This window comes from Camelus dromedarius, chromosome 16 (assembly GCF_036321535.1).
Source record: "Camelus dromedarius isolate mCamDro1 chromosome 16, mCamDro1.pat, whole genome shotgun sequence".
Classification (NCBI taxonomy): Eukaryota; Metazoa; Chordata; class Mammalia; order Artiodactyla; family Camelidae; genus Camelus; species Camelus dromedarius.
In genome coordinates this window covers 56,637,613-56,709,701 of record NC_087451.1, presented here as the reverse complement: position 1 = coordinate 56,709,701, position 72,089 = coordinate 56,637,613, and the positions used below count along the sequence as shown (strand labels likewise).

The 72,089-nt window shown below is 39.8% G+C and overlaps 5 protein-coding genes across 5 annotated transcripts; 3 read left to right on the top strand and 2 right to left on the bottom strand.

Moving 5' to 3' along the window:
- The first annotated feature begins 14,854 nt into the window (after positions 1-14,854).
- Positions 14,855-30,281, top strand: LOC135323127 (keratin-associated protein 9-1-like). Its single transcript, XM_064494795.1, has 3 exons — positions 14,855-15,397; positions 24,622-24,822; positions 29,246-30,281. The coding sequence occupies exons 1-3, from the start codon at positions 14,896-14,898 to the stop codon at positions 29,794-29,796; spliced, it is 1,254 nt and encodes a 417-aa protein (XP_064350865.1). The 5' UTR covers positions 14,855-14,895; the 3' UTR covers positions 29,797-30,281.
- LOC116157729 (keratin-associated protein 9-1-like) lies at positions 23,832-25,018 on the bottom strand. The gene is given in 2 exon segments (XM_031468140.2): positions 23,832-24,700; positions 24,702-25,018. Coding segments are annotated over 2 exon segments (360 nt in total). The 5' UTR covers positions 24,987-25,018; the 3' UTR covers positions 23,832-24,625.
- A 7,947-nt stretch (positions 30,282-38,228) lies between the features above and the next one.
- LOC135323274 (keratin-associated protein 9-4-like) lies at positions 38,229-39,565 on the bottom strand. The gene has a single exon (XM_064496070.1). The coding sequence runs from the start codon at positions 39,527-39,529 to the stop codon at positions 39,023-39,025; it is 507 nt and encodes a 168-aa protein (XP_064352140.1). The 5' UTR covers positions 39,530-39,565; the 3' UTR covers positions 38,229-39,022.
- A 2,428-nt stretch (positions 39,566-41,993) lies between these two features.
- On the top strand, positions 41,994-46,690 carry LOC135323275 (keratin-associated protein 4-12-like). Its single transcript, XM_064496071.1, has 2 exons — positions 41,994-42,404; positions 45,603-46,690. Exons 1-2 carry the CDS (start codon positions 42,137-42,139, stop codon positions 46,058-46,060), a joined length of 726 nt encoding a protein of 241 aa, XP_064352141.1. The 5' UTR covers positions 41,994-42,136; the 3' UTR covers positions 46,061-46,690.
- Positions 46,691-53,287: 6,597 nt separating this feature from the next.
- On the top strand, positions 53,288-69,916 carry LOC116157727 (keratin-associated protein 4-9-like). The gene is made up of 2 exons (XM_031468137.2): positions 53,288-53,761; positions 68,995-69,916. The coding sequence occupies exons 1-2, from the start codon at positions 53,327-53,329 to the stop codon at positions 69,613-69,615; spliced, it is 1,056 nt and encodes a 351-aa protein (XP_031323997.2). The 5' UTR covers positions 53,288-53,326; the 3' UTR covers positions 69,616-69,916.
- The last annotated feature ends 2,173 nt before the right edge of the window (positions 69,917-72,089 follow it).

Genomic DNA, 72,089 nt, shown 5'->3' with positions numbered 1-72,089 from the left:
GCTAATGAAAACGTTGTCCACCTCTAGTCTCACACTGTACACATAGTCTAGGTCACTAGAAGACATGGGAGATGAGTAGAGTTTATTAGGTGAATGCCTTGGTTGCAAAGAACACAATTCAAATGACCATTATGGGAGGAAAACACATTACAAGCCTGATGAAGAAGGGTGAAAGACAGACATTTTTAGAGGTGGAAAAATTAACCAATTATTTAGATAATCGGCAGGGGTGGATGATGGGGATGGAGAATCTTAAGCCTCTCCAATTTCTTTCTTTCTTTTTTTTTTTCAGTGAAGGCAGATTATAAGATATTTTTTTAAAACATTTTTTATTGATTTATAATCATTTTACAATGTTGTGTCAAATTCCAGTGTTCAGCACAATTTTTCAGTTATTCATGGACATATACACACTCATTGTCACATTTTTTTTCTCTGTGAGTTATCATAACATTTTGTGTATATTTCCCTGTGCTATACAGTGTAGTCTATTCTACAATTTTGAAATCCCAGTCTATCCCTTCCCACCCTCCACCCCCCTGGTAACCACAAGTCTGTATTCTCTGTCTGTGAGTCTATTTCTGTCCTTTATTTATGCTTTGTTTTTGTTTGTTTGTTTGTTTTTGTTTTTGTTTTTTAGATTCCACATATGAGCGATCTCATATGGTATTTTTCTTTCTCTTTCTGGCTTACTTCACTTAGAATGACATTCTCCAGGAGCATCCATGTTGCTGCAAATGGCATTATGTTGTCGGTTTTTATGGCTGAGTAGTATTCCATTGTATAAATATAACACATCTTCTTTATCCAGTCACCTGTTGATGGACATTTAGGCTGTTTCCATGTTTTGGCTATTGTAAATAGTGCTGCTATGAACATTGGGGTGAAGGTGTCATCCTGAAGTAGATTTCCTTCTGGATACAAGCCCAGGAGTGGGATTCGTGGGTCATATGGTAAGTCTATTCCTAGTCTTTTGAGGAATCTCCACACTGTTTTCCATAGTGTCTGCACCAAACTGCATTCCCACCAGCAGTGTAGGAGGGTTCCCCTTTCTCCACAGCCTCTCCAGCATTTGTCATTTGTGGATTTTTGAATGACGGCCATTCTGACTGGTGTGAGGTGATACCTCATTGTAGTTTTGATTTGCATTTCTCTGATAATTAGTGATATTGAGCATTTTTTTCATGTGCTTTTTGATCATTTGTATGTCTTCCTTGGAGAATTGCTTGTTTAGGTCTTCTGCCCATTTTGGATTGGGTTGTTTATTTTTTTCTTATTGAGTCGTATGAGCTACTTATATATTCTGGAAATCAAACCTTTGTCGGTCTCATTTGCAAAAATTTTCTCCCATTCCGTAGGTTTTCTTCTTGTTTTATTTCTGGTTTCCTTTGCTGTGCAGAAGCTTGTAAGTTTCATTAGGTCCCATTTGTTTATTCTTGCTTTTATTTCTTCTAGGAGAAAATTTTTGAAATGTGTGTCAGATAATGTTTTGCCTATGTTTTCTTCTAGGAGGTTTATTGTATCTTGTCTTACGTTTAAGTCTTTGATCCATTTTGAGTTGATTTTTGTATATGGTGTAAGGGAGTGTTCTAGCTTCATTGTTTTACATGCTGCTGTCCAGGTTTCCCAACACCATTTACTAAAAAGACTGTCTTTATTCCAATGTATATTCTTGCCTCCTTTGTCAAAGATGAGTTGACCAAAAGTTTGTGGGTTCATTTCTGGGCTCTCTATTCTGTTCCATTGGTCTATATGTCTGTTTTGGTACCAATACCATGCTGTCTTGATGACTGTAGCTCTGTAGTATTGTCTGAAGTCTGGGAGAGTTATTCCTCCAGCCTCTTTCTTTCTCTTCAGTAATGCTTTGGCAATTCTAGGTCTTTGATGGTTCCATATGAATTTTATTATGATTTTTTCTAGTTCTGTGAAATATGTCCTGGGTAATTGGATAGGGATTGCATTAAATCTGTAGATTGCCTTGGGCAGTGTGACCATTTTAACAATATTGATTCTTCCAATCCAAGAGCATGGAATATCTTTCCATTTTTTAAAGTCTTCTTTAATTTCCTTCATCAATGGTTTATAGTTTTCTGTGTATAATTCTTTCACCTCCTTGGTTAGATTTATTCCCAGATATTTTATTACTTTGGGTGCTATTTTAAAGGGGATTGTTTCTTTACTTTCTTCTTCTGTTGATTTATCGTTAGTGTAAAGAAATGCAACTGATTTTTGAACGTTAATTTTGTAACCTGCTACCTTGCTGAATTCTTCAATCAGCTTTAGTAGCTTTTGTGTGGACCTTTTAGGGTTTTCTATATATAGTAACATGTCATCAGCATATAATGACACTTTTACCTCTTCTTTTCCAATTTGGATCCCTTTTATTTTTTTCTCTTGCCTGACTGCTGTGGCTAGGACATCCAGGACTATGTTGAATAGGAGTGGTGATAGTGGGCATCCTTGTCTTGTCCCAGATTTTAGTGGGAATCTTTTGAGTTTTTCACTGTTGAGTACTATGCTGGCTGTAGGTTTGTCATATATAGCTTTTATTATGTTGAGATATGTTCCCTCTATACCCACTTTGGCGAGAGTTTTTATCATAAATGGGTGTTGAATTTTATCAAATGCTTTTTCTGCATCGATTGAGATGATCATGTGGTTTTTGTCCTTTCTCTTGTTGATGTGATGTATTACACTGATTGATTTGCGTATGTTGAACCAGCCTTGTGTCCCTGGGATGAACCCCACTTGGTCATGATGTATAATCTTTTTTATGTGTTGTTGGATTCTATTTGCTAAAATTTTGGTGAGGATTTTGGCGTCTATGTTCATCAGTGATATTGGCCTATAATTCTCTTTTTTTGTAGTGTCTTTGCCTGGTTTTGGTATCAGGGTGATGGTGGCTTCATAGAATGAGTTTGGGAGTATTCCCTCCTTTTCAATCGTCTGGAAGAGTTTGAGAAGGACTGGTATGAGTTCTTCGTTATATGTTTGGTAGAATTCCCCAGTGAAGCCGTCCGGTCCTGGACTTTTATTTGTAGGGAGGTTTTTAATTGCTATTTCTATTTCCTTTCTAGTGATCGGATTGTTCAAGTGTTCAGATTCTTCTTGATTCAGTTTTGGTGGACAGTATGTTTCCAGAAACTTGTCCATCTCCTCTAGGTTATCCAGTTTGGTTCCATATAGTTTTTCATAATATTCTCGTATGATATTCTGCATTTCTATTTTGTTTGTTGTAATTTCTCCATTTTCCTTTCTTATTTTGCTAATTTGTGCTCTCTCTTTTTTCTTCTTTGTGAGTTTGCCCACAGGTTTGTCGATTTTATTTACTTTTTCAAAAAACCAGCTTTTGGTTTGGTTGATTTTTTTCTATGGTCTTGTTAATCTCTATTGTATTTAATTCCTCTCTGATCTTTATTATTTCCTTCCTTCTGCTGCTTTTTGGGGCTTTTTGTTCTTCTTTTTCTAATTCATTCAGGTGGTGGGTTAAATTGTTTATTTGAGATGGTTCTTCTTTTTTGAGGAAGGCCTGTATCGCTATAAACTTCCCTCTTAGCACTGCCTTTGCTGTGTCCCATAGGTTTTGAGTGGTTGTGCTTTCATTGTCATTTGTCTCAAGGTATTTTTTAATTTCAGCTTTGATTTCCTCATTGATCCATTGTTTTTTCAATAACATATTGTTTAATCTCCATGCTTTCCTTTTTTTCTCCTTTGTTTCTCTGTTGTTGATAGATTATAAGATATTATTTATTAAGCAAGTTATAGTTTAAGGGATCTAACCGATGACCACCCTTGGTTTCAAACGGAATTTGGGAGAAGAGATCAGACCCCAAAAGACTGCAGCCTGCATCCAACTCACTAGGAATCCTTGTTTCTTTCTTTCTGTCTCTTTTTGCCTCTCCAATTTCTAATGACACTCAACCCAAACTATCACTAGTGGCCAGAAAGCCCAACTTTTTGACAAGGTCAGTGAAGACTAAGGGGTGTTTTAAATCAAATCCTGTTATTTCCCTGATAATGTATTACTCCACCAGAGGAATAAATGTAAGCGGCCTGTTTTACATGTGTCTCAAAGCATCAGAAAAAGATTTGACACCACTGAACTGAACTATCAGGAAAGAGGGGGAAGGAAGAGGATGTCACTCAAGGCAAAGAGGTGCAGCTTCCATGGAAGCACCAGGTGCACCTTTCTTAGGACAGATCTGTACAAAGGAAGTTAATATTTACCAGTTTAGAGCAAAGAGAAGAAGGAGGAAGAGGCAATTCAGGCATTAAACAGAATGAAGATTCACTAATTTGAAATACAGAAAATGCTACAAATGCTGTTACAGACAACAACAACAACAATAATATACTGTTGTGCAATGGACACTGTAAGTTATTAAGGGTCAGTGAACAAAAACAGCTCTTCTAATTCAAATCCTGGTGCATAGATTGCAAACACTGGGACAGTCACCAGTTCCTGCGAGTCTGTTTCTTATTTCAGTCAGCTCAGATTGTACAAAAATTCTCTATGATGCGGATGCCCACCTATCTCTTTATGTCTCAGATTCCCCACAATTTTTCAGATTTTCAAATATCATCAACAAAGGTTTAGTGTCCTCACTTGGAAGGTATATTAGTATTTGAGAAGTATTTTGGCTAAGGTCAGTAAACTCGAACTCATTTAGAGAAACTAAATGTTCTGCACACTGTCCACACCCATTTAGAGCTATTAATCCCTCTTTTCAATTTTCTTTCTTCACAATTCTGTTCAAATATTATCCTTTACATATGTAATACTGAGTAATACTGAGATGTCCTCTTTTCTTAAGTCATGGTCATAATTCTACCAATGGATCTTAAGTGAAATCTTATTCTTCTTGTAAGTCATCTATTTGGTGGGGGAAAATACTTTTTTGAGGAGGGGGGTCTTACTTAGTTGTTTGCTCTGTATATTAGGTATATTTATACTTTGCTGTATTTATTACTATTGGGCAGTTAAACAGGAATGCTTAGAGAGAACTGGGTTAACTTTGCTGGAAATCAGTCCTAAGTGGTACAAGATTACTTGAAGTTTGTTCCTTTCCATCTTAATCTTTGCTGCAAGCAAGAATCTGAATGAGGCTAAAGAACTTGTTTTTTTTTTTTTTTTTTTTTTAATTATACTCTTATCTTGGATAAGGAATGTTTTGTTTAGGAGGATCTGAAGGCTTTCTGGCCAGGGACAGTTACAACCACTGTGAACACAGGTATAACAAAGGAGAGGCCAAGCTTGCATGCTTTCCTTATCAAGTTTACAACTACCTATACAATTTAGACTTTTTTGGGGGGGGGGCGATTTATGGTTTGGGCATGGAGAAAGAGTCTGATAATGGCCCATGTTGGTGCTGTAAATCAATGACCTTCAAAAAAGAAGTTCTGGGGAGAGATAACACAGGATTGTACCCCTCCTATCAAGGCCTCTAATTGAGAGATTTCCCTGGTGTCAGGAGAGGTTGAGTAGAGCTTGTTGTGTCAGTTTTGAGACTGGGCAGGAATTGCCAGGGCCTTGTTTCCATTAACATTTGTACATAGGCACATTTTAAAAATATATTCTTTAGATCTTCCCATAAATTCTAGGTAATAGGGTGGCTGGAGGGAGAAAAAGAGAGTGACCCAAGTTGTGGGTTGGATTTATGGGTCTGGGGGAACTGGCGAAAGTCAAGGAGCAGTGCAGCCTTGAGCAGCTCATACAAAGGACTGGAGATTTGAGGAACTAAAGGTCTAAGAAAAGGGAGAGGAGTGGACTGATGGCATAAATACCAGATCTCAAGGGATTTGAGGATCCAAGGTAAAAGGTCTATGTCTCAATCATGACATCCATTATGAAACATGCCCATGTTTGCAACTGTGTCAGGTTGATAAACTGAGCCTTTTAAAATTCCACTTAATTTAGTCCTTCCTTATGAATGAATTATTGGGAGTTCAGCTTCATAATAAAAAGAACCAAAATCCCAATAATTAGCCTTTTAACCAGAAGCCCCCCCCACCGCCCCGCAAGTGTTGCCTGCATCTAATGGAGTGGGTAGGTGGAGAACTACTACATGGGAATGAAAGGACAATTCTGATCCAAACCTGCAACTGATCACAGACACAAACACATAAAACCTGGCTCAGTTATTCTGTCCTATGTTGCAGACACCATCAGATGATCCTCATAGTCCAAATAAGAGTATCAATATGCATGCTGGTCACAGGATACGTGGGGAGATTGGAAGTGCTTCGTAAACATGTAAAATGCTTTCTTAAGGGGAATATTGAAAGGACTCAGGGCTCATATCAGTCAGAGGGGGGAGGTAATTTGGTTTGTTTGTTTGTTTATTTATTTACTTTTTAATGGAAGTACTGAGGATGAAACCCAGGACCTGATGCATGCTAAGCTTGTGTTCTACCACTGAGCTATACCCTCCCCACAAGAGGTTTTAAGATGAGTTGAGATTATTAGGAGATTAAACAGGAAGGCCCTATTGTAGTTAGAAAGATTATTCAAAGTTAGAGTAAAAGGTAGGAAAAAGGATATCATAATAATGAAGCAACCAGGGAAAACATTGTTCTGTACAAATGTTGAGCAATTGCAATTACTTGGGCCTGAACAATCAGCCTTGAGGATTTGGTTTTTAAAGATGTATTAGATTAAAGGACTGACCTAGAATCTCTTTGGGAACGTAGATCTTGTCATTGTTTGCCAAGATCTCTAAGCTGGAGTTACAAAAAGAAACTGAAATGTTGCAAACATCTCTTTGATCAATCACAACCAACAATTCTTAATAGTCTAAATTTCTCTAGTTGTAGAATACCCCTTATTTTCCCAGATTAATATCTATATTTGTTTACTGAAGTGGGAATTATTACAATTTTACTTTTGATTCTTAATCTTGTATTTTCTAAGTAAGTTACCTCCGAGCCTGTAAAATTCCTATTTCTTTTGTGATTAATTTGACTTTGAAATAGCTTCTTTTGTTGTCATTTCTAAAACTTGTCTCATTTTCCTTAAATGAAATGAAGTCTGTTGCAGAGTTTGGGCCTGGAGTCTAACAGCTATTCTGTTTCAAGTGCGTACACAAGAAAAATCCCAAGGTGCACTTTCTGAACCATGTAGATTGAGCGAGAACCATGGAGAGATTCCATGGAGACAGTTTCCAGTGATGAAAGCGCTAAGTGCCCCCCAACCGCCCCCCAGCTTTGAATGAAGGAAACAAAAACTGAGAATGGTTTTCTGAAATTAACCCCTGTTCTTTCCCTAACAATATTACATTACACTAGAGCGCCTAACCTAGGGATAGCCTTTCAAGTTCCATCCCAATCTTAAGAAGAGTAAATTAACTATAGTGTAATCACTAGAGTAACTCACAGGAGGGAGGGAAGGAATGTGATGGGTGTGTCACTCAAAACAAGCAGGAGATGTTAGATTATAACCTGCTAAACAAAGACACACAAAAATCAGAGTCAGCGCAATATTCTGATGTTAACTCCACATCACTAAGGATTCTTTTCCTCCTTTTTTTTTAATACTTAGAAAAGAAGAGAAATGTAAATAAACCCTAAGTTACTGAGAAATACAATTAGAACTATTATAAATAGCCAGAATGAGCCAAAACATACATTTAATCATGGATGCTCACAACGCAGTGTGTGAGTGCAGATGCGTGACAAGTGGGGACCACAGTGAGATGCCACCCAAGACTCAGGATCTACATTAAAAAGGCACAAAGCGAATTATGTAATGTCGCCTTAAGGAGAAGGATATCTTTAAAGTCTGAGGAGTTGATTCGGAACTGATTAAAGATATATGAAATGTGAAACTTACCTGAGGGTGTTGGTGAACCCCAGAGTCTCAGAGTTAAGACAAGAGAATGTTGGCAGTGACCACTCGGGCACTGCTAGGGAGGGTGGACGGTGAGTTGTGGGATTGTGAGTTTTCAAGTTTCACTGGTGAGACCTGCTATAAAATGAATGCGTCAAATGCCATCTGACGTTGAGTTCCTTTAACTTCCTTTGCGGACTCCTTGCTCATGTGGTGGTTGAGAAGATCCTGTTGCAGTTAATTCTCCTGTAAGGTCATAAATCAGCATCCTTGCTTTATGGGCTTGGCTAACTGAGTCTGTTCCAAGAGGTGGCTTCATGCTTGTTTACAAGGCACGTAAGTATGTATGTAAACAAAATCGAATCTCCCATAGTCTGCAGGCTCAAGGCTAGTCTCTGATGACTTTATTAAGACCCTGATTGCCTTTTGGGAAACAGCCTCCCTACCACTCCAAGGGAATGACTGTTATCATGGCAGTGTGTATATTTTCATTCAAGCATTATGTATTTAAATGCTTATGAACTTCACAGACAAAGACAAGTATCATCTGATATTACTTACATGTGTAATCTAAAAAAAAATGACACAAATGAACTTATTAACAAACTGAAAATAGGCTCACAGACATAGAAAACTCAGTTACCAAAGGAGAAAGGGTTGGTGGAGGGTAGGGAGGGATAAATTAGGAGTTTGGGATTAACTTATACACACTACTATATATAAAATAAACCTTTAATGAAAAAGAATATGAAAACAAATATATGTGCGTATATGCATGACTGGGACATTGTGCTGTACGCCAGGAATTGATACACTGTAACTGATGGTACTTCAATTAAAAAAAATAGATGAATTACAAAGACCTCCTGTAGCGCACAGGGAGCTATATTCAATATCTTGTAATAACCTATAATGGACAATACTCTGAAAAAAATATATACATACATGTATGTGTATAACTGAATCAATTTGCTGTACACCTGAAACTAACACAGTATGGTAAATCAACTATACTTCAATAAAAATAAATAAAGAGGATTTGTGAATGTAAAGAACATACACATACATTGAAAAGACATGTCTAATATCCCCATCAATGAGACATACCAACTTATAAAACAAATAATGGGAATTATTTTTTAATAATTTTAATACTTATGAACTTCAGAGAATGATAACATGTTAGCAACCAATCAATCAAATGAGGCTGCGGCAAGGCAGAGAGTGTTTAAAGACCTCACTCAATCTTGATAAACTACCTGCCAAGTGGTTGTGAGTTCCCATGCTTGAATATCTAGTAATCAAGGGTTGGGTCTCTTTTACCCTTGGGAAGCTCTTTTAAAGAGTTTCTCCGCATTTCAGGTTACACTCGCTCTATACATCCTGAACTTCTCCTCCATCAGAAGCATCCCTGACTGTACAATTAGAATGGCATTTCTGAGTACTTTCCTACCCTTATTAGCTCTGCCCTTTATTTCAGTGACCTGAAATCACATTCCTTTTCCTCTAAACATGGCAATTATCTTTATGCTCTGTAGAACATAGTTCTAGTCAAGCCAGCAATTTCTGTGACTGGGTTTCACAAAGTTTAAGATAGTCTGACTGTAGCAAGTTTATCATCATTAACTTTGCTTACCAGGGCCACCTCATTGTTAAAATCAAGTTCAGAGTGGTTTACCTGCATGCTTAAGAACTTTCTACTGTGTCTTAGTTACACTGAGAATCCCCCTGCAACATGCAGAGATTTGGGTGTCCCTTCATCCCTTTTCCTTGTACATGTGCCCGTTCTGTGATTTGCATTTTCAACACACCATCAATTCTCTGTGTCTGGTCAGGAAGTCTGTAAAGCATGCCCACATAATGAGAGCTCACCTATACACCCGTCCTTTTGTGTTCATCCTTATGTTCTCCATTGCAGAAGATAGGAGAGGTTGGGCCATGGGGACTGAAATCAGATAGATGAATATTTACATCATGCGTGTTCTGTTGCCTATTAACTGCAGGCTTTTGAGAACATTACTTAATATATTCCAACCAGTCAGTGTTCATTGTTTTTACGTATACCTTGCTGGGGAATTTCTGTACCCAAATTCTTCTTTCAACATCACTCTTGCTATTTTTACATAGTAAGTTGGTTCATGGGATCAATATGAGGTTTTTTTTTTCCCCTTTCTTCCCCTCCCTGTTGTGTCAGCCAGATACAATCCTGCCTGCATACAGCCCTCCTGAACCATTTTTCCATATCATTAGTGATCATTAGTGATATAAGTTCATTACCCCTACTTCAGGTGTATAAATTTCATCTCCTGTTTGCATCCCACTTAGTAAAATAAAGATGGGGAACTTGAATGTCTTGTCCACAGGCACAGTACTCAGTAAGTACTCGATAAATCTTGTTGAAGTAAGCGACACTTTAATTTCCAGATGTAACTCTTACTTCTTTCGCCTCTGCAAAGTCCCTACTATTGAAAGGAGAGTGAGATAAACTGTGTTAAAGCACCAAGTAATCTGTTTTCGCATTCAAGGCTTCACAGACCGAGGTTCTCTCCCCAGTCTGGTGGGAGCAGGGGGCGTCGGGCACACGTGAGTGTGGTGCAAACAGCCTAGGGTTTGAAGCCACATAAACTGTTGGCTAGTGGTGCAACTTTAAGCAGGTTAGTTCATCTTCCTTAGCCTCTGTCTCCTCATCTGTTAAATGGGGATAATAAACCTTTTTCTTACGGTTAGATTGTGAATTAGAAATGATGAGAAAATATCAAGCCTAGTACTTGTAGTAACGCAGTAAACGGTAATAGTCCCTTAGTTTATCCCTCCCCGTCATGAAGCAAATCAGAGAACCTGGCAGCCTCTTCACAGAATCCCTCTGCCCTGTGAGGTCTTCTAGGACCTAAAACAAGAAGATGGCTCTGGTCATAAAATACCCTTTTCGTCCCACAGCCAGTATCATGTCTTTTTCCAGCAAATATCTAGATCTCCTCTTTTTCTTCAGTTCTTCTTCAGAAAATATGGTTCCTACTTTGGAGGACTAGACTCATACCTATTACACCCACCACAGCTTCTCAGAGTGCTGGTTTCTTTTCTTTATCAAATTCTTCTGTTTCCCTCAGGATGATGTTTTAGAGAGATGTGGATGGCTCCAAAGTAAAATTTCCACGGTACAGTTAGCTCAGTGCCCAGTTCTATGTCCATGCTTAATTTACCGTGACGTGGTCATTTTGATTCTGTCAGTTTCGGGGTCATTGTCAGGCTCAGAACAGAAAATACCTGTGAAATAAAATATGAATGAGAGGATTTACGAGAAAATGTTGCACAAAAAGTCAAATCACAATATAGGCTGGAAGACAGCAAAGGCTTCAACAGGATGGAATCAGAGAAGCTTCCTCATAGCTTGGAAGACAATACAGGGTCATCATAAAGAGGAGGAAGTGAAACAGAAGAATCATGAGTCCACTACAAAAGAAATGATTATAAAGAAATAGTAAACATGGAAGGAACCTAAGAAAACTATCACAATGATTTGTGCTTTAGGTTACTTAGGAAAAATGGTGATCATTTTTGCAAGGCTGATGCAATGACTGTAGGTCAAGGAGCCCTAAGATCTGCAGGTATCACAGAGATTGGCTGCAAATAAAATGAAGAAAATAAAACTGAAGTCAACTGCATGTCACTACACCATCTCACAGTGCCTCTTATTCAATATGACTAATAGAAAGATAGTGGCAGCCCACCAGACGCTAGTGAAGCCGGGTGATGGAGCTGGTGGCAGTAACTGGAGATCTCACAAGTTGGATGGCAGAAAGTTGGTCTGTGTCACATGATTCCATGGTGGGAGGATCAGCAGGAGGACAGTTGGCAGCAGCCGACACACAGCAAGGCTGGCAGCAGCTGGATCTGCAGCTCTGGGCCAGGCACCCAGGCAGGCAGCAGCACGTGGGGTGGTACCAGGTTTGGTGGCAGTACACGGGCGCACAGCTAGCTGGCTGGCAGCAAGGCTGGCAGCAGCTGGACTGGCTGCAGGTTTGTCCACAGCTACTGGACCCACAGCAGGTGGGCTGGCAACAAGGAGAACAGCACGGTCATGGTGTCAGTGGTGGAGGGCGGGCTCCTGTTAATGTTGAGTTTTCCAGAATCTCATGTCTCCTTCTGTTCTGGAGTTTTTATACAGGGGCGCCCCAAAGTTGAGACCAACGAGCAGGACTTCCTTGTCCTTCATAGTCATGGTGAAATTGTAAAAGAGGACATTGTTCTCTAAATGCAATGACTCTTCAGAAAAAAGTGTTTAATGTGTTTCTTAATTGACAGTAATCCTTAGAAACTTTTTCAGAAAAAGGAAGGCAGTCACATCAGCACCAATTTTGCTTTGATCATAGACTATAAACTAGTCACATGATACACTTTCTGATGGCCCTATGAGTGTCAGTACAGTCATCTCACAGAATCCCTCCTCAATTTTATTCCTTTGGTTGTACATAGATTAGAAAGTATACTTGGGGGGAGGGACACGATGCTGATCTCTTCACAGTGACAAAATGAAGCCATGCCTGAGTCCAAGTGTGTTTCCACAAAGCCTGATCCAAGACTTAGGCATCCCTCTGTAGCAACCAGCCCGCCCTGGGTAGCCCAGTCCTATCAGACACTTGAATAGAGGATTTTTGGCACAATGGCTTTCCAATGGCAAAGCAGAACCAAAGCAGGTGGGCAGAGGTAGAAATAGTGCACTGGGGCTGAGGAAGCATCAGTTTATGTCCTGGGGTGACCAGCTGTACCAACTGAGGGATTCTCAGGAGGTGAGTTTTCACATATAATTGGAGGCAGTTCCAAGCAAATCGAGATGAGCTGGTGACTGTAACTACAGTCATGTTTTTACCCAGAGTCAATCAATTACCTCTCATCACTGAGTGCACTTTTTTTGGTTACTTAGTTTTTTTTTCTTTCATGAAACTAGACTAGATGAGATGATACCTGAGGTATCTATGAGTTCTAATATGTTCAAAACATTTTTGTGGTTGACATTGCATAACTGCTCTGGAAAGCAGTTTGGTAGTTCCTCTAAATGTGAAACAGTTACCATATGATCTAGCAACTCCACTCCTAGGTATCTACCCAAGAGAAATGAAAACATACACCCGCACAAAAACTTGTATGTGAATGTTCACTGCAATACTATTCATAATAGCCAAGAAGTGGAAACAATCTTGTGTCAGTTTCCCAAGGCTGCAGAAACAAACCACCACAAACTGGGTGGCTTAAAATAACAGAATTTTACTCTCTCACAGTTCTGAAAGCCAGTAATCTGAAATCAAAGTTCTGGTAGGACTGTGCTCCCTCTGAAGTTTCTAGGGGAGATTCCTTCCTTGCCTCTTCCAGCTTTTGGTGGCTTCTGGGGTTCCTTGGCTGGCTGTGGCTGCATCAATCCAATCTCTGCCTGATCTTTACATGTCTCCTCCTTTCTCTCTCCTCTATGTGCCTCTTATAAGAACTTTGGTCCTTGGATTTAGGGCCCACTAGGATGTTCTCATCTTGAGATCCCTAACTTAAGTGCATCTGCAAAGAACCTTTTTCCGAATAAGGTCACATTCATAAGTTTCAGGGCTCTTAAGGGATGGACATATATTTTGGTGGCCACCACTCAATGCACTGCAAAACCAAAGGTTTATCAACTGATGAATAAACAAAGTACGGTCCATCCATACAATGGAATATTATTTGGTGATAAAAATACTGACATATGCTACAGCATGGATGAAACCTGAAAACATTATACTAAGGGAAGAAGCCAGAAAAAAGCCCACTATTGTGCAATTCCATTTATATGAAATGTCCAGAATAGGGAAATCAACAGAAACAGAAAGTAGATCAGTGGTTGACTAGGGTTGTTGGAGCTGTAGGTGGAATGGGGAGTAATGGGTATGGGGTTTCTTTATGGCATAATGAAAATCGTCTAAAATTTTTATTACGGTAATAATTGCCCAGCTCAGTGAATATACTAAAAACCACTGAACTGTGCACTTTAAACAGCTGAATTGTATAGTCTGTGAATTATATCTCCATGAAGCTGTTCAAAATGAGGAATTAAAAAAATGAATAATGAACTGAAATGTATCAAGTATGCTTAAAAATTATGTCTACATCTTTCACTTTTTTTTTCAGGAACTTTGTACCCTTAGTTTTATTAAACATGATTTAATGAACAAACTGGTTCAATGTTTTAAAGAGCCAATGATTATTCTGAGTTCCACATATATTGAAATATAAACTTACAAATTCAGATATATCTTGGCCATCAACCTATCTAACCCAATTGCCTCAATTTGTTAAAAAAAAAAAAAGTAAGTACAAGTTGGAATATCTCACCTGAGATTAGTGGCCCAGATAGAAAATAATGTTGGAAGATTAATAGATTGATGCTGTCTGAAAACCAGTGCCCTACTTCTGCCTCTATTCTCCTAATTTGGTGCTGATTTGCATCTGAAAAACTTTGTGCCAATCATCTTCCATGTAAATGTCGCTGATAAAACTGGGATTTTGAGTCAGTTGCCACAAACATAGATAAATGTGTTAGTCTTGAATCAGACTTTGTGGGAGATCAGACTTAGATTCAAGCAGGGCTTCATTCATCACAGAATGCATCTGCATCCTGACCCTCTAAATGCCCTTCCTGATCTAAGTACAGTCAAAGGAGCAAAGCTGAGAGGGCAGAATTGTTCTCACCTTCTCAGAGACAGCAGGAGGAGCTATCACATGAGCAGATGATGTCCATGACCAGAAATGTTACTGGTGATGATTCCTGACTGTTTCATTTCTGGAAAATGTTCTTAAGTTGTAGTCACAATTAAGAAAATGATCAAACATTAATTTACAGAGGTATCTCTATAAAATGCAAAGAGAACAACTTCCTCCATAACAATTACCCAGTGACTCCAAAAACAACGTAAACAACAACCAGGAAAGTCCTGCTTATTGGTCCCAGCACTGGGGGTCCAGTGTATAAAAGCCCCAGAACAGAAGGAGTGATCAGAATCTGAGAAACTCACCACTCAACAGGAGTTCCAACTTCCACCACTGACACCATGACCCATTCATGCTGCTCCCCTTGCTGCCAGCCCACCTGCTGCCAGCCCACCTGCTGTGAGTCCAGCTGCTGCCAGCCTTGCTGCCCCCAAACTTGCTATGAAGCTACTCAGACCACCTGCTGCAGGACCACCTGCCGCAAACCTACTTGTGTGACCACCTGCTGCCAGCCCACCTGCTGTGAGTCCAGCAGCTGTGGACAAACCTGCTGCCAGCCCACCTGTGTAACCAGCTGTTGCAGCCCTTCCTGCTGCCAGTCCACTTGCTGTGAGTCTAGCAGCTGCGGACAAAACTGCGGTGGGTCCAGCTGCTGCCAGCCAGCCAGCTGTGCACCCGTGTACTGCCACCGAACCTGGTACCAGCCCACGTGCTGCTGCCTGCCTGGGTGCCTGGCCCAGAGCTGCGGATCCAGCTGCTGCCAGCCTTGCTGCCGCCCTGTCTGCTGTCAGACCACCTGCTGCCGCCCTAGCTGTGTGTCCAGCTGCTGCCAGCCCTCCTGCTGATCACCTCGCCAAGAGCCATCCCCTGCATCCAACACAATCTGTCAACTGAGTTGCCATTTTGGGGGCAAATTCACTTCCTAGGTTTGCCAATTATCAGCATGCTCTCCCAGAACTTCTGTTACTCTTCTGCTTGTTTAAAGCGTGTGAATCAGCTTGTTGGAGTGCAGAGGACTTCCCCCAATTCTCTTGCTCTCGTGTAGGTGGATGATGGGCCAGCTTTGTGCATCCTTGATATGGAGTTTGTCTGGGCTTTGACTCTGAAGTCAGGTCCACCCAGTCCCTCTGAGTGACTAAGGAAAACTAATTCTGGTAACTTTTTCATAGGTTTCTGCAACCGATCAATGTTATTCATAATCATATTTTCTTTATCAATGTACTCGTGGCTCTCACACCTTTCTTTTTTCTTTTATGATCACTTTGAGTTGTCTTCCTGGATACAGGAGTCTTCCCTATGTGTCTCTCAATAAATTCCGTATCATAATTTATCCCATATTGTGTTTGATTTATTGCACAGCATTCCTGATATAGGAATTTTAACCTGCTTTACACACTGTCTGCATTATCCATTCTGAGCATCATAATAGCCCTCCGACCCAATTACCTCCATTTTCAGAAGAAAAACATTTCATTGTGTAATGTCATGTAGCTAATCATAAACAGACTCATCCAGGATGAGGTCTTTCCTTGCTCAAAGGCACCACATTTGCATCTCAAGGAAATAGATGTCTGAGCCTCCGGTGACTATGCCCTCAGCAAGCTGTGGTTGCTGTCCTTGCTTGTGTGGTCATCCCTGGGCATGGACACAGCATGAGATACTCCAGGGAAATTCTGCATTCAGATGTATTTCCCTCTGCCCTCTACCTTCATGATAACTATCCCTCACTAAGTAATAGTAAGCTTTCTTGCCTGCTGATCTACTGACACGAGGAGCCCTAAACGACCAGAGGACATTTGTAAAATTAGGTTGTATCCCCTGACAGAAATGTGACTTCCATAGGATTAAAACCTTCAACCCAGGAGAGTCTAAATCCATGGAGATGGGAAGCACAGATTCCTGAGTATGTCACTGAGAATTAAAGTGAAGGGTTTCACTCCCGCATCCACCCATCACTTTCTGACACTACGTATACTACTTTTATGCACCTGTACGGTGCCACCTGTATGTGAACCACTTAGTGCCCACTGCATCAAGATACATACAACATGCAGAAGACAACCTATCAATCTCACAGGTTGTCACTCTAAGTAGGTTTCTCGGCTGCACATGTAGAAGACATTCCAATTTTCCATGAGGTGAGCCATTTCTCTGCCATGTGATGTGGAGCAGAGCAAGCAGATCTCATGGACTTCTGCCTGTTGTTTGACCTTGTTCACCATACAGCGGGTCCCTTGGTCCAAACTCATGATGATGATACTCTAAGTGGCTGTAATAGCACTGAGACAAGGAAGACAAATCCATACACAAAACACGCAATCGTAGTAGGGAAGAACTTGTGCCTTCTCTATGTAGACGGGGTCTCATGCAGAAAACTTGTCTTCGAGTGGGATGGTTCGGTGTCATGAGTGACATTACCAGTTAGGGCTCAACAACTTTCTTTGCTTCTGACTAACAGCACATACAGCAGAGGCAACCATGGTGAGAGGGACCCTGAGCTGTGGGGTCCACACAACCCTCTGCCTCTGCCACCATGGCTACTCTGTTGATGCTCTCCTGTGTAGATACCAGTGCACCTGAGGACAGAGGTGGGATGAGTTCTCCCGCAGTCGTGTTGTCTGGTGCCTCCTAAGTGGTGGGCACTGTCTGGTGGGCACCGACATGGGACACAAGGAGGAAATACTTTCTGCCCACACACCCATCTCCACCTAAGTGATTCTTCTCCAGATCTCCTTATCTTCCAATCATGCTTCTCCAGGGCTCAGTCCAATCAGTCAATCTTTCAGCACTTGCAAACAGTCAATGGATATCATTTCCCATGACCCTTCTTTCTCCCACCCCACAAAATTGTGACCATGTGTACTGCTCACAGTTTTTAAAATTGGGATAGCTCCTTTTTCTACTACCTTTTGAGCCCAGAAACTGTTGGTCTGTTGTAGTAAACATTCTATCTGGCATAAAGTGCAGCAACACGGATGGACTTGGAAGGCATTACGCTCAGTGAAATAATTCAAAGATAAATACCATATGATGTCACTTACGTGGTATCTCTAAAATACAACAAACTAGTGATTAAAACAAACAAGAAGAAGATTCACAGATGTAGAGGACAAGTGAATGGTTATCAGTTGGGGGGAGGGGCAACATGGGGGTAGGAGAGAAAAAAGGATTATTATGAGATTATATAAAATCATCTGTGTGAAACTTTTGAAAATTATAAAGCACCATAGAATTTGAAGAATTTCACTCAATAAAAATAAATCAATTAGAAAGCATTCTATCGGGCATAAAAGTTGCTGTTGGGGTTATCGACCAGTGACGTTTAATGTATTTCATGTTTATATAGTATAATCACATATGTTTTTTGCAGGAATCAAATGGAATTGTGCTGAGAATGATCACCAAGTATTCTATAGTCATTGAGATTGGCACTAAAGTCTGCTGTTGTCCCACATGGGTTGTAGCTTTTTATAAGTACTTTGGTTTGGATATTTCTGATTTGTAAATTTGAGGCTCACTTTTGTGAAGTTGGGCATACAGAGGTACATAAAAGACAAAATCTTAGATTGCCAAGGAGATGAAAGGGAAAAGGAACAATTCTCTACTAAAAGTAAGGGTGACAAACAGATTTGTTCCTGTGATATCACTTGATAATATATGAAAACACTAATCTGAAAAGATATGTGCACCCTTTTGTTCATGGTGGCATTCTTTACACTAGCCAAGAAACAACCTAAGTGCCCAACTATGATTGAATGGATAAAGAAGAAGACGTGGTTCACTCACACGCACACGCGCGCGCGCGCGCACACACACAGTGGAATACTATTCAGTCATAACAAAAGATGAAATCCTGCCATTTGCACCAACATGTATTGGCGGTATTTTGAGGGTATTTTCCTATGTGAAATAAATCAGACGGGGAGAGTCAAATTTTGTATGACTTCACTCATATGTGGAATACAACAAGCTATAATAAACATAAAGAAAGAAAGAGATAAGAAAATACGTAAGTAAATAAAAACATAAATAAGTGAACCAACCAAATCAAACAAACACAAACAGGTAGATACAGAGAAGAAAGTAGTGGTTATCAGAGGTGGGGGGCGGTAGGGAGACGGCAAAGTGGGTAAACGGGATTAACTTCATGTTGATGGAAACTAAATTTTTGGTGGTGAGCACATTGGAGGTATGCAGAAGGAGAACTATAATGTTGTACACACGAAAAGAAGAAAAGAATTGTGGCCCTTTCATGAAGGAATCTGCCTTTAGGCTGGCTCACCCAGTGAAAAAGAGAAAAAAGAGAAAGAAAACACCTCCAGGTTACACCATGGGTGGGCACCGTATGTGTGACAGTAGTCGGAAAATAAAGAAATGTTTAAAGGATGATGACACAATACACATGGGAAACAGTTCATGGAGTGACTTAAATATATTCCCCCAATCAACAGGTAGCGGCTGGCAGACCCGGAATGTGAATAGTCTTCCATACGATTTTATTTCCCATAACAGGATTCTTCCACCATAGATAATTTATGGTTGAAGATAACATCTGAGGTGAACAGGTGCATGATCTATGAGGGAGCTTATACGGAAAATGGATAATGCAAACTAGAATCATCTTACAACACTGGCACAGACCCAAGTAGTAAAAATGATAAGACATGTCCATACATTTCAAGAATATTTCATCCCACTAAATCAGAATCTGGTAACATCTAGAACATTTAGAGAAACCACTCTGAATTTATTTTAATGATTAAGATCTGGTTATCCTTGCCAGGGGCCGTGGGGAAAACGAGCATCTTAGAGTTCATGCAGTTGACAGGGAAATGCTGTGCACAGTCAGAAGTGCATCCTATGAGGTGGGAAAACACTGGCCAGGATTAGAGTGAAAGGAGTATGATGTTGCAGCATGGGATATCAGGAAACAGGTTTATAATGAGAGGAAGAATTGCTCAGCAATGCTATTCTGACTATCTAACCATAAATGATCCCACTGAGCAAAAGACACAGGAGACCCAGGATGGACAGATGTTAACTTCATCAATCCTTATTCATGGGAGATGCCTGAAAATGAAATAAGCTGCCATGGAGGTAGGAAGTCACATCACTGGAGGTATCCAAGCAGTTGGCAGATGGAATATTGTATCTTTGATTGGCAGCCTCTGTGAGTGAAATCTACCAGGGGCTTCTAAGGATCCCTTCCACTATTTTTTTAAACATTTTTTTTTATTGAGTTACAGTCATTTTACAATGTTGTGTCAAATTCCAGTGTAGAGCACAATTTTTCAGTTATACGTGAACAGACATACATTCATTGTCACATTTTTTTTTTGCTGTGAGTTACACCAAGATCTTGTATATATTCCCCTGTGCTATATAGCATAATCTTGTTTATCTATTCTGCATATGCCTGTCAGTATCTACAACTTTTGAGCTCCCAGTTAGTCCCTTCCCACCCCCCACGCCCTTGGTAACCACAAGTTTGTATTGTATGTGTATGTTTCTGTTTCTGTTTTGTATTTATGGTTTTTTTTGTTTGTTTTTAGATTCCACACATAAATGATCTCATATGGTATTTTCTTTCTCTTTGTGGCTTACTTCACTTAGAATGACATTCTCCGGGAACATCCATGTTGCTGCAAATGGCATTATGTTATCAGTTTTTATGGCGGATTAGTATTCTATTGTCTAAATATACCACATCTTCTTTATCTAGTCATCTGTTGATGGACACTTAGGCTGTTTCCATGTCTTGGCTATTGTAAAGAATGCTGCTATGAACACTGGGGTGAAGGTGTCTTTTTGAAGTAGGGTTCCCTCTGGATATATGCCCAGGAGTGGGATTACTGGGTCATATGGTAAGTCTATTCCTAGTCTTTTGAGGAATCTCCATACTGTTTTCCATAGTGGATGCACCAAACTGCATTCCCACGAGCAGTGTAGGAGGGTTCCCCTTTCTCCACAGCCTCTCCAGCATTGGTCATTTGTGGACTTTTGAATGATGACCATTCTGACTGGTGTGAGGTGATAGCTCATTGTAGTTTTGATTTGCATTTCTCTGACAATTAGTGATATTGAGCATTTTTTCATTTGTATATTGATCATTTGTATTTCTTCCTTGGAGAATTGCTTGTTTAGGTCTTCTGCCCATTTTTGGATTGGGTTGTTTGTTTTTTTCTTATTGAGTCATATGAGCTGCTTATATATTCTGGACATCAAGCCTTTGTCGGTCTCATTTGCAAAAATTTTCTCCCATTCCGGAGGTTGTCGTTTTGTTTTACTTCTTGTTTCCTTTGCTGTGCAGAAGCTAGTAAGTTTAATTAGGTCCCATTTGTTTATTCTTGCTTTTATTTCTATTGTGTGGGTAAGCTGCCCTAGGAGAACATTTTTGAGATGTATGTCAGATAATGTTTTGCCTATGTTTTCTTCTAGGAGGTTTATTGTATCTTGTCTTATGTTTAAGTCTTTGATCCATTTTGAGTTGATTTTTGTATATGGTGTAAGGGAGTGTTCTAGCTTCATTGTTTTACATGCTGCTGTCCAGTTTTCCCAACACCATTTACTAAAAAGACTGTCTTTATTCCATTGTATATTCTTGCCTCCTTTGTTGAAGATTAGTTGGCCAAAAGTTTGTGAGTTCATTTCTGGGCTCTCTATTCTGTTCCATTGGTCTATATGTCTGTTTTTGTACCAATACCATGCTGTCTTGATGATTGTAGCTCTGTAGTATTGTCTGAAGTCTGGGAGAGTTATTCCTCCAGCCTCTTTCTTTTTCTCAAGTAATGCTTTGGCAATTCTTGGCCTTTTGTGGTTCCATATAAATTTTATTATGATTTGTTCTAGTTCTGTGAAATATGTCCTGGGTAATTGGATAGAGATTGCATTAAATCTGTAGATTGCCTTGGGCATTGTGACCATTTTAACAATATTGATTCTTCCAATCCAGGAGCATGGGATATGTTTGCATTTTTTAAAGTCTTCTTTAATTTCCTTCATCAGTGGTTTATAGTTTTCCATGTATAAGTCTTTCATCTCCTTGGTTAGATTTATTCCTAGGTATTTTATTACTTTGGGTGCTATTTTAAGGGAGATTGTTTCTTTACTTTCTTTTTCTGTTGATTCATCATTAGTGTAAAGAAATGCAACTGATTTTTGAACGTTAATCTTGTAACCTACTGCCTTGCTGAATTCTTCGATCAGCTCTAGTAGTTTTTGCGTGGACCTGTTAGGATTTTCTATATATAGTATCATGTCATCTGAATATAGTGACACTTTTACCTCTTCTTTTCCAATTTGGATGCCTTTTATTTCTCTCTCTTGCCTGATTGCTGTGGCTAGGACTTCCAAGACTATGTTGAATAGGAGTGGTGATAGTGGGCATCCTTGTCTTGTCCCAGATTTTAGTGGGAAGCTTTTCAGTTTTTCACCGTTGAGTACTATGCTGGCTATTCGTTTGTCATATATAGCTTTTATTATGCTGAGATATGTTCCCTTTATACCTGCTTTGGTGTGAGTTTTTACCATAAATGGGTGTTGAATTTTATCAAATGCTTTTTCTGCATCCGTTGAGTTGATCATGTGGTTTTTGTCCTTTTTCTTGTTGATGTGATGTATTACACTGATTGATTTGCGTATGTTGAACCACCCTTGTGTCCCTGGATGAACACCCCTTGATCATGAGGTATAATCATTTTTATGTGCTGTTGGATTCTATTTGCTAATATTTTGGTAAGATTTTTGCATCTATGTTCATCAGTGATATTGGTCTGTAATTCTCTTTTTTGGTGGTGTCTTTGCCTGGTTTTGGTATCAGGGTGATGGTGGCTTCACAGAATGTATTTGGGAATAGTCCCTCCTTTTCGATCTTGTGGAAGAGTTTGTGAAGGACTGGTATGAGTTCTTCTTTGCATGTTTGGTAGAATTCCCCGGTGAAGCCGTCCGGTCCTGGACTTCTATTTGTAGGGAGGTTTTTTTTTTTTTTTATTGCTAATTCGATTTCCCTTCCACTATTGAATCACTGTGAGGTCCCTAAGTCCTCAGTGTTGTTCAAGCACTAAGGCTGATTGACTGCTGACATTGCTGTAATTCGCTCAAGTCCACAATCATTGAAAGGCATGACATTAAAAACAATAATACATGGTACCATGAAATTATATTATCCATTACCTAGGCAAAAAGAGCTCTTTCCCAGAAAGGTTTTTAAGTTGACCTTCAATATTTTGACAAATCTATGAGGGCCTGAACTTGATTCTTGCAGATTCAGAAATCTACGCTTATTTCACTCTTATTTACATACAAAGGATGTCCACTTGTTGGGGCATAACAGTTTATCCATCATCGTAAACTGATATGCCAATTTTTTAATCACAATCATAACTGCAATAAATATAGTTTTTATAGGCTTTTTACTTATAGGCTTTTTTTTTTTTTTACCAGTTTTCCATGCATGAATATCTAAAGGAGAGATCAGTAGCAATCAGAAGATTATTTTGTGAGCAAAGAATTAGAAGAAGTATTTGGAATGATGAAAATTTGAGTAGCATCTTGCATTTATGTCAAACACGTGGTCTTTCCCAAGGGACTGGAAGACTCAGGTGCAGTGTCCCTCTCCCCTGTGCACTGCTTGGCTGTGCACTGCCAACTTTTGCACGTGAGCCTCTCCTGACTCTGAATTTCCGTGGTTTACTACCCCACTCGTATTTACAAACATGCATTCATTTTTCAAATCCTCCTCCAGGCTAGAGGAAATTCTGCTTGTCTTGACAAAGCCCTTTTTCTATAAAATACCTTTGCAAAAATTGGTTTTGCTCCTATATATGCCCTTTAGTTCAACTTTATAGACAGGCAATGCCATCAACTATAGTTGCTATAACTGTTCATGTAAAATTAATAAAAACAATCTATTGAGTAACTACTGGATATAGTAAGGGAGTTTGGTAACAAGATCAACATACATAAATTAATTGCTTTTATATACGTCAGGAACAGTGAAAGAATAAAAAATTTAAAGTATAGCCTATAATAGCATACAAAATAAAATAACTAGAAATAAATTTAATAGCAGTGGGAAAGACCTCTACAGAGAACAGTATAAACACTTTGGCCACACACTTCTACGAATAATTCTACTCATGGAATTTAATCCAACAGAGATGTTCATTTATTTTTAACAGGACAATTTTTATTAGTCCCAAATGGCAAACAGCCCACATGTATATCAACAGTATACAAATAAAATACGTCATATTCATTCAGTGAAGATGATACAGAGAGGGGGATGAATTTCCCATAGATAATTACATGGATGATACTCACAATATAAATTTTCATATTATTGAGAGAGATAATTTGAAACGAAAGGGGTTAAGTTCTATTTCTTAACCTGGTAATAGGGACATGGGTGTGTTCACTTTGAGATAATCTATCAAGTTGGACATTTTCTCACGTGAGAAGGGAAGAGAATTTGTGGGAGACCGTATGAGTTTAGAAGGAACAACGCGTATGAGATGCACCTGTGTGTAAATCCTTACAGCAGGAAAGCTGTCCAATAACCCAAAGACACAACATGGGATGAAAAGTGGAAGAGGATTTATTTAGAAATGTGGGTAAGATTCCCTGCTTCTAGGGAGACACCTCAAAGTGATCATGAAAAGAAGAAAGCAGGGTACAAGAACCATGAATACATTGAACAAGAAATGTGATTATGAAGAGTATTATGAAGATACGTAGCAGAAACTGAAGGAAAAGTCATGAGGATTTTTTTCCCCTACGTTACATGTGGAGAGAAGGTAAAGATCATGATTTCAGAGTCAAAGCAGAGACCAACACTCCCCGTGGAGGATGCAGGAAGCCAGCACAGGACCACACACATAGGAAGAGAATCAGGAGGAAGTCCTCCGCACTCCATCAGGCTGATTCACAAGCTTTTAAACAGGCAGATGAGTAACAAAAATGTGGTGGTAGAATGCTGGCTTTCAGCAATGTTTGGAAGTGACATTTGTTCTAGAATGCCAAATCAGATGCTAAGAAGTTTGGTATGTGAGATGGTGGTTCTTGGAGAGGTGATCAGCAGCAGGAGGGCTGGCAGCAGCTGGACACACAGCTAGGGCGGCAGCAGGTGGATCTGACAGCAGACAGGGCGACAGCAGGTGGTCTGACGGCAGACAGGGCGGCAGCAAGGCTGGCAGTAGCTGGACCCGCTGCAGGTTTGTCCACAGCTGCTGGACTCACAGCAGGTGGGCTGGCAGCAGGTGGTCACACAGGTAGGTTTGCGGCAGATGGTCCTGCAGTAGGTGGCTTGAGTAGTTTGATAGCAAGTTTGGGGGCAGCAAGGCTGGCAGCAGCTGGACTCACAGCATGTGGGCTGGCTGCATGTGGTCCTGCAGCAGGTGGGCTGGGAGCAAGGAGAGCAACACAAGTGGGACATGGTGTCAGTGGTGGAGGCTGGAATCCTGTTCAGAGGTGAGTTTTCCAGAATCTGGTGACTCCTTCTTTTCTAGAGTTTTTATACATGGGGTCCCCACAGTTGTGACAAATGAGCAGTATTTTCCTTATTTTTGTTCACATTTTTTCCATGGTCACTGGGGGAATTGTAAAAGAAGAAGTTTTCCCCTAGACACTATGAATCTTTAAAAAATAATCTTCTAATGTGTTTCTTAATTGAGAATAATTCACAGAAACTTTTTCTGATGAAAGGAAGTAGTCATATCATCAGTCTCATTCCTGCTTTGATTACTATTTGATCATGTGACATAGTTCCCACTTACTTGGGGAGGGTCAGAGCAGTTATCACTCCCCAGTTTTTCCTTTTGGATATATGTAGATTGGGGAGTGTTCCTGGGGAGGAGCATGCAGCCTGTATCTTTACAATGACTAGAGACCAAATGCGTTTTCCCACATAGGCCTGATTCAAGAGTATTTCAAATATCACTTTGCAGCAACCCACACCATTTGTATATGCCAGTTCTACGAAAGACACTTGGGTAGAGGACGTTTGGCGATCTTTCAGATGGGAAAGGTGAACTGAAGTAGGTGGATAAAAGCAGAAGCAGTACACTGGGATTAGGAAGCATAAATCAGTTTACCTCCTGGAGTGACCAATAGTCCTAGCCAGGATGGGAGATTTTCACATAGGCCTGTGGGCATTTCCAAGCAAATCAAGATGAGTTGGTGACTCTCGTTAAGTCTTTACCAGCAGAGTCAGTGACTTGAAATCACTGACTGCACTTTTCCTGTTTTCTTTCTTACTTTTTTGGTATTATATGAATTAGACTAAATAGGGGATACCTAAGGTATATGTGAGTTCTAACATGTTCAAAACATTTTTGTGATTAAATTTCATTTAAAAAGTGCTCAGATTTAAAGTTTACAACTTGTTAAAATTTATTCATTTTAAATTGGATGGAGTATCACAAAATGAACAACCCATGTTGCTATTAGTGAGTTAAGAAATTTTTAGTTCAGTTCTACTTTAGAACTGAACGACCCTCTCGAATTATACCCCTCATTCATTCCCAAAGTAAGTGATCATTCCTTTGACTTGTAGCACTGTTTGTTAGTTAGTTAGTTGGTTTTGGATGTTTTAGACTTTGTACAAGTGGCATATTATGGAATTGACCTCTTGTATACATTCTGATTGTGAGATTTATCCGGGTAGTTCATTCATTCTTGTTACTGTATAATCTTCCACTGAATAAATTGACATAATTTATTTTCTCACCCTACTGTTGATATATATGTAGGTTATTTGAAGTTTGGCACTATTGGAAATATTAAAATATTAAAATAGTTTTACTATGTATGTTTCTGTACTTGTCTTTTGATAAATACATATGTATATTATATAAATAAAATATTTATTTATTTACACATTTGAATGTATACATTCAGTTCATACAATGGAAAGATATTCTGTGCTCATGAATTGGAAGAATTAATATTGTTGAAATGTCCATATTACCCAAGGCAATCTACTGATTGAATATAATCCCTATTAAAATTTCAATGTAGTTTTTACAGGAATAGGAAAAATAATCCTAAAATTTGTATGGAACCAGAAAAGACCTCAAAGCCTAAAACAATCTTGAAAATGAAAAATTGGAGGCATCATGTTCACTGATCCCAAACTATATTACAAAGCTCTAGTAAACAGAACAGTATGATATGGGTATAAAAAAGACACATAGATCAATGGAACAGATGCCCAGAAATAATCCACACACATATGGACAGTTAATTTACAATGAAAGAGCCCAAGTTACAAAGTGAGGAAAGAACAGTCTTTCCAATAAATGGCGTTGGAAAACCTGGGCAGTCACATGCCAAAGAATGAAACTGGACCACAGTCTTATAGGATACACAAAAATTAACTCCAAATGGACTAAAAACTTGGCTGCAAGACCTGAAACCATAAAACTCCTAGAAGAAAACTTAGATGGTAAACTCCTTGACATAGGTCTTGGCAATGAGTTTTGGGATTTGACAGTAGAAGGAAAGGCAACAAATAATCAAGTGAGACTGTATCAAACCAGAAAGCTTCTGGACAGTAAAGGGAACAATCAGCAAAATGAAAAGGCATCCTACTGAATGAGAGAAAATATTTGCAAACCACGCATCTGATAAGGCATTAATATTAAAATTATACAAAGAACTCACAAGACTCAATAGGACAAAAACCCAAACAATCATTAAAAAGGGGGAAGAATTAAGGAAAAGACATCTTTCCATAGAAGGCATAGATGAACAATAGGTTCGTGAAAAGGTGCCCAACATCACTAACCATCAGGGAAATGCAAATCAAAACCACAATGCCGTATTAACTCACATCAGTTTAGAAAGACAATTGTTTAAAAGATATGAAATAACAAGTGTTGGTGAGGATGTGGGGAAAAAGGAAACTTGTGCGTTGCTGGTGGGGATGTAAATTGATATAACCATCATGGAAAACATTATGGATGTTTCTCAAAAATTAAAGGCAGAACTACCACATGATCCAACAATTCCACTTCTGGGTATTTATCTGAGGAAAACAAAAACTCAGCAAGATATATATGCACCCACATGTTCATTGCAGCATTATTTATAATAGCCAAGATATGGAAAGTGCCTAAGTGTCAGTCGATGGAAAAATAGATGAAGAAAATGTGGTTTATACTACACAATAAAATATTATTCAGCCATTAAAAAGAAGGAAATCTTCCCATTTGTGATGACATGAATGGACCTTGTGGCTATTATGCTAAATGAAATAAGTCAGACAGAGAAAGACAAATACCGTATGATCTCACTTATATGTGGAAACTGAAAAAAAAAAAAAAACCCAAAGAAACAAAAACTGAGCTCACAGATACACAGAACAGATTGGTGGTGGACAGACGTTGGGGGTGGGAGGGTGGGCAAACTGGGTGAATGGGGTGAATGGGTACAAACTTCCAGTTATAAATAAATAGGTCATGGGAATACAACATACAGCATGGTGACTATAGTTACTAATAATCTATTGCATATTTTTGAAACTTGCTAAGAGAGTAGATCTTAAAATTTCTCATCATAAAAAAATTTTATACCTATGTATGGTGACAGAGGTTAACTAGACTTATTGTAGTGACCATTTTGTAATATATATACATTTCAAATCATTATGTTGTACATCTGAAACTAATATACTGTTATACAGCAATTACACTTTAGTTTTTTAAAAAAAGCGTAGATACATACCAGAAGAATTCAGAAGGCCCACAATATCAGGAGAGCAGGTGACACTGCTGGCAGTGGAATGTTGAAACACTGTTTCATTCTGTCTACTCCTATTGATGATATGTTTGCCTCATGACACAGCAATTTTACTCCTACATGTGTACCTAGAAGAGAGAGAATGAGGCTGAAAAATAATTAAGAAATTGTAGTACACTGTTCTACATTTATTGAAATATGAAAATTTGTAAATTCAAATATACCTTGGCTATCACCTTATCGATTCTGTTTGTCTCAATTTATAAAAGAAAGTACATGTAAGTCGGGATTTGAGATCACTGGCCCAGCTAGAAAATAGCAATGGAATATTAACAGATTGATGCTGTCTGAAAACCAGTATACTGCTTCTGCCTCTGTTCTCCTGATTTGGTGCTGACGTGCACCTGAAAAAACATTGCATCAATCATCCTCTACCTTAATGTCTCTAGGAAAACTGGGAAATTTTGTGTTGGTTGCAACAGAGATAGACACATGTGATGGTACTGAATCAAACTTTGTAGGGGATCAGATTTCAACTCAACAGGGCTTCATTCATCGCAGAACGCATGAGCATTCTGACCCTCTTAGGACACTTCCCAATCTAAGCATAGCCAAAGGGACAAAGCTGAAAAGGGTCGACTGCTCTGACCTTGGAAAAGCCACCAAGAACTATCACATGACCAGATGATGTCACATGAACAGAAATGCTACTGGAGATGATTTCTAAGTTTCTCATTTCTGGAAGAGGCTCTTAAGTTGTAGCCACAATTAAGGAAAAGATCAAACACTAATCTAAGGAGGCCTCAAAGAAACAAAAGAACAACTTCCTCCATGACAATTACCCAGTGACTCCAAAAACAACGTAAACAACAACCAGGAAAGTCCTGCTTATTGGTCCCAGCACTGGGGGTCCAGTGTATAAAAGCCCCAGAACAGAAGGAGTGATCAGAATCTGAGAAACTCACCACTCAACAGGAGTTCCAACTTCCACCACTGACACCATGACCCATTCATGCTGCTCCCCTTGCTGCCAGCCCACCTGCTGCCAGCCCACCTGCTGTGAGTCCAGCTGCTGCCAGCCTTGCTGCCCCCAAACTTGCTATGAAGCTACTCAGACCACCTGCTGCAGGACCACCTGCCGCAAACCTACTTGTGTGACCACCTGCTGCCAGCCCACCTGCTGTGAGTCCAGCAGCTGTGGACAAACCTGCTGCCAGCCCACCTGTGTAACCAGCTGTTGCAGCCCTTCCTGCTGCCAGTCCACTTGCTGTGAGTCTAGCAGCTGCGGACAAAACTGCGGTGGGTCCAGCTGCTGCCAGCCAGCCAGCTGTGCACCCGTGTACTGCCACCGAACCTGGTACCAGCCCACGTGCTGCTGCCTGCCTGGGTGCCTGGCCCAGAGCTGCGGATCCAGCTGCTGCCAGCCTTGCTGCCGCCCTGTCTGCTGTCAGACCACCTGCTGCCGCCCTAGCTGTGTGTCCAGCTGCTGCCAGCCCTCCTGCTGATCACCTCGCCAAGAGCCATCCCCTGCATCCAACACAATCTGTCAACTGAGTTGCCATTTTGGGGGCAAATTCACTTCCTAGGTTTGCCAATTATCAGCATGCTCTCCCAGAACTTCTGTTACTCTTCTGCTTGTTTAAAGCGTGTGAATCAGCTTGTTGGAGTGCAGAGGACTTCCCCCAATTCTCTTGCTCTCGTGTAGGTGGATGATGGGCCAGCTTTGTGCATCCTTGATATGGAGTTTGTCTGGGCTTTGACTCTGAAGTCAGGTCCACCCAGTCCCTCTGAGTGACTAAGGAAAACTAATTCTGGTAACTTTTTCATAGGTTTCTGCAACCGATCAATGTTATTCATAATCATATTTTCTTTATCAATGTACTCGTGGCTCTCACACCTTTCTTTTTTCTTTTATGATCACTTTGAGTTGTCTTCCTGGATACAGGAGTCTTCCCTATGTGTCTCTCAATAAATTCCGTATCATAATTTATCCCATATTGTGTTTGATTTATTGCACAGCATTCCTGATATAGGAATTTTAACCTGCTTTACACACTGTCTGCATTATCCATTCTGAGCATCATAATAGCCCTCCGACCCAATTACCTCCATTTTCAGAAGAAAAACATTTCATTGTGTAATGTCATGTAGCTAATCATAAACAGACTCATCCAGGATGAGGTCTTTCCTTGCTCAAAGGCACCACATTTGCATCTCAAGGAAATAGATGTCTGAGCCTCCGGTGACTATGCCCTCAGCAAGCTGTGGTTGCTGTCCTTGCTTGTGTGGTCATCCCTGGGCATGGACACAGCATGAGATACTCCAGGGAAATTCTGCATTCAGATGTATTTCCCTCTGCCCTCTACCTTCATGATAACTATCCCTCACTAAGTAATAGTAAGCTTTCTTGCCTGCTGATCTACTGACACGAGGAGCCCTAAACGACCAGAGGACATTTGTAAAATTAGGTTGTATCCCCTGACAGAAATGTGACTTCCATAGGATTAAAACCTTCAACCCAGGAGAGTCTAAATCCATGGAGATGGGAAGCACAGATTCCTGAGTATGTCACTGAGAATTAAAGTGAAGGGTTTCACTCCCGCATCCACCCATCACTTTCTGACACTACGTATACTACTTTTATGCACCTGTACGGTGCCACCTGTATGTGAACCACTTAGTGCCCACTGCATCAAGATACATACAACATGCAGAAGACAACCTATCAATCTCACAGGTTGTCACTCTAAGTAGGTTTCTCGGCTGCACATGTAGAAGACATTCCAATTTTCCATGAGGTGAGCCATTTCTCTGCCATGTGATGTGGAGCAGAGCAAGCAGATCTCATGGACTTCTGCCTGTTGTTTGACCTTGTTCACCATACAGCGGGTCCCTTGGTCCAAACTCATGATGATGATACTCTAAGTGGCTGTAATAGCACTGAGACAAGGAAGACAAATCCATACACAAAACACGCAATCGTAGTAGGGAAGAACTTGTGCCTTCTCTATGTAGACGGGGTCTCATGCAGAAAACTTGTCTTCGAGTGGGATGGTTCGGTGTCATGAGTGACATTACCAGTTAGGGCTCAACAACTTTCTTTGCTTCTGACTAACAGCACATACAGCAGAGGCAACCATGGTGAGAGGGACCCTGAGCTGTGGGGTCCACACAACCCTCTGCCTCTGCCACCATGGCTACTCTGTTGATGCTCTCCTGTGTAGATACCAGTGCACCTGAGGACAGAGGTGGGATGAGTTCTCCCGCAGTCGTGTTGTCTGGTGCCTCCTAAGTGGTGGGCACTGTCTGGTGGGCACCGACATGGGACACAAGGAGGAAATACTTTCTGCCCACACACCCATCTCCACCTAAGTGATTCTTCTCCAGATCTCCTTATCTTCCAATCATGCTTCTCCAGGGCTCAGTCCAATCAGTCAATCTTTCAGCACTTGCAAACAGTCAATGGATATCATTTCCCATGACCCTTCTTTCTCCCACCCCACAAAATTGTGACCATGTGTACTGCTCACAGTTTTTAAAATTGGGATAGCTCCTTTTTCTACTACCTTTTGAGCCCAGAAACTGTTGGTCTGTTGTAGTAAACATTCTATCTGGCATAAAGTGCAGCAACACGGATGGACTTGGAAGGCATTACGCTCAGTGAAATAATTCAAAGATAAATACCATATGATGTCACTTACGTGGTATCTCTAAAATACAACAAACTAGTGATTAAAACAAACAAGAAGAAGATTCACAGATGTAGAGGACAAGTGAATGGTTATCAGTTGGGGGGAGGGGCAACATGGGGGTAGGAGAGAAAAAAGGATTATTATGAGATTATATAAAATCATCTGTGTGAAACTTTTGAAAATTATAAAGCACCATAGAATTTGAAGAATTTCACTCAATAAAAATAAATCAATTAGAAAGCATTCTATCGGGCATAAAAGTTGCTGTTGGGGTTATCGACCAGTGACGTTTAATGTATTTCATGTTTATATAGTATAATCACATATGTTTTTTGCAGGAATCAAATGGAATTGTGCTGAGAATGATCACCAAGTATTCTATAGTCATTGAGATTGGCACTAAAGTCTGCTGTTGTCCCACATGGGTTGTAGCTTTTTATAAGTACTTTGGTTTGGATATTTCTGATTTGTAAATTTGAGGCTCACTTTTGTGAAGTTGGGCATACAGAGGTACATAAAAGACAAAATCTTAGATTGCCAAGGAGATGAAAGGGAAAAGGAACAATTCTCTACTAAAAGTAAGGGTGACAAACAGATTTGTTCCTGTGATATCACTTGATAATATATGAAAACACTAATCTGAAAAGATATGTGCACCCTTTTGTTCATGGTGGCATTCTTTACACTAGCCAAGAAACAACCTAAGTGCCCAACTATGATTGAATGGATAAAGAAGAAGACGTGGTTCACTCACACGCACACGCGCGCGCGCGCGCACACACACAGTGGAATACTATTCAGTCATAACAAAAGATGAAATCCTGCCATTTGCACCAACATGTATTGGCGGTATTTTGAGGGTATTTTCCTATGTGAAATAAATCAGACGGGGAGAGTCAAATTTTGTATGACTTCACTCATATGTGGAATACAACAAGCTATAATAAACATAAAGAAAGAAAGAGATAAGAAAATACGTAAGTAAATAAAAACATAAATAAGTGAACCAACCAAATCAAACAAACACAAACAGGTAGATACAGAGAAGAAAGTAGTGGTTATCAGAGGTGGGGGGCGGTAGGGAGACGGCAAAGTGGGTAAACGGGATTAACTTCATGTTGATGGAAACTAAATTTTTGGTGGTGAGCACATTGGAGGTATGCAGAAGGAGAACTATAATGTTGTACACACGAAAAGAAGAAAAGAATTGTGGCCCTTTCATGAAGGAATCTGCCTTTAGGCTGGCTCACCCAGTGAAAAAGAGAAAAAAGAGAAAGAAAACACCTCCAGGTTACACCATGGGTGGGCACCGTATGTGTGACAGTAGTCGGAAAATAAAGAAATGTTTAAAGGATGATGACACAATACACATGGGAAACAGTTCATGGAGTGACTTAAATATATTCCCCCAATCAACAGGTAGCGGCTGGCAGACCCGGAATGTGAATAGTCTTCCATACGATTTTATTTCCCATAACAGGATTCTTCCACCATAGATAATTTATGGTTGAAGATAACATCTGAGGTGAACAGGTGCATGATCTATGAGGGAGCTTATACGGAAAATGGATAATGCAAACTAGAATCATCTTACAACACTGGCACAGACCCAAGTAGTAAAAATGATAAGACATGTCCATACATTTCAAGAATATTTCATCCCACTAAATCAGAATCTGGTAACATCTAGAACATTTAGAGAAACCACTCTGAATTTATTTTAATGATTAAGATCTGGTTATCCTTGCCAGGGGCCGTGGGGAAAACGAGCATCTTAGAGTTCATGCAGTTGACAGGGAAATGCTGTGCACAGTCAGAAGTGCATCCTATGAGGTGGGAAAACACTGGCCAGGATTAGAGTGAAAGGAGTATGATGTTGCAGCATGGGATATCAGGAAACAGGTTTATAATGAGAGGAAGAATTGCTCAGCAATGCTATTCTGACTATCTAACCATAAATGATCCCACTGAGCAAAAGACACAGGAGACCCAGGATGGACAGATGTTAACTTCATCAATCCTTATTCATGGGAGATGCCTGAAAATGAAATAAGCTGCCATGGAGGTAGGAAGTCACATCACTGGAGGTATCCAAGCAGTTGGCAGATGGAATATTGTATCTTTGATTGGCAGCCTCTGTGAGTGAAATCTACCAGGGGCTTCTAAGGATCCCTTCCACTATTTTTTTAAACATTTTTTTTTATTGAGTTACAGTCATTTTACAATGTTGTGTCAAATTCCAGTGTAGAGCACAATTTTTCAGTTATACGTGAACAGACATACATTCATTGTCACATTTTTTTTTTGCTGTGAGTTACACCAAGATCTTGTATATATTCCCCTGTGCTATATAGCATAATCTTGTTTATCTATTCTGCATATGCCTGTCAGTATCTACAACTTTTGAGCTCCCAGTTAGTCCCTTCCCACCCCCCACGCCCTTGGTAACCACAAGTTTGTATTGTATGTGTATGTTTCTGTTTCTGTTTTGTATTTATGGTTTTTTTTGTTTGTTTTTAGATTCCACACATAAATGATCTCATATGGTATTTTCTTTCTCTTTGTGGCTTACTTCACTTAGAATGACATTCTCCGGGAACATCCATGTTGCTGCAAATGGCATTATGTTATCAGTTTTTATGGCGGATTAGTATTCTATTGTCTAAATATACCACATCTTCTTTATCTAGTCATCTGTTGATGGACACTTAGGCTGTTTCCATGTCTTGGCTATTGTAAAGAATGCTGCTATGAACACTGGGGTGAAGGTGTCTTTTTGAAGTAGGGTTCCCTCTGGATATATGCCCAGGAGTGGGATTACTGGGTCATATGGTAAGTCTATTCCTAGTCTTTTGAGGAATCTCCATACTGTTTTCCATAGTGGATGCACCAAACTGCATTCCCACGAGCAGTGTAGGAGGGTTCCCCTTTCTCCACAGCCTCTCCAGCATTGGTCATTTGTGGACTTTTGAATGATGACCATTCTGACTGGTGTGAGGTGATAGCTCATTGTAGTTTTGATTTGCATTTCTCTGACAATTAGTGATATTGAGCATTTTTTCATTTGTATATTGATCATTTGTATTTCTTCCTTGGAGAATTGCTTGTTTAGGTCTTCTGCCCATTTTTGGATTGGGTTGTTTGTTTTTTTCTTATTGAGTCATATGAGCTGCTTATATATTCTGGACATCAAGCCTTTGTCGGTCTCATTTGCAAAAATTTTCTCCCATTCCGGAGGTTGTCGTTTTGTTTTACTTCTTGTTTCCTTTGCTGTGCAGAAGCTAGTAAGTTTAATTAGGTCCCATTTGTTTATTCTTGCTTTTATTTCTATTGTGTGGGTAAGCTGCCCTAGGAGAACATTTTTGAGATGTATGTCAGATAATGTTTTGCCTATGTTTTCTTCTAGGAGGTTTATTGTATCTTGTCTTATGTTTAAGTCTTTGATCCATTTTGAGTTGATTTTTGTATATGGTGTAAGGGAGTGTTCTAGCTTCATTGTTTTACATGCTGCTGTCCAGTTTTCCCAACACCATTTACTAAAAAGACTGTCTTTATTCCATTGTATATTCTTGCCTCCTTTGTTGAAGATTAGTTGGCCAAAAGTTTGTGAGTTCATTTCTGGGCTCTCTATTCTGTTCCATTGGTCTATATGTCTGTTTTTGTACCAATACCATGCTGTCTTGATGATTGTAGCTCTGTAGTATTGTCTGAAGTCTGGGAGAGTTATTCCTCCAGCCTCTTTCTTTTTCTCAAGTAATGCTTTGGCAATTCTTGGCCTTTTGTGGTTCCATATAAATTTTATTATGATTTGTTCTAGTTCTGTGAAATATGTCCTGGGTAATTGGATAGAGATTGCATTAAATCTGTAGATTGCCTTGGGCATTGTGACCATTTTAACAATATTGATTCTTCCAATCCAGGAGCATGGGATATGTTTGCATTTTTTAAAGTCTTCTTTAATTTCCTTCATCAGTGGTTTATAGTTTTCCATGTATAAGTCTTTCATCTCCTTGGTTAGATTTATTCCTAGGTATTTTATTACTTTGGGTGCTATTTTAAGGGAGATTGTTTCTTTACTTTCTTTTTCTGTTGATTCATCATTAGTGTAAAGAAATGCAACTGATTTTTGAACGTTAATCTTGTAACCTACTGCCTTGCTGAATTCTTCGATCAGCTCTAGTAGTTTTTGCGTGGACCTGTTAGGATTTTCTATATATAGTATCATGTCATCTGAATATAGTGACACTTTTACCTCTTCTTTTCCAATTTGGATGCCTTTTATTTCTCTCTCTTGCCTGATTGCTGTGGCTAGGACTTCCAAGACTATGTTGAATAGGAGTGGTGATAGTGGGCATCCTTGTCTTGTCCCAGATTTTAGTGGGAAGCTTTTCAGTTTTTCACCGTTGAGTACTATGCTGGCTATTCGTTTGTCATATATAGCTTTTATTATGCTGAGATATGTTCCCTTTATACCTGCTTTGGTGTGAGTTTTTACCATAAATGGGTGTTGAATTTTATCAAATGCTTTTTCTGCATCCGTTGAGTTGATCATGTGGTTTTTGTCCTTTTTCTTGTTGATGTGATGTATTACACTGATTGATTTGCGTATGTTGAACCACCCTTGTGTCCCTGGATGAACACCCCTTGATCATGAGGTATAATCATTTTTATGTGCTGTTGGATTCTATTTGCTAATATTTTGGTAAGATTTTTGCATCTATGTTCATCAGTGATATTGGTCTGTAATTCTCTTTTTTGGTGGTGTCTTTGCCTGGTTTTGGTATCAGGGTGATGGTGGCTTCACAGAATGTATTTGGGAATAGTCCCTCCTTTTCGATCTTGTGGAAGAGTTTGTGAAGGACTGGTATGAGTTCTTCTTTGCATGTTTGGTAGAATTCCCCGGTGAAGCCGTCCGGTCCTGGACTTCTATTTGTAGGGAGGTTTTTTTTTTTTTTTATTGCTAATTCGATTTCCCTTCCACTATTGAATCACTGTGAGGTCCCTAAGTCCTCAGTGTTGTTCAAGCACTAAGGCTGATTGACTGCTGACATTGCTGTAATTCGCTCAAGTCCACAATCATTGAAAGGCATGACATTAAAAACAATAATACATGGTACCATGAAATTATATTATCCATTACCTAGGCAAAAAGAGCTCTTTCCCAGAAAGGTTTTTAAGTTGACCTTCAATATTTTGACAAATCTATGAGGGCCTGAACTTGATTCTTGCAGATTCAGAAATCTACGCTTATTTCACTCTTATTTACATACAAAGGATGTCCACTTGTTGGGGCATAACAGTTTATCCATCATCGTAAACTGATATGCCAATTTTTTAATCACAATCATAACTGCAATAAATATAGTTTTTATAGGCTTTTTACTTATAGGCTTTTTTTTTTTTTTACCAGTTTTCCATGCATGAATATCTAAAGGAGAGATCAGTAGCAATCAGAAGATTATTTTGTGAGCAAAGAATTAGAAGAAGTATTTGGAATGATGAAAATTTGAGTAGCATCTTGCATTTATGTCAAACACGTGGTCTTTCCCAAGGGACTGGAAGACTCAGGTGCAGTGTCCCTCTCCCCTGTGCACTGCTTGGCTGTGCACTGCCAACTTTTGCACGTGAGCCTCTCCTGACTCTGAATTTCCGTGGTTTACTACCCCACTCGTATTTACAAACATGCATTCATTTTTCAAATCCTCCTCCAGGCTAGAGGAAATTCTGCTTGTCTTGACAAAGCCCTTTTTCTATAAAATACCTTTGCAAAAATTGGTTTTGCTCCTATATATGCCCTTTAGTTCAACTTTATAGACAGGCAATGCCATCAACTATAGTTGCTATAACTGTTCATGTAAAATTAATAAAAACAATCTATTGAGTAACTACTGGATATAGTAAGGGAGTTTGGTAACAAGATCAACATACATAAATTAATTGCTTTTATATACGTCAGGAACAGTGAAAGAATAAAAAATTTAAAGTATAGCCTATAATAGCATACAAAATAAAATAACTAGAAATAAATTTAATAGCAGTGGGAAAGACCTCTACAGAGAACAGTATAAACACTTTGGCCACACACTTCTACGAATAATTCTACTCATGGAATTTAATCCAACAGAGATGTTCATTTATTTTTAACAGGACAATTTTTATTAGTCCCAAATGGCAAACAGCCCACATGTATATCAACAGTATACAAATAAAATACGTCATATTCATTCAGTGAAGATGATACAGAGAGGGGGATGAATTTCCCATAGATAATTACATGGATGATACTCACAATATAAATTTTCATATTATTGAGAGAGATAATTTGAAACGAAAGGGGTTAAGTTCTATTTCTTAACCTGGTAATAGGGACATGGGTGTGTTCACTTTGAGATAATCTATCAAGTTGGACATTTTCTCACGTGAGAAGGGAAGAGAATTTGTGGGAGACCGTATGAGTTTAGAAGGAACAACGCGTATGAGATGCACCTGTGTGTAAATCCTTACAGCAGGAAAGCTGTCCAATAACCCAAAGACACAACATGGGATGAAAAGTGGAAGAGGATTTATTTAGAAATGTGGGTAAGATTCCCTGCTTCTAGGGAGACACCTCAAAGTGATCATGAAAAGAAGAAAGCAGGGTACAAGAACCATGAATACATTGAACAAGAAATGTGATTATGAAGAGTATTATGAAGATACGTAGCAGAAACTGAAGGAAAAGTCATGAGGATTTTTTTCCCCTACGTTACATGTGGAGAGAAGGTAAAGATCATGATTTCAGAGTCAAAGCAGAGACCAACACTCCCCGTGGAGGATGCAGGAAGCCAGCACAGGACCACACACATAGGAAGAGAATCAGGAGGAAGTCCTCCGCACTCCATCAGGCTGATTCACAAGCTTTTAAACAGGCAGATGAGTAACAAAAATGTGGTGGTAGAATGCTGGCTTTCAGCAATGTTTGGAAGTGACATTTGTTCTAGAATGCCAAATCAGATGCTAAGAAGTTTGGTATGTGAGGTGGTGGTTCTTGGAGAGGTGATTAACAGCAGGAGGGCTGGCAGCAGCTGGACACACAGCTAGGGCGGCAGCAGGTGGTCTGACAGCAGACAGGGCGGCAGCAAGGCTGGCAGCAGCTGGATCCGCAGCTCTGGGCCAGGCACCCAGGCAGGCAGCAGCACGTGGGCTGGTACCAGGTTCGGTGGCAGTACACGGGTGCACAGCTGGCTGGCTGGCAGCAGCTGGACCCACCGCAGTTTTGTCCGCAGCTGCTAGACTCACAGCAAGTGGACTGGCAGCAGGAAGGGCTGCAACAGCTGGTTACACAGGTGGGCTGGCAGCAGGTTTGTCCACAGCTGCTGGACTCACAGCAGGTGGGCTGGCAGCAGGTGGTCACACAAGTAGGTTTGCGGCAGGTGGTCCTGCAGCAGGTGGTCTGAGTAGCTTCATAGCAAGTTTGGGGGCAGCAAGGCTGGCAGCAGCTGGACTCACAGCAGGTGGGCTGGCAGCAGGTGGGCTGGCAGCAAGGGGAGCAGCATGAATGGGTCATGGTGTCAGGTGTGGAAGGTTGGCTTCTGAGCAGAGATAAATTTCTCAGAAACTGACATCGTCTTCTGTACAAGACCTTTTATACTGTGGTTCCCAAATTTAGGACCAATGGACAGAATCTTCCTTGTTGTTATTTATAACATTTTTTTCATGACCCATGGAAAATTGCCTAAGGAGGAAGTGCTCCCTAAGTATTATGAATCTCCTGAAAATAGAATTATTCTAATAGTTAATATTAAACTGTAAGAACTTGTTTCCAGAAATAAGACAGGCTACCAACATCCACAGCATCATTTAATTATGAATCATCATTTCTCAAGACAGAGTTCATCCTTTTGTCACCCATCAGTTCAGCATAATTTGGAGAAGAGTTCACAGCCATTCTCACTGTCTGTATTTTCCCTTGGCACTACTTCAATTGGGATTCACCTCTAAAGACAGGTGGAACAAAAGTAATGGATTCAAATCAGATTTTAACATGTTTGGAATGAAAACCATATTTTAAAAAGGTTTTCATCTGTGTCAGACAAAGTTGAACAATAGATAAATCTATTAGTAGCAAGCTACTCCACACAGGTATCTCATTTCCTGCAACAGGGGACAGAACTGACTGTCCTAGACAGAAGCTTTTCCATGCCGAACCCGAAACCTGTTGACAGACCTGATAACAGTTCTGCTCTCGGGGACACTATATTTACATTTAGCAGCAAAGAGAAAAGTTGCAAAGCGGTTAATTTGATACTAAAATATTTTGCTTTGAATTGCAGTTTAGAATGAAGGCAGTGGGAGAGGGCAAAATGAGTAAGGGGGGGAGGCAACTGTATGAAGACCGAAACGAAACCTCTGATGGTGATCACATGGTAGTGGACACAGAAGTTGAAACATAGTATTGTACGTACAGGACTCATAATGTTATAAACCAACGAAAAGACACCATCACCAATAAGTGTATTAAAATGCAGGAACAAAAGGGACAGGAATGACTTCCTCACATGCATCAGAGGAGCAAAGCATAACATTTTGGATACTTAGCAATGTCTATATTTGTAACCTTTTGAAAGAAAGGGCATTTTTCTTTAGTTGGTTGCACTGTGGCTCCTGATACGGCTTCATTTGCTCTGACTTAACTGGGGCTGTGAACTTCTTGGTCCCTCTGCTGCTGAGGTTTCCTGATCTTGGCTGCAAAGTTGGATAAACCCCGTTTGCAGATTCCAGCACATGGGTAATGGCATTGCTAATTCACTGTGTCAAATAATCTGCGGCTCTACTTTGAGGCAGAGCGGAATCAGAGCAGAAGGAAGGTGGGGTGGATAGCTTTCTCTTCTGTGTCTGTCCTGAGAATGGCTCTTAACAGAGTCAATAGGTGGTTACTTGCATGAAGGAGAACTCGTTCGCTAGTTTGAAAATGTGGGATAGCAGTAATTTGCACTAGGACTGAATCATTGGGATGTTGATTTGGAAAAGTGACAGAACAACCAATTCTATCTCGAACAAGATAAATTTGAAGCCACGTGCCTTAAACCCAGTACATTTCTTAGCTTCTTCCTAAGTTACAAGTGTGCCCTGCTGATTTTGCCACCAGTCATTTTGCTATAGTTTATGGAGGTCTGATTTTTGGTGCATTAGCTTATCCATGTTTGTGACTATTTTAAGTACTGTCAACACAGTGGGGAGGGTATAGCTCAGTGGCAGAGTGTATGCTTAGCATGCGTGAGGTCCTGGGTTCAAACCCAGTACCTCCATTAAAAAACCAAATAAATTACAAAAAACCTAATTACCTCTCCCCTGTTTAAAAAAAAAAAGTATTATTGACATAGAAGGAATTGTGTCTCTGTGTCTCTTTTATTTTTATTTTTTTCATTGTTTTAAATTGAAGTATAGTTGATTTACAATATTGTGTTAATTTCTGGTGTACAGCATAGTGACTCATTTAGAGATATTCATATTCATTTCCATATCTTTTTTATTATAGGCCACTACAAGGTATTGAATATAGTTTCCTGTGTTATACAGTAGGAAATTGTCGTTAATCTACTTTATATATAATAGTTAGTATCTATAAATCCTGAACTCCCAATTTATCGTTGCCAACCCCTTTCCCCCTGGTAATCATGTTTGTTTTCTATGTTTGTGAGTCTGTCTCTGTTTTGTAAATATGTTCACTTGTGTCCTTTTTTTTAAGATTCCACATATAAGTGGTATTGTATGGTATTTTTCTTTACCTTTCTGGCTTACCATGTCTCTTTTAGATGCAAGAAGTTAAACGATTGTCAGGCCAAAGAATATCAAATGACACACTTTGAAAAGTGTAAGAGGTAATAGATGAGATGATGCTGAAACAAAAGAGAAAGGCAAATAATGCTTTTTAGGGAGAGAGAAATGATTAGATATATGTAAGCACCCGTTTTAAATACCAAAGCTAACCAGATGCCACAATCAGAATGTCTGATAATTTCTCTTTAAACATGACAAACAGCAAGTAGAAAATAATCTTGGACTTGATGATAACAGCTTCTCAGCAAAGTATGAAACAGGATTTGGGAGAAGACTTCCATTTGAGAACCTCCCTTTCCTGGAAACCCACCCAGAACCTCCACCCTATGACACCATGGTCAGCGCCTGCTGTGGCTCCATCTGCTCTGACCAGGGCTGTGGCCAAGGCCTCTGCCAGGAGACCTGCTGCCGCCCCAGCTGCTGCCAGACCACCTGCTGCAGGACCACCTGCTACCGCCCCAGGTGCTGTGAGTCCAGCTGCTGCAGACCCCAGTGCTGCCAGCCCGTGTGCTGCCAGTCCATCTGCTGTTACCCCAGGTGCTGCATCTCCAGCTTCTGCCACCCCAGGTGCTGTGAGTCCAGCTGCTGCCGCCCCATCTGCTGTGGATCCTCTTTTTGCTGAACTTCATTCCTCACCACCAGCCCCAAGCCAACCACCATTATCCCAGTGTATCAGTCTTGTTCTCATTTCCTTTGTCCATAGCACCTGGCCTTGTTTTCATCTGTCACTATGTTTATTCACCCCATTGGCTATGCCGCCAAGCAACTGTTTAAGAAGCAACAATTTAAACTAAACACCACACAGAACCTCCAAATTCTGTGCCTATTACCGTGGCATTCGGTCAGATGCCCAAACGCCTACCCTAGTTCATGGGGACAGGCTCCTAATCCTATGATTGCTGCACATGGCTTGGCCTTCATGATGACTTACGTGTGTTAGGATAACTACGTCTCAATAAATACTTGGTATCAGAAACACTTGTGGCTCTTAATTATTTTTTAGTGCTGATTATGAACTGGAGATACATTTGTGTTTCTGTCATGTGAACAAAGAAAACTGATTTTGCTTATCAATCAAAGCCTATATGAGAGAAAAGGCCAAATGATGATTTTTCCCCCAAAGCAGATTGCCCACCTTGCCTGCCATCAAGTTTGTTGAGAGAAAACAAGAATTTCCTTTTTACTACAACTGGACTATGGACCACCTAGCAAGGTCCTTGTACTGCTGGGTTCTGGGAAGCACGTCGGTTGAATGAGACTTCGTTCTCATCACCATGTAACTCATAATGAAATCTTGGATTTAATAGGAAAACATATGTCAGGTAGAACATGTTGATAATATTGGTGAGAAAGAGAAATCATTCTGTGGAAAAATACAAAGGTTGATTCCTGGAAATAAAATGTGTCAAGTCTGGAAATTCAAGGGAAGGTGTATAGTTCACAAACCACGTAAGACAAGACAAAGTGATGGAGAGGCTCAGATGAAAGCAGCATGTTTATATTTTTATAATGTAATTACCATTTTAAAAGTACCAAAACATACATTATAGTCATTCTAAGGAGGAGGGCTATCTCCTTGCTGTCTTCCTGCTTTCGGACAGAAGACCAACCATCTCTAAACAAACAAATGACCACAAAACTGTGGCCCACTTGGATCAAAATCCTATAATACCTGTCCTTGTCTTGACCTTGATTGTGACTTCTCACTGATACATTAATTTATGGCTTCATAAATATTTTAGCTTTCTTGTCATAAGCACTTTGAGCTACATAGAAACTAAGTGCAAAATAACTGTTATATACAGGGGAAAATGATGAAACCACAATCATAGCAGAAATTTTAACACATTGTTTAGATAGTGGTCATTTGAAGGAGAACAATAAACAAGGAAATAGAAAATGTGAGTAGGACCATTATCAACTTAGATGTAATTGATATTTATAAGTAATCTTATGCCTGACAGACTGTTTTCATAATTTTCATACATATCCAGAATATTCATAAAACATTTAGGTACAAAGAAAATCTTACAGCAGAATGACATAAGCCTTTGTCTCCTACCTAAATGCAATGAAATCAGACTTCAGTAACTGAAAAAACAGCACAACCAAACATATTTTTTACAGCTTTGCTTCCTTCCTTCCTTTCTTTTCTCCTTGCTGAAAAATGTTGTCTAAAAGGCAAGCTAGAGGGGGAAGCTCAAGTGGTAGAGTGCATTCTCAGCACCCAAGAGGTCCCAGGTTCAATCCCTGGTACCTCCTCCAAGCTGAAATCAACGAAGAAACCTAATCACCTCCCACTCAGAAAAAAAGACAAAGAAAAAAGCTTCATTAAAAGGCAAGCTGATGTTTGTATGGGAGAGGGATGATCTGTTTTGCCTTAAAAGTGTGCTTCATTTCTTTTTTTTAAAATAACTTAAAAGTTGTGGGAAAATTGCAAGAATAGTTCAAACAGTGTTCTTCATGACATGATGCTCTGTCACTGAACGCTGGTGTGTGTTCCTGACATCAAACACATTCTCCTCTGTAGCCGTAACACAGTTCAGTCTCAGACTTTTGCCTCTTAAAAACAGTGCTGCAAAGAGCATCTTGAGTGTATGTCTTGGGGCACCTGTATATGTTTACCTGTTGAATACGCTTCTAGAAGTGAAATTGCTTAGTCAAAGGACAGGCGTATTTACAAATCTTACTGATACTGTTAAATTACCTTATAAAGAATTTGCCCCAGTTTAGACCCTTGCCATTCTGTATATGAGAATCTCTCCAATTTATCAGAGTTAAAAAAATTAGATATTGTATATTTGTCATTCCAAACTATTCACTGCTCTATCCCCAGAGCCTAGGGTGGGAGTTGGCACACAGTAGGTGTTCCATAGTTGGTTTGATGAACAGATAAATTGTTCAATTAAAATTTTTAAAATTATAAATGAGACTGAACATCTTTTAAAAACTTAAAAGGTATTTGTATTTCTTTTTTAGTGAAATGACTGTTAATATCCTTCACTCAATTTTCTATTTGGCTGTTGGCCTTTTTTAAAAATTAGGCGTATAAGAGGTATTCATACATTAGAAAAAATTAGGTCTTTTTCTGTTATATTGGTTAAGGCATTTGTTATTTATTCCCAGTTTGCCCTTTGGTAGCCTTTTGATTTTGTTTAAAGCTTAAAAAACTAATTAGCATGAACACTTTTCTGCTGTAAAATTTTTTAATCTTTTCCTTTATTGCCATTAAATTTTCTGTCTCAGAAAAGCCTCTCCACTTCAAATGTTTTAAGAAAAATTCTTCCAAGTGTTCTCCCAGTACGTTCACAGTTTATTTTCCCCAAAAGAGTCTTTAGAAAACAAAACCTACTGTCTCACTGAGGAATGGTGTAACACACAAAGCTTTAATGTTGACACATTGAGTGTTGGGTTTCAAGTGATGTATCACATGACAACCAATTTGATAGAGCATCTGCAGAGTCTTTGAAATTAGATGATACACATAAGAAAGAAGACGAGAGGTGAGTGAGGAGGAAAGGCTGAATTGGAAGAACCATAACACAGAGACAAGAAAAATGCATTCTACCTAACAAATAACTAATTTGATAATTGCCTATCTATTAACATAAATAATAACGAGGAAATGATGATGCAGTGACAGCAGCTCTTCAGCAGGATATAAAGGGAGCTGTGGGCCAAGAAGACTCCCAAACTCAAGAACCTCACTCTCCTGGAAACCCACCCAGAACCTCCACCCTCTGACACCATGGTCAGCTCCTGCTGTGGCTCCGTCTGCTCTGACCAGGGCTGTGGCCAAGGCCTCTGTCAGGAGACCTGCTGCCGCCCCAGCTGCTGCCAGACCACCTGCTGCAGGACCACCTGCTGCCACCCCAGCTGTGGTGTGTCCAGCTGCTGCCGCCCCGTCTGCTGCCGGACCACCTGCCGCCCCAGCTGTGGTGTGTCCAGCTGCTGCCGCCCCGTCTGCTGCCGGACCACCTGCCGCCCCAGCTGTGGTGTGTCCAGCTGCTGCCGCCCCGTCTGCTGCCGGACCACCTGCCGCCCCAGCTGTGGTGTGTCCAGCTGCTGCCGCCCCGTCTGCTGCCGGACCACCTGCCGCCCCAGCTGTGGTGTGTCCAGCTGCTGCCGCCCCGTCTGCTGCCGGACCACCTGCCGCCCCAGCTGTGGTGTGTCCAGCTGCTGCCGCCCCATCTGCTGCCAGACCACCTGCCACCGTACAACTTGCTGCCGCTCCAGCTGCGGTAGATCCTCCTGCTGAACTCATATCTGACTATCAACCATGAGCCAGCCACCATCACATCAGTGTGAAAGTGTCATTCATTCTAACTTTTCCATGTTTTAAATGACCACCAAGTTTATTATCCTGTGACACTACCAAGCCACTGGAGAAAGAGCCTCCATCTGGATTCAGTACCACCCCTGCTTCCCAGAAATCTCTTTCCTGCATTCAGCCTCACATGCACTATGCTGTTCGATCAAACCCCCAAGTCTCTGGCTGTTACACTTGCCTTGACCTTCATAATTGCATGTTAACTATTTCTCAATAATACTATCTTGATATCATAAATTTGTGTATCCTTCTTTACTTATTTCTGAGAGCTGATTTTCAGTTTATTTTCTAGCATTCTTTCTCTCAAGATAAAGAAAAGTGTGGATTTCTGTGGCCAGGAAAGAAAATAGATTTTTCAAATGTTACCTAATGCCTATATTATAGAAAGGACTTTATATATGTATGTTTTTTCAAAATAAGATAACTCACCTTACCTAATAAACAATGGTTTTTTTATCCAGTCTGTAAAATGATTAATCACCTGGCATGTTCATTGCACCATTGGGCTTTGGGGAGCATTCCAACCTACGTGAGGCACAGTTGTTTCCTGCCAGGAGCTCACAAGCCAGTCTTGGAGATAAGAGAATCTTCCAAGACAGGTAGAACACGTTGGGTGATATTGATCAAAAGGGTGAAATTTCTGTCTTGGAGAAGGGTAATATAGAAGGAATAATTTTGATAGATGAATTAAGTCAATACACTTAGGGGAAATCTGCAAGTCATGAAGCCACAAGATAAAAAGGAGGTGGAGACAGGAAAATGTTTACATTCTTTTGATGACAATAGTGGCATGAACCAAAGAATCAGTTGTCATTGACCAAATGTGGCAAAGACTGAACCTCACTAGAGTCCCCTAACCTCCTTTTTCTTAGTGACGCCATACCGAAAAAGTCATAAGCAAATGAGGAGGCTATCGGTCAGAGGTGGAACATCTGTGGATAAGTAAGCACCCCTTTGGGGAAGTTCCAGGGGTGAGTTGGGGAAGGGTCTGAATGGGGGACAAAGATGAGGTCATCAAAGAAAGAACTTAGGTTGTGCTTGAAAGCTTGCACTGAGCCTGCACTCTTGGGATTTTCTTAGATACTGTGAATCTCTTGTACCTCGGGCACACTTGGTCACATTCAGGTAAAAAAACCAAATGTCTCCTGCAGTCACATTGCTGCACCTGTCCTGTCTGATGCCACTTCCACATGAAAAGAAAGTTACTTGAGTAGGAGCAAAAGAAATGAGACAACAGAATAAAGCAATTAGCGTAAGAAAGGAACCAAGAAAACATTATAGACATTCTAAAATGGAGAAATCATAGCCTTTTTAGTGATGATCATAATAATGAAGGATCATAAGATATGAACAGGAGTGCAATAAACAGCATGCCAGGCACTTCAAGTTGAAGCACGGATGCTGTAGAAAACTACCGAGAGTGATCAGTGAGCATGCAGCTCACAGGCGGGACAGGAGGAAGTTAAGGCTAGAATTACTGGTCAACTTCTAATGTTGACGGGCTTGATTGCCATCGTGATGTGTTTATACTTAGAACTGTCAAAATTGTCTGTGATGGGCAAAGAAAATTGTCAAGACATATTCTCCATTCCAGCTCCACTCCATCCACGTTGCAGTGTTTTCATTGGCCTCTCAACCATGGCAAGCGTGTTTCAGATTCATGGTCTCACCCAATGTTGTCTGGCACTAAGGAAGCCATCTATCTGACTGTTTCATCTCTGTTCTTTAAGCAACTACCGAATGTTAACTTCCTTTGTCTTTGAGGGAATTTCCATTTCATAACCAAATAATATCAATGGGCCCAAGGATGGGGGATATTGGTTCTAAACAAGGTATAGTTGAAAAAGGAAAAAAAAAATGAAAAATTAAACATCACTTTAAGGTATCAATAGAGCAATGTGGCATTAGTATCATAAATAAAATCACACCCTTAAACTCAGGATTTTATTATTAGTCATTTATCTGAAGACAACCATTGCTCTCACTAAGATTCTCAATGCAGCATTCTTCTCTTATTAACACATGTGACAACGCACACGTCTGTTTTGAGTAATGACTGAGAAATCTGTTAGAGCAAACTCAGGAGATTGTGATTTTGTTCCTTTATTTCTAACATAGTAAATAAAAAACTCTGTTGTTTCATTTATTTTTTATTTTCATTCCATTACTCTTTGTGTCAATTGCATCCATAAAGATACAGAACATTTCCGGCCCCACAAAGATTGCCAGTGATGCTGTTTTATAGCCGCACCCATTTCCCTCTCCCCCCACCTCCTCCTTAATCTTTAGCAACCACTGATGTGTTCTATGTTTCTATACTTTGGCCATTTTGAGAAGTTCACATCAATGAAAACATAGGGTACGTAACTTTTCGGGATTGCCATTTTTCACTCAAAATAATTTTCTGTTGAGTCATCCAGGTTGTTGAGCATATTGATAGTTCCTTCTCTTCTATTGCTGAGAAGTTTTGATAGGATGAGTGTGGCCATTTGCTCAGACACTCACCCACTGAAGAACATCCGGGTTGTTTTCATTCTTTGGCTATTTTGATTAAAATTGCTGTAAACATTCATGAACACAATGTGTGAACTTATTATTATGTGAACAAAAATCTTCATTTCTCTGGTATAAATGTGTTGATGAAAATTCAATTAGCAATCAAGTTAAGAAGTAAAAAGAGAATTTTATTCCAGCCAAACTGAGGATTTTAATGTGGGAGACAGAAGCTCTGAGAATTGTTCCACCTGTTAGAAGTTAAAAGCACAGTTTTATGTATTTTCGAGACAAAGGATCATACATCAAAATGACACACTGACATTTTACATAAACTTCACCAAAGAGATACAGTTCAGATAAGCATATAGAAAGAGAGCAGCCAGTCACCACGATCCCCTACAGAGCTTTTAAGAAGCTACGTTGCTAGTGTGATCTTTGAGGCTGGTCGAGCAGGCATTCCCACCGTGAATGGGCAAAGAGGAGGTCTGGTTAACGCAGATGCATATTGCACACTAAAGGGGGAAGGGGAGAGGCTTGAATGGTTAGAGAGGGAGAATTTTATGCTTAAATTTTCTTGCCCTGACTTAAAATACAAATTTCATTTTATCATATGGTAGTGGCATGTTTAGATTTTTTCAGAAACTGCCAAACAATGTTTTTGAGAATGGTTATATTATTTTATATTCCTATCAGCACTGTATGAGTGATACAGTTTCTCCATGTCCTCACCAGCATTTGGTATAGCCTATTTTTACTTTTAGTCACTATGATGGGTATACAGTGATAGCTCATTATGGATCTATTAATTGCATTTCCCCAATGGCTAATGGTATTGGACACCTTTTCATGTGCTTATTTGTCATCTATACATCTCCTTCAGTGAAATGTCTCTTCTTTTGTCCATGCTCACCAGCATCATTGCTTTTTTTTTTTTAACTACTGAATTTGAGAGTTCTTCATATAGTCTAGATACCAGTCTTTTGTCACATATGTGGTTTGCAAATATTTCTCCCCTTCTGTAGCTTGTCTTTTCATCCTCTTAACAGTGTCTCTTGCAGAGCAAAGTTTTAAATTTTCGATTTACCAGCTTTTCCTTTTATGGATTGTACTTTCGGTGACAATAGTAAGAACTCTTTGCCTAGTCCAAGATCCCAGAGATTTTCTCCTCTGTTTTGTCCTGAAAGTTTTCATCATTTTACATTTAAGTTCATGATACAATTTTGAGTTAATTTTTAAAAAATAAGATATGAGACTTAGGTTGAGGTTTTCTCTTTTTTTCCTTCCTTTTTTTTGCCTGCAGATGTCTGCTTGTTCCTTTGTTAAAAAATTAATTGGGCATATTTATGTGGGCTTATCTGAGTCATCTTTTACTTGGAGATTTTTCCCACTTCATATTTTTAATACCTAATGTATTTATTCTTACTTTTTAAAGAATTTTATTGAGATGTAATTCACAAACAATTTAACTCACCCATTTAAAAATATACAATTCAATGTTTCTAGCATCTAAACAGGATTGTGCAACCATTACTACATTTAATTTAGAATATCTTGGTGCCCAGAAAGGAAACTTCATATCCATTTAGCAGTCACTCTCAATCCCCCCACGCTCTGTCTCAGCTGTAGGCAACCACTGATCAGTCCCTAGATTTGCGTCTCCAGAACTTGCACATACATGGTAATATGTAATATGTGGCTTTTTGTGAATGACCTCCTATACTTAGTGTATTGCTTTCAAGGTTTGTCTACATCGTATCATGAGTCAGTACTTCATTCCTTTTTATTGACAAATAATATTCTATTTATGGATACACTACATTTTGTTTATCCAGCCATCAGTTGATGGACATTTAGGTTGTTTCCACTTTTTGGATATTATTTTTAATGCTGCTATGAATGTATTCAACTTTTCATTGAACTATATTTTCATTTCCCTTGGATATATATCCAGGGGTGGAATTGTTGAGTCTTTATGCATGGTAATTCTGTGCTTCAATTTCTGAGAAATTTCCAAACTATTTTCCAAAGCAGTGTACCATTTTATAATCCCATCAGCAACGTGTAAGGGCTCCAATTTCTGCACATTCTTGCCAACAATTGTTATTATCTGTCTTTTAGCTTAAAGCCATCCTAGTGGGCATAAAGTGATACCACATTGTGGTTTTGATTTGCATTTCTCTAATGAATAATGATGTTGAGCACCTTTTCATAGACTTACAGGCTAATTTGTGCATCATCTTTGGACACATGTCTAATCAAATCTGTAGTTCACTTTTAACTGGGTTATTTTTCTTTTAATTATTGAGTTGCATGGATGTTTAATATATCCGGGATACAAGTCCATTTCTCTATAACCCCTCTTTATTTCCTTCTGTTGTATTAAGTGGTTATTTTCTAATATAACATTTTAATTACTATAATGAAGTGTGTGTGTGTGTGTGTGTGTGTGTGTGTGTATTAGATGTGTTTAAATGCTAGGGCTTAAAATATATACCAATTTGTCAGAATGTACTTCAGATTGATATCGATTTTGTTTCAGTAAAATAGAGAAAATTTTTCTTATATAACTCCACTTCATGCTCCTTTCTTGTGCTATTATTACACATATTATGTATATATATATTACAAATCAAGCAATACATTATTAATATCATTTCTTTATATAATGTTATGCCTTTTAAACAAGCTGAGCAAACAAAGAAGAGCAAGTATGTATTTTGGACTTATAGTAACTTTTTGGGGGAGAAATTTTAAGATGTACTCTCTTAGCAACTTTCAAATCCACAATACAGTGTTACTAAACTTAGTTAATCATATTATTTAACCTTTCTGGTTCTCTTCATTTCTTCTCAAAGATTCAAGTTACCATCTGATGTCACTTTTCTCCAATACAGCTTTGCTCCATCTGCTTCCTCTGTGCTGGTATTGCCAAATGTGTTACATATCCCGTTGTTATAGGCACAATTATTTTGTACGTTGTCTTATGCAATTGCTTTTAAATCAGTTTAGAGAAGAAATCAGAAGAAATACGCAATTATATACAATTATCCGGCACAGCCTTCCTGACCACCAGAGTTGACTATGATCCTGGGAGTCCTCTTCTTTGGCTGCCTTTCCCTCTGATTATCTCTAATAAACTTTTAGCTACTCTGCCATTTGCTTGTACCAAGTAGTTACCAGCCTTATTTTCACTCTCCACCAAGATCTCCACTGTTTTTGACAATACCCTTGGGCATAGAGTTCTCCAAGCTCTGCTCCAAATAAAGCCAATCTTCTCAGGTAGAGCTGAAAAACGATTAGTCCTTAAGACCTGCCCTTCCATCTGGGCAGAGTCTCTGTGCCAGTGCACTGGGACTAGGGAAGGGACTCACTTTTACCAAAGTGACCCCCCCCCACCCTGCTAGGTGGGCTCCCTCTCATCATCTCAGCTTAGCCCTCCCAGTGTGGAAGCTCTTCTCTGTGAGATGGGATGTGGGTGATGAGACCATCTTCACAAAGAGCAAGTAGGCTTGACTGAGTGTGATTAGGGAGGTCCTAAGTATTATCAGTCCTTCTGTAACTCGGTGAAAGAGTAGTTTTCTCCTATTAGGGGCACGCTAAATCAGCGAACTTCCCAGAACTGCACAACTGCTCCTCATATCTGGAGTCTCCATATGGCTCAGGAAAGTAGCCACCATCATCCAGCTGCAAGGTGAGTTGTCTTTGATTCATCTTTGCTCCCAAGTCCCTAAACTCTTGGTCTTTCCCATCTTGTTATTAAAAACTTTGGCCTATGATGTCACATTTTACAGAGCCCAACTCCTGTTCCAATCTTTTTGAGAAGATGAAGTCTCGGTGTATTTGACTTTAGGCTTTATTCTTACGAACAGAAATCTACCAACAAAAGTTGGGAGAGATGGCCGTGGTCCTGGACTCTCCTGGGCACCTTCCCAGAACATCCTAAGCAGCTTTTGAAAAATATAGATTTCTAGGCTGCACTACTGGAAATTCTGTTACTTCATTATTTTGGAAAGAAGAGACATGATGATTGCATATGCAACTTTGATTCCTAAATAGAGTGATACTGCCAGTCAGAACCAGTTAATAACATGAGGAAATATGCCAAAATGCATTGCTTGGGATTTCTTTCCCCAGCTCGCTGGTCACCCGCCAACACCTGGAGCCACATCCTTTCTCATTGCTCGAGTTATTCACAGTGTGGAATCTTCTCCTCCCCTCCACAAGGCTCCTTCCATTGGTCTAAACTGGGAATTATTTCATTCCCGTTGACTCTTCCCTGCATGCTCCCATCTGCTCTATGCCCTGAACTCATGAGACTCACAGTTTAGGCTTAGGTTGAATCATGGTTGAAAGAGGAAGAGAGGGATACCTAGTAACAAATGGTCAGTCCCATGACAGCTAATTGGAAGAGACAGCTGCAGTCTTAAATATTAGATGACATAAACAAGGAAGAAACACAAGAGTTGATTTGGGAAAAAAAATTACGGTAAAGATATATCATAGAAATGAAAAATGCCTTCTATCTAATTTGCAAGAAAAATGTCTACAATTATGTAATTTAATAATTGCTTTCCTAGTAGGATAAACAATAACAAGGAAGAAGCTCCTTCAACAGGGTATAAAAGGGGGCATAGAGCAAGGAGACTCAGGAAACTCACTCTCCTGGAAATCCACCCAGAACCTCTACCCTCTGACACCATGGTCAGCTCCTGCTGTGGCTCCGTCTGCTCTGACCAGGGCTGTGGTCAAAACCTCTGTCAGGAGACCTGCTGCCGCCCCAGCTGCTGCCAGACCACCTGCTGCAGGACCACCTGCTACCGCCCCAGGTGCTGTGAGTCCATCTGCTGCCGCCCCCAGTGCTGCCAGTCCGTGTGCTGCCAGCCCACCTGCTGCCGCCCCAGATGCTGCATTTCCAGTTGCTGCCGCCCTTTCCGCTGTGGTTCCAGCTGCTGCAGGCCCACCTGCTGCATCTCTAGCTGCTGTCGTCCCAGCTGCTACCAGACCACGTGCTGCCACCCCAGATGCTGTGTGTCCAGCTTCTGCCACCCCAGATGCTGCCAGACCACCTGCTGCCATACCACCCGCTGCCGCCCCATCTGCTGCCACCCCATCTGCTGTGGATCCTCTTTTTGCTGAACTTCATTCCTCACCACCAGCCCTGAGCCAACCACCATCATCCCAGTGTATCAGTCTTGTTCTCATTTCCTTTGTCCATAGCACCTGGCCTTGTTTTCATCTGTCACTATGTTTATTCACCCCATTGGCTATGCCGCCAAGCAACTGTTTAAGAAGCAACAATTTAAACTAAACACCACACAGAACCTCCAAGTTCTGTGCCTATTACCGTGGCATTCGATCTGATGACCAAACGCCTACCCTAGTTCATGGGGACAGGCTCCTAATCCTATGATTGCTGCACATGGCTTGGCCTTCATGATGACTTATGTGTGTTAGGATAACTACGTCTCAATAAATACTTGGTATCAGAAACACTTGTGGCTCTTAATTATTTTTTAGTGATGATTATGAACTGGAGATATGTTTCTGTTTCTGTCATGTGAACAAAGAAAACTGATTTTGCTTATCAATCAAAGCCTATATGAGAGAAAATGCCAAATGATGATTTTTCCCCCAAAGCAGATTGCCCAACTTGCCTGCCGTCAAGTTTGTTGAGAGAAAACAAGAATTTCCTTTTTACTACAACTGGACTATGGACCACCTAGCAAGGTCCTTGTACTGCTGGGTTCTGGGAAGCACGTCAGTTGAATGAGACCCATTTCTCATCACCATGTAACTCACAATGAAATTTTGGATTTAATAGGAAGACATACACCTGGTAGGTTGGTAATATTGGTGAGAAAGAGAAATCATTCCGTCAGAGACAGGTAACGTATAAAGCTTGATTCCTTGAAATAAGATGTGTCAAGTCCTGAAATTCAAGGGAGGGTGTACAGTTGGCAACAACGTAAGACAAGACAAAGCGAAGGAGAGGATCAGATGAAAGCAGCGTGTTTATATTCTTATGAAGGCAATCTAGATTTTGAAAGTACCAAGAAAACATTATCACCATTTACGGAGTAGAAGTATGTCAAGATCATTCATGGAGTGGATCTATGAGAACACAAAAGCCAGGGGTTTAAGGGTCAACCTACAGATGCAGTAGAAAATAAGGAGGTGTGATGGGTCGAACATACTGCTTATGGGAAGAAAAGTAAAGGAAGTCAAGTTGGAAATGCTGGCAACCCTGATGTGGTATGTCCAGTTGCTGCCACCCTGGTTATTGTTGCCCCAGCTGCTGCCAGGTCACCTGCTACCATACCACCTGCTGCTGCCCCAGCTGCTATGGACCCTTGTTGCTGAACTCATCATCCCATACCCACAACTTCATCAACATTCTCACAGAATCAGTGGCATCTTTTCTTCAAGGCACTAGGACCCAGAATCCTGGGTGAAGTTACTCAAATTTGTCTTAATAGTTGTGTGTCCAGTCTCTGACTTTCTCCCACATTGTCCCTGAGACCCTCACCCTGAGTCTGTAAGTGACCAATAAGAGTCCCAGATTGTTGCCCTCCCCCGGGCATCCAGGCATCATCTTATGTTACTCAATAGGAAAAAAATTATTCAAGCATCTGAATTCTCACTTTTTGTTGATGACATTATTTCAGATTTTCCTTTCTATTGCTTATCTCTCCTCCCTTTGATTCTCTGTTTACTTTTCTGATTAAAAAAATAATGAAATGGACTCACTCTTCACTCCTTCTCCTGTGTTCACAAATAGATCCTGCATAATTGATTTCATATACAGATACAGACAAGAATTTAGACCTGAGTCACTACATAGCAGAATTTCCAAACTTATTTTGACAGCAAAAAAGCATCAGATAACGCAAACCAAACTCATCTCACTGATTCTTTAAGGAACCAGCGATGCCTTGTTTCCCTCCTTACCCAGAACAACAATCAGCTGTAGAAAACTTTTGGGAAGAGTTATTTTCCATTCATGTACCAAATGCAGATTTTATTCACATCTATCCTTAGGTGATTCAAGCTAAAGAGGAAAATTCATGTCTCCTATTCCACCAGTGTCACTCTGTGACATTCCAACATCCTCCAAAGTGTACATCCCTGGGGGACAAAGAAAGAACTCAGTTGACTTTCATTACTCTCTATAATGAAGTTTCTCCTGGGCACAATTCCTCTACCTCGACCTCCCAGCCCCAACCCCAGTATCTTCTTTCACAAAGAGACAGACCATCTAAGCTAAGGAAATTACACTTTACAAAGGCATCCTTCCCTCAAAACAGTATATCTGGGAGGATTGATTATATGCATCAGACGAGCTCACTGGTGCCTCTTTTTCGAAGGAACACGGAATCAGGGCTCAGATTATTGTACCATCCTCACCTAATTCTCTTGCCTAGAACAACAGCCTTCCAAATGAGCTCCCTGGACTTTGGCAAGAAGTGTCTCAGCTGCCAGACTGTTTGCTGGGAGCTGGGCCATCTCCCTCCAACCAGAGTGGCTACATTTTATCTGATTTTCATATATAGTGAGAGATTCCAGATGAAGCAGCATTTTTTAAAAAGCTTTAAAAGTTCTGAAAATAATTAAGTCAAAATAAGAGATTCACAGCAATGTGAATAATGTGAACAAAATACTAAGAACGTGGCATAAATGGAAAAACTAAGCTGATCTGGAAGGTTATATTTAAACTACTAGTACAAGGAAAACACTGAACTGGCAAAATTCTCCAATGCTTTCCTGGTCTATGGGTTTTCATTTAATTCTACTGATATAAGCATTAAAATGCATCACAATCTGATCTTTCTGATACCACCTCTTCACCCAGATCCTAAACAAAGCGATGTCCAGGAACTACCTGTATCAGAATTACCTGGGGTGTTTATTTTATTAATAAAATAACTACCTGAGTTAAAGTCAGTTTACAATGTTGTGTCAATTTCCATGGTAGGGCACAATTTTTCAGTTATACATGAACATACATATATTCACTGTCGTCTTCTTTTTCACTGTGAGCTACCACAAGATCTTGTATATATTTCCTTGTGCTATACAGTATAATCTTGTTTATCTATTCTGCATATGCCTGTCAGTATCCACAAATTTCAAACTCCCAGTCTGTCCCTTCCCACTCGCCTCCCCTCTGGTAACCACAAGTTTGTATTCTATATCTATGAGTCTGTTTCTGTTTTGTATTTATGTTCATTTGTCCTCTTCCTTTCCTCCTTTCCCCCTTCCTTCCTTCCTTCCTTCCTTCCTTCCTTCCTTCCTTCCTTCTTTCTTTTCTTTCTTTCTTTCTTTCTTTCTTTCTTTCTTTCTTTCTTTCTTTCTTTCTTTCTTTCTTTCTTTCTTTCTTTCTTTCTTTCTTTCTTTCTTTTCTTTCTTTTCCACATATAAGTGATCTCATCTGGTATTTTTCTTTCTTTTTCTGGCTTACTTCACTTAGAATGACATTCTCCAGGGACATCCATGTTGCTGCAAATGGCATTATGTTGTCATTTTTATAGCTGAATAGTATTCCATTGTATAAATATATGGGGTATTTATTTTAAATGCAACTTCCTGTGGCCTAAGATTTTCTATATCAGAATCTTTGGGAGTTAGGGTAGGATAAATTCCCAAGGTAATTTTTTTAAGTACACCAGTGTTAGAGAACCTCTGTAGAAACTTTAGCTCTCCAAAGTCACTTACCACTCCATGAACACAACTCTGTGCCTTTGTACATGTCAGCATTTCTGGCTCAAGTTCACTCTCCACCTGCTCTTTCTTGTTCTTTCAAGTCCATGTTTAAGGTCCCCCTTTTTTTGGCATCAGTTTTAGATAGTTAGTTATTCCTCCTATCATGTGGGAGTGACAGCATTCCGTTCTCTGTATAGAATTGTTCTTTGTACTGTTTGTTCATCTTTCTCCCCATCCACACCGAGTTTCTCAACAGTGTAAACTGTATGATTTATTCAACAAACATGTACATAGAACCAGCTCCTGGACATGCTGTGAGCTAGACAAGGGGGTTTTAATGAGACACATTAGTATCTTCTTAGGAAGTTCAGGAAAAGTGATAATAAAACAATGTGAAGCACATAAGGAGCTTGCTCCCAAAATATTAGAAGAGGGCCACCTAAGGGAGGGGTGGCTAGGGTGGAGGGTATCAGTAATGATATCTCCTTCTTAAAGAAGAGTTAGGATGGAGGTTCCTGCATAGTGCCTGGAACAGAATAAGGGGCTTTCAACCACTGGTTGTTGGATAGATGAGAGGGTGACAAGCTACAGCTCTATAGGACTCCAGTTTTATAATTCTATCAGATTCAACAAAGATTTTTCAAGAAGTACATTTTTGACCAACATATAGCTGGTCTGCAAACGTGGGCCTGATATTGTAATCCCAACTGTGGGTCACTGGGGGCCCTTTTAGGCCTCAAACCAATCCCCAAGTGACCCTGCACACTTTCTGAACATTGGCAACTGTGGGATCAGTGACTCATTTTCACTCTCAGGAAAGTGATTCTATTCTAAGGGCATTATACATTCCTGGGAGTGTTATGTGTTGGTGCAATAATCTGTCACTTGGCTGACATATTATCTGAACCACTAAGAAAGGATTAAGACAATGTCCTGAATGTCTCCTACATCCTTTAAATCTCTTGCTATGACATTCACACAATAAAATCTAATTAATTTGGACACATCCCATTTGAGACATGTGCAGGTTAATTTTTTCTGGCCTCCACTGTTTATGAAATTTGGCATCTTCTGTAAGTGATTGTTTGTAAGGCAAGTTGAGAAGGTAAACATAATTATAGAAGATATATTTAACTCAATGTGGATCTACTTAGCACTAATTACAAGTGATTCATATCATCCTGTACCTAAGCCTTGAACTTATCACTTGGAAGCATTCTCTAGCCATGATTCTTAATTATACTTTAAATGTATTGGAAAGAAGATAAGAGGCAATATTTTAAAAAGTTCTAGCAAACCAAATTAGCCAAGTTTGCCTTTTTAAAATATTGAAGCATGGTTAACCTGTAATATTCTATTAGTTTCAAGTGTACAACATAAAGATTTGATTTTTTTATAGATTATACACTATACAAGTTATTATAATATTATTTCCAGTGCTGTACATTACAACCCAGTGACTTATTTAAAACTCATGGTTTGTAACTCTTAATCTCCTTCACGTATTTTGCCCATCCCCCAACCCCTTTCCCTCTGGCAACCACTAGTGTGTTCTCTGTATCTGTGAGTCTGTTTCTGTTTTGTTCTATTTGTTTCTTCACTTTTGTAGATTCCATGTATAAGTGGAAACATAAAGGTATTTGTATTTCTCTGTCTGACTTATTTCACTTAGCATAATACCCTCTAGGTCCATATATGCTGCTGTATATGGCAAGGTTTCTTCATTATTTATAGCTAAGTAATATTCCACTATATACATTCTTGGTTCATTCAACTGTCTACGGACACTTATGCTGCTTCCATTTCTTGGCTATTGGAAATAATGCTGCAAAGAACTTTGAGGTTGTATAAATACCCAGGAGTGGAATTGCTGAATCATATGGTTCTGTTTTTAATTTTTTGAAGAAATTCTGTACTGTTTTCCATAGTGGATTTATTTCTGGGCTCTTCTTTCAGTTCCATTGATCTATGTATCTGTTTTTGTGCCAATATCATACTGTTTTGATTACTATAGCTTTGTAGAATAGTTTGAAGTCAGGGAGAGTGACCACCAGCTTTGTCCTTCTTTCTCAAGATTGCTTTGGCTACTTGAGGTCTTTTGTGGGTCCATACAAATTTCAGGATTATTTGTTCTAGTTCTGTGAAAAATGACACTGGTAGTTTGGTAGAGATTTTCTTGAATCTGCAGATTGCTTTGGGTAGTATGGACATTCAAACAATATTAATTCTTCCAATCCATAAACATGGAATATCTTTCCATTTATTTGTGCAACTTTCAATTTCATTCATCAGTCTCTTGTAGTTTATCAGAGTACTGGTCTTTCACCTGCTTGGTTAAATTTATTCCTAGGTATTTTATTCTTTTTGATGCAATTGTAAACAAGATTGTTTCTTGATTTTTCTTTCTGATAGTTTATTATTAATGTACAGAAATTCAACAGATTTCTGTATATTGATTTTGTACCCTGCAAATTAACTGAATTTATTTATTAGTTCTAAAAGATATTTGGTGGAGAGACTGAGAAGATGGCGGAGTAGAAGGACGCTCGCAGGTCACCCTCTCCCACAAATACACCAAGACCCACATCTACAGACCCACTCAGCCAACCAGAGCACCTGTGGAACTCCTACAGAACATCGCCCTCTTCAAAAGATAAAGACGCCAAAAATCTGGTAGGAGAAAAGGAAAAAAGAAAGAACAAAAGGCAAAGCAGCGCGGGACGGGTCCCGCGGGGAGGGAGCGGCAAAGGAGGACTGGCGCTCGCTCGCTGGGTCTCCACTCTCGAACGGAGAGGCCAGCGGGACGGAGGGGGAGCCTCCGAGGCTCGGATCTGTACAGACCAGCCCTTGACTAACAGAACTAAGTTAAACAGGCACAGAGCGTCCCCCCGACACCCAGCCTGAGACGCCGGCCGGCAGCCGCGGGCAGGGCCAGGCTGCACAAGCCGTGCGGAGGATGGAAGTGGCTGCACGGAGGCAGTCCCGGGGGAACGCAAGGGGCTGCGTGCCGTGGCTGTGCGTGCACAGGGCAGAGCAACTTGGGCCCTCCATAAAACAGCAAGGTCGATGTGCTTTCCGGGGAAGGGTGCACCCCCCCCCCCCCATTTCTGAAAACCCGCGGAAAGTTTTCGGGGGAAGAGAGGCGGGGCTCAGGCACAGCCGCCATATCCTCCGCGCTGAGCACTCAGGTGGGGGCGGGGGCGAAACCTGCATCCGCACCGAAGGGCTTAGCAGCCTCAAAGGTCAGCCTGAGACTGGCCTGCAGCCCGGGGCAGATAGGATCCTTCCATCCTGGTCCCTCAGAGAACTTGCTCCACAAAGACAAACAAGGAGCTGGGTTTTGGCTCGGAGCAGGGACAGGGCTGTCCCTCGGTCTTCCCCGAGCCCACCCGCGGAGCGCCGACCAGGGCGGAGCGCCGACCAGGGCGCACGCAGAGAGCGCAGCCGCACAGAGCAGCGGAGCTATGGGCGGCGGCGCAGGTAGAGCGAGATCGGCCCCCCCGCCTTTCGGGCAGGAACACAGCCCCTGACCGAGGTGCTGGGAGGGGGCATGACCCGCCCTCCTACCCGGCCAGTCTGCAACATCTGACTGCGGCATCCGGAGGGGCAGCGAACCTCCCGCCCACAGCGGAGAGCTGCACCTGACCCAGTGTTAGGAGGAGGCACGATCAGCTTGCCAACAGGTGCTGGGAGCAGCACAGAAGAGGGCGCCAACGGAGGGCCTCTGAAAACAGCAAGCTGAGCTTCCAAAACAGGGCGAAGACAGAAAGACTTCACATTAAAAGCACACAGACTCCAGGAGAACAACGACAACCCCCCCCCCCCTTTTTAAAATCTGTTTTTACCTGTTCTATTTTCTATTACTCTCTTAATCTTTACTTCTTAATTCATTTCTATTTCTCTTGGGTTTTGATGTCCTGCTATTGATTAGACACAAGTTTCAAATACATCTATTCATCTCCCCCCCCTTTTTTTGTAAAGGTTTCAAAAGGACGTCTCAACCCGATTAATACTCTGCTTCAACTCACTCTTCTATTATTCATTATACACTGTTTTCAAACCCTCTTTCTCCCTTCTTTGAAAATTCTTTCTCTCTCTCTCTTATTTTTTTTTTCTTTTTTCCCTAAGTTCTATTCCTAAATAGGCATCAGATAGATAAAATCCTTAAGGACCAAAATAAACAACTGATACTCCATAAACCACAGTGCCAAAGAGGTATGAGCAAGATGAAGAAGCAGAAAAACCTTTCCCAATTAAAAGAACAAGAGAAATCCCCTGAAAGAAAGATCAACAAAATAGACATCGATAGCCTACTAGATCAAGATTTCAAAAAAGGAGTGATCGAATTGCTGAAGGAATTAAAAGAGATCGTGTTTAGAGATATAAAATATGTCAAAAATGAAATTGAAGCTATAAAGAAGAGCCAAGTAGAATGGGTAAACTCATTGACAGAGATGAGGAATGATCTAATAGTTGTGCAAAGCAGACTAGATAATGCAGAGGAACGAATTAGTGATCTAGAAGACAGGACAATAGAAAGCACCCATTCAGAAGAACTACAAGAGAAGCAAATAAAAAATAATGAAAAGAGCATAAGGGACCTATGGGATAATATATAGCGTCCCAATCTTTGCATAATAGGGGTCCCAGAAGGGGAAGAAAGATCAAAGGGGATTGAAAAGGTTTTTGAAGGAATCATGACTGAAAACTTCCCAAACTTAAAGAAGGAATCAGATATCCAAGTACAGGAAGCTCAGAGGGTCCCAAACAGGAAGAACCCAAAAGACCCACACCAAGACATATCATAATCAAGATGGCCAGAGTCAAGGATAAAGAAAGGATTCTAAAGGCAGCAAGAGAAAAGCAAAGAGTAAGTTACAAGGGAACCCCCATAAGGCTCTCTCAGCTGATTTCTCTACACAAACACTACAGGCCAGAAGGGAGTGGCAAGATATATTCAAAGCCCTGAATGAAAAAAAGATGCAGCCTAGGATCCTTTATCCAGCAAGGCTATCCTTGAGGATAGAAGGAGAAATAAAGAGTTTCACAGACAAAAAAAAACAAAAACAAAAACAAAAACAAAAACAAAAACAAAAACAACAACAAAAACAAAAGCTGCAGGAGTTTAGCAACACTAAACCCATGCTAAAAGAAATATTGAAAGGGCTATTCTAAATAGAAAAGCAGCAGGATGCTACAGAAATGAGAAACACACAACTGGAAAGGTGATAACTCACGAATTACAAATAAAGTAAACACGAAATTATAAAAGAAGACATACAAATCACAGAGTGGGAGAGGGAGGCAGGGAAATATAGAATATTTTTTTCTTTCTTTAAAAAATTTTTTTGACAGTAGGATGGGTTTGAGATCATGTTACTATCAGTTTAATAAAAACTTATAGTAATGGGTTGATAGATTTACAAAAAAGGGTAACCACAAGCCAAAAATTTACAAAGGAGTCACAAAAATTAAATAAAATCCATGATAATACAAAGGAAAATTACCAAACCACAAAAGGAAGAAGAAAGGAACAAAGAGGATATACCAATTCAACTGCAAAGATAAGTTCAAAATGGCAATAAACACACATCTATCATTAATTACTGTAAATGTTAATGGACTAAATGCTCCAGTCAAAAGACACGGAGTGGCAGACTGGATAATAAAGCAAGAACCTTCAATATGCTGCATACAAGAGACCCACTTTAGGGAGAAGGACACATATAGATTGAGAGTGAAAGGATGGAAAAGGATAGTCCATGCAAATGGAAAAGCCAGAAAAGCAGGTGTTGCAGTACTGATTTCAGACAAAATAGACTTTAAAACAAAGGCCATAAAGAAAGATAAAGAAGGACATTTTATAATGATTAAAGGAGTGATACAAGATGAGGATATTACACTCGTTAATATATATGCACCCAATATAGGAGCACCTAAGTACATACAAGAATTACTAACAGAGATAAAGGGGGATATTGATGGGAATACAATCATAGTTGGAGGTTTTAACACTGCATTAACATCACTAGACAGATCTTCCAGACAGAAAATAAACAAGGCAACAGAGAAATTAAATACTACAATAGAAAAATTAGATTTGGTGGATATTTTCAGAGCATTACACTCCCAAAAATAGGATATACATTCTTTCCAAGTGCACATGGAACATTTTCCAGGATCGATCATGTACTTGGGCACAAAAGAAACCTCAACAATTTTAAGAAGATAGAAATTATCTCAAGCATCTTTACTGACCACAATGCCATGAAACTGGAAATCAACAACAGAGAAACAAAGGAGAAAAAAAGGATGCATGGAGATTAAACAGTATGTTATTGAAAAAACAATGGATCAATGAGGAAATCAAAGCTGAAATTAAAAAATACCTTGAGACAAATGACAATGAAAGCACAACCACTCAAAACCTATGGGACACAGCAAAGGCAGTGCTAAGAGGGAAGTTTATAGCGATACAGGCCTTCCTCAAAAAAGAAGAACAATCTCAAATAAACAATTTAACCCACCACCTGAATGAATTAGAAAAAGAGGAACAAAAAGCCCCAAAAAGCAGCAGAAGGAAGGAAATAATAAAGATCAGAGGGGAATTAAATACAATGGAGATTAACAAGACCATAGAAAAAAATCAACCAAAGCAAAAGCTGGTTTTTTGAAAAAGTAAATAAAATCGACAAACCTGTGGGCAAACTCACAAAGAAGAAAAAAGAGAGAGCACAAATTAGCAAAATAAGAAAGGAAAATGGAGAAATTACAACAAACAAAATAGAAATACAGAATATCATACGAGAATATTATGAAAAACTATATGGAACCAAACTGGATAACCTAGAGGAGATGGACAAGTTTCTGGAAACATACTGTCCACCAAAAGTGAATCAAGAAGAATCTGAACACTTGAACAATCTGACCACTAGAAAGGAAATAGAAATAGCAATTAAAAACCTCCCTACAAATAAAAGTCCAGGACCGGACGGCTTCACCGGGGAATTCTACCAAACATACAAAGAAGAATTCATACCAGTCCTTCTCAAACTCTTCCAGACGATTGAAAAGGAGGGAATACTCCCAAACTCATTCTATGAAGCCACCATCACCCTGATACCAAAACCAGGCAAAGACACTACAAAAAAAGAGAATTATAGGCCAATATCACTGATGAACATAGACGCCAAAATCCTCACCAAAATTTTAGCAAATAGAATCCAACAACACGTAAAAAAGATTATACATCATGAGCAGGTGGGGTTCATCCCAGGGACACAAGGCTGGTTCAACATACGCAAATCAATCAGTGTAATACATCACATCAACAAGAGAAAGGACAACAACCACATGATCATCTCAATCGATGCAGAAAAAGCATTTGATAAAATTCAACACCCATTTATGATAAAAACTCTCGCCAAAGTGGGTATAGAGGGAACATATCTCAACATAATAAAAGCTATATATGACAAACCTACAGCCAGCATAGTACTCAACAGTGAAAAACTCAAAAGCTTCCCACTAAAATCTGGGACAAGACAAGGATGCCCACTATCACCACTCCTATTCAACATAGTCCTGGATGTCCTAGCCACAGCAGTCAGGCAAGAGAAAGAAATAAAAGGGATCCAAATTGGAAAAGAAGAGGTAAAAGTGTCATTATATGCTGATGACTTGTTACTATATATAGAAAACCCTAAAAGGTCCACACAAAAGCTACTAAAGCTGATTGAAGAATTCAGCAAGGTAGCAGGTTACAAAATTAACGTTCAAAAATCAGTTGCATTTCTTTACACTAACGATAAATCAACAGAAGAAGAAAGTAAAGAAACAATCCCCTTTAAAATAGCACCCAAAGTAATAAAATATCTGGGAATAAATCTAACCAAGGAGGTGAAAGAATTATACACAGAAAACTATAAACCATTGATGAAGGAAATTAAAGAAGACTTTAAAAAATGGAAAGCTATTCCATGCTCTTGGATTGGAAGAATCAATATTGTTAAAATGGTCACACTGCCCAAGGCAATCTACAGATTTAATGCAATCCCTATCCAATTACCCAGGACATATTTCACAGAACTAGAAAAAATCATAATAAAATTCATATGGAACCATCAAAGACCTAGAATTGCCAAAGCATTACTGAAGAGAAAGAAAGAGGCTGGAGGAATAACTCTCCCAGACTTCAGGCAATACTATAGAGCTACAGTCATCAAGACAGCATGGTATTGGTACCAAAACAGACATATAGTCCAATGGAACAGAATAGAGAGCCCAGAAATGAACCCACAAACTTTTGGTCAACTCATCTTTGACAAAGGAGGCAAGAATATACATTGGAATAAAGACAGTCTCTTCAGCAAATGGTGCTGGGAAACCTGGACAGCAGCATGTAAAACAATGAAGCTAGAACACTCCCTTACACCATATAGAACAATAAACTCAAAATGGATTAAAGACTTAAACATAAGACAGGATACAATAAACCTCCTAGAGGAAAACATAGGCAAAACATTATCTGACATGCATTTAAAAAATTTTCTCCTAGAAGAAATAAAAGCAAGAATAAACAAATGGGACCTAATGAAACTTACAAGCTTCTGCACAGCAAAGGAAACCAGAAATAAAACAAGAAGAAAACCTACGGAATGGGAGAAAATTTTTGCAAGTGAAACCAACAAAGGCTTGATCTCCAGAATATATAAGCAGCTCATACGACTCAATAAGAAAAAAATAAACAACCCAATCCAAAAATGGGCAGAAGACCTAAACAAGCAATTCTCCAAGGAAGAAATACAAATGATCAATATACAAATGAAAAAAATGCTCAATATCACTAATTGTCAGAGAAATGCAAATCAGAACTACAATGAGCTATCACCTCACACCAGTCAGAATGGCCATCATTCAAAAATCCACAAATGACAAATGCTGGAGAGGCTGTGGAGAAAGGGGAACCCTCCTACACTGCTGGTGGGAATGCAGTTTGGTGCAGCCACTGTGGAAAACAGTGTGGAGATTCCTCAAAAGACTAGGAACAGACTTACCATATGGCCCAGGAATCCCACTCCTGGGCTTGTATCCAGAAGGAAATCTACTTCAGGATGACACCTTCACCCCAATGTTCATAGCAGCACTATTTACAATAGCCAAAACATGGAAACAGCCTAAATGTCCATCAACAGGTGACTGGATAAAGAAGAAGTGGTATATTTATACAATGGAATACTATTCAGCCATAAAAACCGACAACATAATGCCATTTGCAGCAGCATGAATGCTCCTGGAGAATGTCATTCTAAGTGAAGTATGCCAGAAAGAGAAAGAAAAATACCATATGAGATCGCTCATATGTGGAATCTAAAAAAGAAAAAGAAAAACAAACAAACAAAAACAAAGCGTAAATAAAGGACTGAAATAGACTCACAGACAGAGAATACAGACTTGTGGTTACCAGGGGGGTGCAGGGTGGGAAGGGATAGACTGGGATTTCAAAATTGTAGAATAGACTACACTGTATAGCACAGGGAAATATACATAAAATGTTATGATAACTCACAGAGAAAAAAAATGTGACAATGAGTGTGTATATGTCCATGAATAACTGAAAAATTGTGCTGAACACTGGAATTTGACAGAACATTGTAAAATGATTATAAATCAATAAAAAATGTTTAAAAAAATGAAAGATTTTTGGTGGAAACGTTAGGGTTTTCTATATATGTGTCGTGTCATTGGCAAATAGTAACAGTTAACTTATTCCTTCCAATTTGGATGCCTTTTATTCTTTACTTGTCTAATTGCTATAGGTAGAACTTCCAAAACTATGTTTAATTAAAGTGCTGAGAGTAGGCATCCTTTTCTTGTTCCTGATTTTAGAGGAAAAGCCTTCAGCATTTCCCTGTTGAGTATGATGTTATCTGTGGGTTTGTCATAAATGACCTTTATTATTTTGAGGTATGTTCCCTCTATACCCACTGTGTTCAGAGTTTTTAATCATTCTGATGTGCAGCATAGTAATTTAGTTATACACACACACATATATATATATTTTTTTCTGTTTCACTATAGGATATTATAAGATATTAAATATAATTCCCTGTGCTACACAGTATGTCCTTGTTGTTTATCTATTTTATATATAGTACTTTGTATCTGCTAATCCCAAACTCCTAATTTATCCCTCACCCCCTTTCCCTTTTGGTAACCATAAATTTGTTTTCTATATCTGTGAGTCTGTTTCCATTTTGTAAATAAGTTCACTTGTATCATTTTTTAGATTCCACATAGAAGTGATATCATATGATATTTGTCTTTCCCTGTCTGACTTACTTCACTTAAGATGATAGTATCTAGGTCCATCCATGTTGCTGCAAATGGCATTATTTCATTCTCTTTTATGGCTGAGTCGTATTCCATTGTGTGTGTTTGTGTGTGTGTGTGTGTGTGTGTGTGTGTGTGTGTGTGTGTGTGTGTGTATCTCACATCTTCTTTATCTGTTCATTTGTTGATGGCCATTTAGGTTGCTTCCATGTCTTGGCTATTGTAATAGTGCTACTATAAACACTGGGGTGCATGAAGCTTTTTGAATTAGTTTCCTCTGGATATACGCCCAGGAGTGGAATTGCTGGGTCATACGGTAACTCCGTTTTTAGTTTTTAAAGGAATCTCCATACTGTTTTCCATAGTGGTTGCACCAGATTACATTCCCACCAACAGTGTAGGAGGGTTCCCTTTCCTCCACACCCTCTCTGGCATTTATTATCTGTAGACTTCTTAATGATAGCCACTCTGACCAATGGTGAAGTGATACCTCATTGTAGTTTTGATGTGCATTTCTCTGATAATTAGCAATGTTGAGCATTTTCCATGTGTCTTTTGGCCATCGGGATGTCTTCTTTGGAAAATGTCTATTTAGGACTTCTGCCCATTTTTGGGTTGGGTAGTTTAGTTTTTTTGTTTGTTTGTTTGTTATTGAGTTCTATGAGCTGTTTGAATATTCTGGAAATTAAGCCCTTGAAGAAATATTTTTAATTAATGACATAAAGAATAAAAATGAAGCTATGCCTTCCAGAATCTAAGAGACCAGCTGGAGAATGTGACACAAATATTTTAAATAGCACAGTAACAACTCAATAAACTATGTGACCTGGTAGTAGCAGGAACCATAAAGATAAACTGTCTGCCAGGGTTTTAGGACATAGAATATGATCCAAAGTTTGATATATCCAAGGAAATCCATCCATTTATCAATGTCATACACATAGAGCTGTCCCTTCATCACTGCTCAGAAATGACCCACAAAATAGGGCCTTTTCCTCATGTCCTATGCCTGCTGCCACACTATGTAGATGGAATTTCTATTCCATTTGTCATTGGAAGAAATGTACAGTCAGAAATATGACTGCCCAGATCCCATCCTCATGGGAGATACAGGAGGGGAGAGCAAGAAATGTAACTTCAAAGGCCGAATATCACATGACAGCCCTCTTTGGAGGAAGATGACAAGAGTGTGGTCTAGAAGATGCCAGTGGGTTGACTCAGAAAGAAAAGCAGATTGGATAGAACTGATCATACCTGGGAAAGAAATTTTGTTTCAAAAAAGTCAAAGCCATTAAATACATTGTTGTATATTCTGATAATTAGTTACATATTAGGTAAACAAAAACAAGGAAAATGTGTTGACAACTCACTCTATTCAGGCCATATATAAGAGGCTGTGGCACAAGGTGACTCCCAAACTCAAGAACCTCACTCTCCTGGAAACCCACTCAGAACCTCCACCCTCTGACACCATGGTCAGCTCCTGCTGTGGCTCCGTCTTCTCTGACCAGGGCTGTGGCCAAGGCCTCTGTCAGGAGACCTGCTGCCGCCCCAGCTGCTGCCAGACCACCTGCTGCAGGACCACGTGCTACCGCCCCAGGTGCTGTGAGTCCAGCTGCTGCAGACCCCAGTGCTGCCAGTCCGTGTGCTGCCAGCCCACCTGCTGCCGTCCCAGGTGCTGTGAGTCCATCAGCTGCAGACCCCAGTGCTGCCACTCTGAGTGTTGCCAGCCCACCTGCTGCATTTCTAGCTGCTGCCGTCCCAGATGCTGTGAGTCCAGCTGCTGCCGCCCCTCCTGCTGTGGTTCCAGCTCCTGTGGCTCCAGCTGCTGCCGCACCTGCTGTTGCCTGCGCCCAGTCTGTGGCCAGGTCTCCTGCCACACCACTTGCTATCGCCCCACCTGTGTCATTTCTACCTGCCCCCGCCCCATGTGCTGTGCCTCCTCTTGCTGCTAATGCCCTGTGACCACTGTCTCTGTTACCCTCCGACTTCACAGATGTAGACCCGCCTACTGTGCTGACTCTTAGGACACATGGAGTGGGGTTGATGTTACTCAAATAAATTGGGCTTTGTGATTCCAACGAGGAAGCCGCCCATGCTACTGAAGAAGATGGGTATGGCCTGGAGCACTTTTAAAGTAACAGATTTTACCCTCCCACCTGACCATCGTAAATCAACCTGCTAACTTCTTTTTTATAGGACTTTTCTGTAACCTAGTCTATTTCTGTGCTAAAATAAAGTTATCCTTCCCTGCATTAAAAATTGAGTTTGATTTTTGCTCCTTTATGATTTTGTCTTCAGTTCATAGACAAGTGTATGTGACCTACACCTGCAGGACACACACCACGGTCTTGTCACTTCTCAATGAAAGATTTCAATCATCACTGCCTCATTCTTTCCTAGGTGCCTCTTAATTTCATGGAAAGATCACTTATACCCACGGATGTGACCTAAGAAAAGAACAAAAAAGGGAAAAATAGAAGTTTGATGGAATCCATGTATATAAAAGCAAAAAGAACCCAGCGTACGGTTCATGCATCATGGCAGCTACCATAGGTAGGCAATGTGCTGTTTATCACACTCTGCAAGTTTGTATTCAGACTTGCAAACCAAGTGAGCACTACTTCCGCCCCTTCTAATAGGAAAGTTTCAAAAGCTCACACACTCAAAGGACACACAGGTGACCTAGATGAGTGAAGCAGGTCCTGATAAGACAAGGGTTGGTGGAAACCAGCAAACTGAAGACTGTCTGACCACACCCGAGAGTAGAACTGCGCTCCCGTCAATTGTTTCTATGGGGAAATGGGAGCCAAAGCTTTGTCACTGAAAAGTTGAGTCTGCTTTCATTGATCTTTCCAGATGTCAATCATTTCATTCATTCATTTAAAAAGTATTTCTTGAGCATTTATTACGTGGGAGACTGTAAAAAGGCACAAGGGTGACAGGGGAAACCAACACACAAGAACTCTTGGCACTAATGGAGCTGAAATTCTAATGGAGTTTCTCAACAGACATAAATTTTTGATGTGTTTACATAAAAATATTTTTCTATACATTTGTCCCCACAGGCTTGTCCAAAACCTTTTTCTCTGTGCTTTTTATATGAATAAGATTAGCTTTGGATCAATGTTTAGAGACAGGTAGCTGTGATTCAAATCGAGACACAGTAACCAAAAGGACAGTTTTACCAATGACCTCAGGTTTACCCTTCAACCCCAGAGCCCCACTAAAGCCACCTAGTTTGGAGAGGCAGCTAGAGGGGCAGGCTCACTGATGAGGAATAGAATGGAGATGAATCATAAGTTATTTACTTGGGGGGAGAACTAAACTATAGTTGGGCTCCCCCACCACCAAAAGTTCCTGACACTAAGAAGTGAAGTTACACGAGACATAAAGTCAGTGTACATTAATTAATTGTATTTTATATACTGGCTACAAATAATTACATAATAAATTTAAATAAGAGCAATTCCATTTATGTGGACATAGTAAAATTATCCAAATATGGAGGGAAAGGAGACAGATTATGTAAGGTAGAAAAATTTTGCCAATTGCCTATGTGGATTGACTAAGAGTTCAAGTCTGAGTCTAAGGCATTGCGGGATGAAGAAGTAACCAGGTAATTTCAGTATTTCTGAAAGTAGAGAATCAAATGACAGTAGCCAAACAATTGGGCTCCTAGGGTATTATACAAACATATTTATACAATGGTAAAATTAGTACAAAATACAAGCCTTCTTAAATATCAAAAGACACATCAAGAGTGGGAAGGAAAGAAAATTAAACAAATAGTAAAAGATTAGATGGAGTCATAGTAATAGAGATGTATATATTTAACACATACATTATATATAATATATAATTCACCATATGTATATATCACTATTCATTATATCTATAACTACACATTATATTATATATCGCTATCTATATTTTATACAATAGACACTAGATAACTCAAGTCAAGCATATTGATCAATTGCCCACACTAATACACTTAATACGCTAAAGAAATTACATTCTGTCCACAGATGGACTACTTTGTGGCTGAGAATGGAATCAAGAATATCAAACACACTACGGTGAAGGAATCTCTGGGATAACTTGTTGAGTGAGAACAAGAAAGTTGGAGACAAGTGTATATGGAAGAAAACTATCTAAGAAAAAAAGGAGATACAAATATGCAAAAATTATATTGAAAATAGCAATGAGGAAGAAGACCTTAAATTACAAAAAGAAATATGTATGAAGGAGTCAGAAAACTCATGAAAGGAACAGCATTACGAACATGACATCATTGAATGGGAATCTGACTTTGTAGAACTTCTTTTGGAACCATAAATACTTTGCAGAATCATAAAACAAAATCTAAATTCAGAAGTTGATTCCTAGAAATAAAAAGAAAACACTGACGGCATCCATGCATGTA

What these genes read in the sequence shown, in the direction of transcription:
- LOC135323275 (XM_064496071.1), top strand. Translation starts at nt 42,137, where the DNA reads ATGGTCAGCGCCTGCTGTGGCTCCATCTGCTCTGACCAGGGCTGTGGC. An exon ending in CTGCTGCCGCCCCATCTGCT is followed by an intron (nt 42,405 to 45,602) that starts GTGGATCCTCTT and finishes GCTGTGGCCAAG; the next exon opens with GCCTCTGTCAGGAGACCTGC.
- LOC135323274 (XM_064496070.1), bottom strand. Translation starts at nt 39,529, where the DNA reads ATGACCCATTCATGCTGCTCCCCTTGCTGCCAGCCCACCTGCTGCCAG.
- LOC116157727 (XM_031468137.2), top strand. Translation starts at nt 53,327, where the DNA reads ATGGTCAGCTCCTGCTGTGGCTCCGTCTGCTCTGACCAGGGCTGTGGT. An exon ending in GCTGTGGATCCTCTTTTTGC is followed by an intron (nt 53,762 to 68,994) that starts TGAACTTCATTC and finishes GTTACATATTAG; the next exon opens with GTAAACAAAAACAAGGAAAA.
- LOC135323127 (XM_064494795.1), top strand. Translation starts at nt 14,896, where the DNA reads ATGACCCATTCATGCTGCTCCCCTTGCTGCCAGCCCACCTGCTGCCAG. An exon ending in CTGCTGCCAGCCCTCCTGCT is followed by an intron (nt 15,398 to 24,621) that starts GATCACCTCGCC and finishes GTTCTTGGAGAG; the next exon opens with GTGATCAGCAGCAGGAGGGC. An exon ending in GGCAGCAGGTGGTCACACAG is followed by an intron (nt 24,823 to 29,245) that starts GTAGGTTTGCGG and finishes TGATCAGAATCT; the next exon opens with GAGAAACTCACCACTCAACA.